This window comes from Phyllopteryx taeniolatus, chromosome 21, assembly GCF_024500385.1.
Source record: "Phyllopteryx taeniolatus isolate TA_2022b chromosome 21, UOR_Ptae_1.2, whole genome shotgun sequence".
Taxonomy (NCBI): Eukaryota; Metazoa; Chordata; class Actinopteri; order Syngnathiformes; family Syngnathidae; genus Phyllopteryx; species Phyllopteryx taeniolatus.
In genome coordinates this window covers 10,251,894-10,317,318 of record NC_084522.1, presented here as the reverse complement: position 1 = coordinate 10,317,318, position 65,425 = coordinate 10,251,894, and the positions used below count along the sequence as shown (strand labels likewise).

The following is a 65,425-nucleotide window of genomic DNA, read 5'->3' as shown; positions in this document are numbered from 1 at the left end:
TCATTTAGATGGATGATAATTTGATTACATCCATCCATCCATTTTCTGAGCCGCTTCTCCTCACTAGGGTCGCGGGCGTACTGGAGCCTATCCCAGCTATCTTGGGGCAGGAGGCGGGGTACACCCTGAAATGGTTGCCAGCGGGGATTGAACCCCGGACCTCAGAACTGTGAAGCAGACGCTCTAACCACCATCGTCCACCGTGCCGCCAATTTGATTACATATGTAGACTATATTGCCAAAAGGATTCACTCACCTGCAGTGATTTGCATATGAATTTAAGTGTCATCCCATTCTTAATCCATCGGGTTTAATATGATATCAGTCCACCCTTTGCAGCTATGTAACACTTTCAGTTTTTCTGAGCAGGCTTTCCACAAGGTTCTGCAAGTCAGGACTCTGTGCAGGCCAGTCAAGTTCACACAAAAAAAACGGTCTTATTCATGTCTTAATGGACCTTGCTTCATGTCTGAACAGGAAGTGGTGATCCCCAAACTGTTTGATCGTCCAGAATCTCTCTTTATGCTGAAGCATTCAGAGTTCCTTTTACTGGAACTAAGGATCCAACATTTTGGACAATTCCGGGTTGGCCCCTCTCCTGTTCCAAAATGACTATACAACAGTGCACAAAGCAAGCTCCATCCAAGCTCCAGTTTGGTGGAGGTGAAATTGACTGGCCCGCACAGAGTCCTGACCTCAACACGATAAAACAACTTTGGGATGAATTAGTGGCGACTGGGAGCCAGGCCTTCTCGTCCAATATTTCCAAATGTGCCTCTGGAGGATGGGTCAAAAATCCCCATAAACACATTCCTTAACCTTGTGGAAAGAGACCCTAATGAGGACAAGCGCTACAGACAATTAATGGATGGAAAGACGGGGGCATTGTTCATTTAAATGGATGGTGATAGTAATTCAATATATCGATAGATGGCGATGGATTAAGAAACTGGGTCAGATGGTCGGATAATTGGTAGATAATTTGTTGCTGGATGCTCATTTTCAAGGATGATAAACAGATGCATGGCTCAGTTGATTAAACTTGATGGACAGCTCATTGATGGATAGAGCGAGAGATAACCTTTGGGATGATGAATGGATGATACTTTGATTTATTGATGAATGGAGTGATTGGGTTTGTATAGGTAGATGGATTACAGGAATTTAGTTGCATCGATGATTCATTTGAGGGATGAACGATCCATGTTATGGATTAACACTTGTTCATTTGCTTGCTTGATTCATTGATTGATTGATAAGTCGATGGTTATTCAGAAGAATTTGGTGGGTGAACACATTCATTTTATGGATGGATGAATTCCTTTTCAAGAATGATGGCTCCACGGTTGAAAGGCTAGTTGGACGCAGTGATGGACAGATTGTATAATTGATTTGATGGACCTTCTGACAAAGTAGTGCATCTTCTAACTAATTAAACAAGACCTGGAGTATGATCGATCAGCACCAAAGCAACTTCAACTTCAATCCGTTCAATCCATTTTCTATGCCGCTTGTGAGCTAACCAAGCTGACTTTGGTCATAATGTGGACTCGACCCCGGTCGCCAATCAATCAAATTCCACACAGGCTGACAACATTTCACACTCGCATTCCCATCATCACTGAGTAGGAATTGAACCCAAGCTGCCAGCACAAGTTCCAGCTGCCAGATCCACTGACTAATGAGTGAGTCAGGTCATTATCAAATCCATTTCAATTATTTGTCAAATATCGCACAATACATTGATTGAGCATCATGCTGAATTAGTTGTGTGACATCACTCTTTCACAAATGATAGTCCCAATGTCTCAATAACAGTATTTTTAGTTCAGGTTTTGGCCAATGGCAGCGAGCGCTTGGCTTTGCAGAACATTCAACACTTTGAAGGTCAAACATTTGACTGAAGCACTCTTTTGTGTGGGTGAGGGCTTAAAAGCAACAGAGGAAAGACAAGAAACACATGGAATCTGATTTTCTCATGAATTTGGAAGGACTTGGGTGGCATTGGAGTTGATGTTTATCAGCGATACTAAATCGTGTCTTGAAAAATATTTTTCACCATTGTGACAAGTAAAAGCTGAGATGGGACTAAAATGAGAAGGAAATGAAGCAACTCTGTCATTCTGGTTGGCTTCAACCCATTTCTTTCCAGATTATTCATCTTTGTTGCATTTTGCTAAAGCACAAAATTGATTAATAGTGTAAACAAAGTAATACATTTAATTCCTGTGGGTCTTATGACAAGTTGGCTGCCATCCAATCATCTTCCTCACAAGTGTGAATTCATCAGTCAAGACAAGAGTCTAGTTAGTCCCCCAAATAGATTGTGTGTAATAACAGGCTATTTTTTGTTGTCTGCTATTCCATAGTGGAAATGAAATTGCTGGAGAAGAGACAAAAGCAGAACATCTGTTAAACCAACATTTAAAATCTCATCTTACTGCTGTCTTTTTGTTTCCCAACTTTACACTTAATGACTTCACAACCAGGTGTTTGTCCGTCATCACAAATGTAACATTAATCCATTTTACTCGCATGCACACGCATACACAAAGGCTCTCTCGCAGACGCACACCGGCACACACACACACGCTAGTGGACATATGGCTGCATATTTATAAAGTATTATTACTGCGCCGGCTCTTTAGCCAGGATGATGAGCCGTGATGATGAGATAAGGGAATGTTTGTCATCTTTCACCATTCATATTGTATACATAGAGAGCAACTCTGAATGCTAAACCATGAATAGTACATTCATAAAAATGGAAAACAGCTTTGGTTCTTAACTCCTAACTTCCTTACATTTTGCTATTTTTTGATGAAGCAAAGTCCAAAGATTAGTAATATTGTTTTGATAGATAAAAATGCAACCAAATAGTAGAATTAATTTTTCTCTTTTCTTTTCCCCCCTTCGACAATGAAACACTTCCCTCCTGACAGCTTGCAAATGGTAGTCCCTTCCATTTACATACATAAACCAGAAAGAAGCCTGCCACATACAGGATAACAAACAAAAATGTAGCCTAATTACCCTTTTCACTTTTGTTAGAGGAATTTATTTTCTGTTTTTGCCTTTACAGTTACTATGGAAACATTCATTTCCACCCAAGAATAAAGAAAGGTATGATCCTGTTGTCTTATCTACTAACCAGGAATTAGACTAGTAATTAAAAACCAGATGGACACACACACAGAAAAATGACAGTTTTTGTTGTTGTTGTATTTTATTTTCTCTTTTTGCCGTTTGAGGCAAATAATAGAACCATTTTCGCACCCCCAAACTCAAAAATGTAATGTTCTTGTTACCTTCAATGTCCTCCACGAGCCATTAAGTAAGCTGGTAATGCACAGTCAAACAGAAATCTGGCAATACAAAAATTTATCAATAATTTCCCCTTGTATCACAATAGAACAGTTTCGCCTTCCCTCGAAAAAAAAACAAAACAAAAGGTACTGTCCTGTTGCCTTACATCCTCCATGAATCAGGAAGTAGAATGGCAACCAACAGATTTTCTTGTCACTTTTGTTAACCGTTCAACCTTGGAGGAGGTCTGCACTCTACTGAGTGCTACTCCTGCTTCTCAAACAAAACCTGCAATAAAGTCATTCTGATCACACAGGACCATATCTCATTAGCTATGCCTGCTGGCATAGCCGCACTTAGATTAGTCACATTTGCTGCCAAGAGTAGTCCAAAACCCCTCATTATGCCTCGTTGTTGAGTTGATGGCGGGTGAATCAATGAGGAGAACTGCGCTGTTTCGTCTTTGATTCTGGGGAATAATGATGCACACGAAAAGGCTGAGGGAGCATGGCGGCAGCTTTGTCAGTGTCACTTTCTGGCACGAAGAAACACCTTTTAATTTTTGTCTCGGAGACGCTGCAAACCGACAAGCCGGCAGATGAGGTGTGACTGATCATGCACATCGGTGATGAAAAGATGCGGTGCAAGCGAAATGCATTCATAAAGCACCTTTCACAGACAAAGGCCACAAAATACATGTCAAACACACATGATATGAAAGTAAAAAGTAAGAAAAAACCATGGTTAAAGAGCCAAGTCTTTAAATCCTATTAACGTCTTTCCACCGACTCTGCAAACTTTGGTGGAAAAATGTTCCACAGTTTGAGAGCGGCTGTTGGGGAAGCGTGGTCACCACATGTTTTTAGGTGGGTGCGTGGAACACTTAATAGATTGAGATTGTTGACCTTAAGCAAGAAGAATAGGTGTAGGGACATAGTATGTTGTTTTTTTAATTTCTGTGTGGATTAGGTAGAGAATGAATTTGAGAACAGGGGTAACATGAGATTATTTTGAGACTGTGTGTGTACCCGAGTGGCTGCATTCTAGATGTCTTGCAGGCAATCCCGGACAGTTTTGCTGAGAAGGAAGAAAAAATATTGCCATAGTCAAAGCGGTAGGAGACAAAGGCATGACTGAGCATCTCTCTTTCCTGAGTGGAGACTACTTATTGGATTTTATTGAGGTTGCACAGGTGGAAGAAATGTTATGTGGACAGGGCTGAATATAAGATGAGACGTAGATGAGAACGTAATCTGTTTTTAATTAAGGGTTGTAAATGATCACGGGCAATAATAAGTGTTTCAGTCTTGTCAGAGTTCAGTTGTAGGAAGTTGCTAATAGCAATGGTACAGCCAAGGAGCTTGGGCAGCTAAAGGATACCACAAGGACTGAATGGGTATATAGTTGCTGTAGTTGTCTGCGGATGGACTATTGATACCACTGATGGTCAGACCCAAAGGCAGCAGATAAATAGACAAAAGGTGGGGGGGACCCAAAACTGAACCTTGTGGGACACCACACAGAGGTGGCTAAAGTACTCACTGTGTACTTAAGTACAAGTATGCATACTTACATTAAAAAGACTGGTAAAAGTAGAACTACTGAAAAAAAAAAGTGTAGACAGAAATCTACTCCAAAAGTAAAATGTAAAACATGTTTTATTGTCACTAGTACCCAGTTTTTGATAAACACAATAGTTTCAAAGAAGGAAAAAAAATCAAGTTCAGACAAGAGCTAACTAAAACCTGAAACCTGAAAAATCTACTTAAGTACAGTAACTATGTATTTGTACTTAGTTACTTTCCACCATTGCCATACAGCAGAAGAGAGAAACTGGAACCACCAGTGAGACAGCAAACACTGAAAACAGGTGCCATCGTGCTGCTGTCATTTGCTCTAACTGTGTGGATGCACGTGCACAAAAATAGAGTTGTAGAGCAGCCGTATTTTCTCAGGTTTGAGATTCAATCAGAAACAATGACTAATGTGTTTGTCAACAGATGCATTATAATGAGTACCAAGAAAGGTTTTGTCAACTCCTGTGTTGTAGACGTCTGCCACCGTGTGTTGTTTCATTTGTTCACTGGATCTAAAAGCGATATCAGGGATGACATGAAACTTGAGATGCACATTGAAACTGACATCTGGTGTAATGTAGTCTCTTTTCCCATCCTGATGTCTCATTAAACAACATCCTGTTGCTGAGTGCTTGCCTTTGAAATATACAGTAAGTCTGATTTGAATGCGTGTTTTTGGTAAATAGGGGAATATGTCCGTGTCCCAGTTTAACCACGCCGTTGCTGTCTTCGCCACTTTGTTTGAGAATTTGTCACAGTAACAATCACATTATGTTTGTTTCTCAGGCTTTTGTGGACTTTCTCTAAGCTGTTTACCAAAAGGAAATCCTGGCTAGGCTTTTAGACACCAGCTAGGAGATCCATGTAGAAAATGTACTCATTTGGTCAGTCATGCTGGTGGGTTGTGTTATAGCATACATTTACTCTTCTGTTATGTTTTTGTTGTTTAGCAGATTGTTGCTGTTGTTGTTTTTGCTCCAGGACTATACAGTGGAGTGTGGTTGACGTCAAAGCTACATTTGTAACTGCAAATGAACAGTAGTAATCATTCATCCCTATGTCCATCCATTAGCTCCTTGTTTGAGAACAGCAAGTTCTTTTTTTATACATAAATATAAATAAATAAAACTACTGAGACATTAAATAGCTGGACATTCAGTGGAGAAGGTCAAATTAAGTTTACCTTTAAAGGTTATATGTAGTGCATTTTACGTTTATCCTTAAATTTCACGCAAAAGCCAAATTCTTTTTGTGAGAAGCGTATCATGGCGCATTAGGTGATTCCACTGAAGAAGGAGTGCAATATACTGTAGATATCTGCTGGTGGTGAGTTGCGTCTCTGCTGGTTCTCACCAGGCAAAGTAGATAAGAGCTTAAACATTTTGCTGCCCCTCTGTTGTTCAATGCAGTTGCTGCAGGCACGACAAAAGAGCGTTTCCTCACCTGTTCACCCCTTTTCCTATCTGCTTGTTCAGGGAGTCCTATTCTGCCATCTTGTAGTGTCCGCCTGTTTAGAACAATAGAACATGTCAACATGTGCTAAAAATGATCTCATTTTTTACTTTTTGACAAATGGATGAACTTTTGACCGTAATCTTTTTATATCGATCCCTGAATAACAATTCATGAGAAAATCCAGGATATGTTGTGGTCATATGCATTTTTATTGTTATTATTATTATTTTTAACTGAACAGTTGTCCTTTGCGCCAGTGAGTCTAACTGATCTGATTAGAGAAGTTGTAGGCCTCTGTAACTTTTCATTTTCATACCAGTCGTGAATAACAAATGATTCTGACACCGGAGTGAAAGCAGTGGATGTGTTTACAGCCTTGGGTTGTCTGCTATATTGTCACAAACAAACAACAGACTGAGCGTTGCAGTCAAGTCCACAGAATGCAGAGAAGCAGATAGAATGCAGGAACTTAGCTTCAAAAAATCAATTGCTGCGCCAATACTGAAGGCAAAGTACGGTGTAATCACTTTAGGATTTAAGGTGGATGTTGTGCCTAATGAGAAGTTCAATAACTACTGCATAAAGGTGCTCATGCATTAAAAATTAAACTGGAACCACAAACAATTCTATCTTTTAATCATTTAAAAATGTGCCTGTAAATTGGTGCGGTATGGGCTGGCCTTTTTCCATGTAGACAACATGATTATGGCAGCAGGTGACAAGTGAAGAGCAGTGCATAGTTTGATTACCAAATATATCAATCATTAGTCTTTGATATGATCTTATTTATACTAGGAAAACTTTGATGCTAAATTTGGGATCATATCTCTGCTTGAGGGCAAACTGATGTTTAAAATCTAGTGAATGCTGTCAGCCAGAAATCTCTTTTGCACAAAATGTTCAACAAATCGCCTATGAATATTGGCTAAAAAAATACACAAATATGACTGACTTTCCATTAAAACTAGTGAACAATTTGGGGGGGGGGGGGGGGTTCATTCTTTTTTCCCTTTTTTTTCATGCCAAAGCAGGGACAACTCTGAAAAAGTGGTGCTTTAAAAAAGAAAGATGCATATAAAAGAGGAAAAAAGATCCACCTCCAAAACCCAATTGTTCAAAGTAATTGCTGCGATGAGTCAACACCTGAACAGTTTTTCATTATGTCGATGGTGGAGTACAAACTAACAAGGGGATACAAAATCTGTCAGTTCAACAAAACAAATAAATGTTTATCTACACATTTAGTTTGCGTACTGAAATCAAATACATTTAATTCAAAACAATGTAATTAATTTTAAAGAAATGTAATTATTGATGGCAATTAAATTACAGTGCCACCAGGGGGTAGCAAGGAGTCTGTCCCTTTGTAAAAGTGCTATGTACTGTACATAGTATGCTGAAGCATTTCTCAAATTTGTCATTTATCATATAATTTCATGAATTGGCAACTGCTTTATGGTTAAGTACAAAATCTCTCAATGCGTCGTCATTGCATGCTTTTTACACGAGTAACCGCATAAACCCATACAACCAGATAAAAAGTGGGAGGCAAGTTGTCATCCTGCATGGAATAATCTTGGTTTAAATAAGAAAAATGTTCCCCATTGCAAGTGTCTATTAATTATCGCTTAACGAGGGCAACAGTCTGCTGCCTAATGTACTACAGCGCCTAATGAAAGTGGTATCGAGTCATCACATTGCCTCAAATACACACCAGATCTTTTCTGATCACTACATTTAAGTTGGAAGACAGAGCTGTGCAATAATGGCACGTTTATTATTCGTCATAATTAAAATAGTAGAGTTGTTTTGGAACCTTAGAGAGAACCACGCTGGCTTATCAGATAACGTCACCACAGCGCCTGAATACACAGTTACCATTATATTTATTGTAAGGAAAATACAGGCAGGAAGGAAATGTTTGCCTCACATGGGAGGATTCTAAAACCATCATGCAACAATTTAAACACCATTCTGGTGTTGAGGAGCTCAGCAGCAGAAGGGATACTCCTTGTCTCATTATGCCCTATCTGTAAATAACTTTGCGATGTTTCTTCATTTCAAGAGAAATTTATGATCAGATATGACTATTTATACCCAGTAGAACAGGGAGAGGACCCTCCTTTCGTATCGTCTGTAAATATTTGCGGCTATGATAAAATCTCACAGTCCTTCAGATATTATGAGGAATGAATCGGAGCTCTGAGGTAATATCCCCCTTCCATTAATATGAGATTTCTCATGCGTCACAGTTGAGAAAGAGAAACTGTCAAATACACTAGACTTGTAAAAATCTAATAAATTTGCTATGTATTACACACACTAACCCACATTCCTTCCATCTGTACAGGAATGCTTTGTTTGGTGTTGTGTTGAGATTTTTCTAGTGTAAATTGTGTGCCATGGCTCAAGAAAAGTTGGAAAACACTGGTGCAGCATGTAATAAATGCATTCACATTAGCATCTAGACCAGGGAATGTCATTGATTTTTATGAACTGTGAGCGAGTGAAGCCCTTTGAGAGTGTTTAGTGATGAAAGGCTTTATAAGTAAACATGATGTGATCTATGTGCCCTGCGATTGGCTGGCGACCGGTTCAGGTTGTACCCCACCTCCCGCCCGAAGATATCTGGGATAGGCTCCAGCAGCCCGTGACCCGAGTGAGGATAAGCGGCAAAGAAAAGAAAATGGATGGATGGATGGATGGATGATCTGAGCTGGTCTATGGTTATCAGTACATGTCATCACTTGTACTCTCTTGGTATGAAAAAAAAAACAATTGTTTGTTTGACTTTTGAGACATACAGTATTTTTCCAGATGTTTGTTGAACTCCAAATAGTACCACTTTTGCTGTGTTTGACTTGAGAGGTTCCATTGCACAAACCTTCGCAGGCCATTTCTTGCAGAAAATAACACGAGGCCAATATACAAACAAATAGAAAAAAAATACTTTATAAAATAGATAATATTTATACAAAATTGTGCTTCAGTGTTACAGTCATATAAAACATACATTAAATACAGTCTCAAAAATACAACAGAAACATGTTGCAGTCGTAATCAAAATAGAGAAATGTGTGTGTACTGTATAACATCAATCTGAGGGATATTCTCTCGTTAAGTCTATGCTTGCAAAACAGTGATGCGATTTCGTCTCAAGCGACGTATTTTGTCTCGGCCAGTTCTCTTTTTCCCTCCTGAAACAAAAAAAAACAAGTGTTTTGAAACACATTAGCATTACGCTGATAAAGTGGATTTCCTCAGTAGCAAAGTGCTTTTGAGCCCTCAATGCACAATAGTAATGCATCAGTAATAAGATTTCTGGAATTTCTACCAGTTCACACCTTTAACACACACGTCCATGCAGCTGTGCCTAGAGACGAAATTGTTGCTGCTCCCGCCGCACCCTGAGTACATGAACTCCTCACACATCTTGGTGGTCTTGTTGTAGTAGTAGCGCGGTATGGAGGCGGAACATTTGCCTTTGTCCAGAGGGTCCAGGCACAGCACAGGAACCGCTGCAAAATGAGAGACAAAATAGAAATATTCTGTGTTATGAATCAACTCACTCATCATTGTATTCAACACAACGTGCGTAATCAAGACCTCTTAAATCACTCACTTTTTCGTGGGCTGCAGTACTCTTTGCAGGAAGCCAAATCTGGGAAGCGGTTATCATTGCCCTGGCAGCCGCCGTAGTAAAAAAGCTCGCACCGCATGGTGGTCATGTTGAAGAAATAGCGGCTGAAGAGGGCTCGGCAGGGCCCCTCCTCCATGGGAAACCTACACTTCTGAGGGATCTCTGGTTGGAGGAGAAAAAACAAGAGGTTGGCGCAATCGAAACTGGTCTCCACTCGTTGCCCACAATATTTGGAACGCTATGCCTTCATAAAGACAAGAATGCTTATTTGGGTGACATTTTCAGAGGTATTAATTTAAACATTTCAACTCTGGGCTTAGGAATCAGAGGGTCTCAGTTTGAGTCCTGCTGCTGACAATAAATTAAATGGCAACTATAGTCAGAGGAGAGATGCCAGTCTGCTTCCCGACTGCTTTCAAGATCCTCTTGAGCAAAATACGGCCAGCTCGGCTGCAGCCGGGCGTGACCCTTGACTCTGACACTTCTTGCATGCCTGCGTGTGTGTGTGTGTGTGTGTGTGTGTAACACAAAATATAGAGCAGTGTTTTTTTTATTTCCCCTTGATGTTATCCTATCATGAAAAAAAGTCATAACCATAACCGCAAAATAATTAGAGCAGTGCAGTTACGAACAACAAACTACAAGCCCTTTGTTAAAGATGATAAAGATTGGATTTAACTCAATGTATTTGTTCTACCATTATAATCCCTCTGCTGTATATCGTGCATCAAATTGTGCTAGGGTACCCAATAAAGTGAATTTGCAGATGCGCCAAATTTACAAAACTTTAGACAACGTATACCAACTTACTTGGTATTCTAAAGCAGGTTTTGTGGCACTCGTGATAAGTCCTGAAGTTGTTGGCGTTGCCTTGGCACCCTCCGTAGTAGAAAAGCTCGCACTTTTGACTGATGGTGTTGTAGTAATAACGTCCCATTTCGGCTCTGCAGGGACCCTCGTCTACTTGGAGGAGGCACACACCTGAAACAAGCACAACCAGACACACACACACACACACACGCTCTAGTCCAAATATTGACAACTGCATGTGAAGTGCACACAGTTGCGTGTTCGCCCGAGTGCATGATCGCTGCGTATTACCTTGGGGGCCCAGCGCCAACACCTTGTAAAAAGAGGACAAAAAAGCAAGTAAGGCCACTAAGCAAAACTCCATCGTGCTCCCGTGTGTGCGTCCCTGCTGCTGTGACTCTCCAAGCGCCAACGCCTGTTTTATAGCTTTTTGTTTCCCCACAAGGGTGGGAAGCTCAGGGGCGGAGATGCGGTGATTCAGTGTGATCTTCGCACTCGGGGCTGGTCTAGTGCCAAGAGGAATTCATAGATGACACCACGTGGCTGTTGCAATCATTGTGAAAAAGCACCGACCAATTGCATATTTAAGCCATGTGAAAGTAAACGGGAGAAAGTAAAGTTCTCCTCCATGCAGGGGGGTTTCTAAACCCCATGGTGCCCCAAGGAAAGAAGGACCATGGAGACACACCCACCACAGCCACTACGCAAAATAAAATAAAAAATAATAATACAGGATTATGGATAAGCACATGTATTTTATAAAAAGCTTGACATATCTAATGAATGAAGAACTATAGACACTGATAGCAAACTTCACATATACATTGTATATATATATATATATATACAGTCAATTCCCCCCCAAAAATAAATGTGCTCAATTTTGAGAATGATAAAAACACAAATTTTAAAAAATGGAATGGAAAGCATCTATATTATGTTTCAACTAGTTTAATAGCTGGTCTGTGCTGTAACCTATTTGGATGCTTGGTGCTGGAATGCAGGGACAAACTGGCATCACTATTTTTTGTAATAGACATAAAAAAAACTTTTTTTTTTATCATCCTCTTGCTTGTTTTTTCCTTACATACATTGAGTGATAGGTTTGCTTCATTTTGTTTGTTTTGTTTGTCCTAAGTGAGGTGTACATGTTGAATTTTGAATGGTTTGAATCAGTGAAGGAATGTCATGGGAAAAAAAATAATAAAATTGAATTAAACAATAGAAAAAAAATGTCTCTTGTGCAAATTTAAAACAAAATGCAACTTCAGAGACTGCTAAATACAAACCCCCCAATACTATCCAGTAATTTTAAATCCATCCGGACATATCATCCTCTATTTTCGATACTGCTTTTTCTGTTTAGGGTTGCCTGGAGCTGGAGCCAGTCCCAGCTGATTAAGGAGATAAGCGCACTGCACTCCGGGCTGCTTGCCACTTCATCGCATATACTGTCGACGTCGACGACCATTTCCATTCACAACATCTGAGTGGAAACTGAAGTCAAACCTAGAGTCAGGCGGCCAGGGGTCACCAACAGTTTTGAAACTGACAGCTGCTTCTTGGGTACTGATTCATGTGAAGGGCTACCAGTTTGACACATACCTCTGGGTTAACAAATTTGCTCAGATTACCTTTTAATTACATGTAATTATTAAAAAATTAGTGATATTCCTCGATGTCACAACATTGATGCACATGCATGCAGCCATTCGGGAGACAAGAATACATGTCTACCTTGACAGGAGAAGGTTAACTACTTATTAGCCCTCTTATCAAAATGATAAAATGGCATACCACATGTGACTCATATCTAGATAGTCCAAAAATAAAATTACTGTTCTCAAGAACGTAAAAATATTTCCCAGCCTTAAAACATCATACAACGAAGAGTCCCAAAATAAACCCAAATGATGACGATTCATCCTCCTGTCAAAAACATCCTTAAGAGCCAAGCATGTTCTCACAGGGGTCTTGTTTCAATCAGATTAGGAGATTAGGATCATTTATGCAGATTACTTTATAAACCAGATTTAGCAGAGGAGAGGGATTCTTCAGCAGGACATCGAAAGACTGCTGCCTGCAAGCAATCGTGAGTAGTATTTTAGAGATTATTTCTGGATGCTTTTCAATGATTTATAGAAACTTTTGCATCCTGAGTTCACTGATGGTCACGCGTTTCCCCCCTTCTAGACAATGCCGGTCATAAATGTGGAGGACCTGACAGACAAGGACAAGGCTCTGATGGCAGTTAACCAACTTAAAATTGAGGTGAAGCTTGAGAGGTGGATGGTATGTTTTTCTTTTTTTAACAGACTCAATGAATAATTCTGTGCTTGCTCGGTGTGACGTGGCCAGGCTTTTTATCCTTTATGACCATGACCTCTATTGAGAGGGACAGGCAGGAGGAATATTTAAAGTAGAATAAATTGGTGGATCGTGTGAAATTATATGTGTTCCCTTTAGACATCTAAATGCTGCGAGGAGATCAAGGACTACATTCAGGCCGGAGTGGATGAGGACACTCTTGTCAAAGGCATTTCAGAGGAGAAGAACCCCTTTAAGGAGAAAGGTGGCTGTGTCCTTTGTTAGACTGAACATGAAGTGTTCTTCATACCTCCGATTAGCAGCCAAGGACATTTTTCCTGCCCTCCCACAATGGATTTGCAGACTGAGAACCCTAGAAGGGCATAATGAACAGAAGAATTGATACAACTTCCTTGTAAATTATATTCCTCGGCTTCTAGCCAGACTTACAGGGTATCTTTTTAAGTTTACTGGAATTATGTTTTTTGCAAGTGGTATGCTTAATGCTTCCCTTTCATGTGTAAACAGAATAAAACTATCCCACGCAATGTTCACACATGGTCCCCTCTCATTAAATATGCTTGTTTATAACTCAGCCTGACTCCATAAATCATTTCTGAATGAATGTTACAGCTTAGCAGTACTCGTCATAGTGACTAATTTTGCAGAACTTTACACTAATTATGATGACAAAAATGTAAAAGGTGTGACTTGATCTACAAAATTCTATTTTAAGAATACTTTTCCCATGATCTTCCTTCATTTAAATGTTAAACAATTGTATTAAAACTCTATTATTATTGTCAAATAATAATAATAAAATTAAAATTCTTATTATTCGTAAGCAGTATATCCATGTGATTCCAAGCAAATATTTCTAAAATTTATTTTTTAAATTGTATTTTACATATATTTCCGAAATTCATAACTATTCGCTTTAGCGCCATGAAGTGATTCTGCGCATGCGCGTCATAACCCAAACAACAATGGCGCTTCGCTGTGGGTCTGTGCGTCTAAACCCGCTTCGTTTAGCTAAATGTGCTTCGTTTAGCGTCCGTTCGTTTGCTGACCACGCGTCGTCCAAAAGAGTAGCAAGCAGCGCCCCAGAGACTTCGGTCGACCATTTACTCTACACACCAGATCACTTTGCCCTAAAGGAATCTCTCAAAAAGGTATGACTGGCTGCTAACGACAATTACCACGCTCTAAGTGTCATGAAAACAAACGTTAGTGTTGTATTAGTGACTCTTTATGCCCGTGTGTGTCCAACGTTGCTGCAAACCAGCTGTACAGCATTAAAAGTGGGTGAGAGGTCACTGTGGCCAGTCACTTTGTAAAGACACACTCACAGGTTACAACATTAGGTACACTTGCACAAATCTAATAAGATCATATACAGCGTATATTTGCAGTGTCGAAAAGCCATTGTTTTGTCACTGATTTGGTCCCATGTCAGCTATCTCTCTGGGCCCCTTCAGCTTGGGGCCCTGTTGCAGTGTCTCTGCAATCACAGCAATGAGATATTTCTTGTAGTTGGTCACCGGGCTTGCATACAGCTCAAACACACAGTTGTGGCCCATCCATCCATCCATCCATCCATCCATTTTCTACCGGGTCGGGTCGCGGGGGCAGTAGCTTCATCAGGGACGCCCAGACTTCCCTCTCCCCAGCCACTTCATCGAGCTCTTCCGGGGGGATCCCGAGGCGTTCCCAGGCCAGCCGAAGGATGTAGTCTCTCCAGCGTGTCTTGGGTCGTCCCCGGGGTCTCCTCCCGGTGGGACGTGCCCGGAACACCTCACCAGGGAGGCGTCCGGGAGGCATCCGAATCAGATGCCCAGCCACCTCATCTGGCCCCTCTCAATGCGGAGGAGCAGCGGCTCTACTCTGAGATCCTCCCGGATGACCGAGCTTCTCACCCTATCTCTAAGGGAGAGCCCGGACACCCTGCGGAGGAAACTCATTTCGGCCGCTTGTATCCGGGATCTTGTTCTTTCGGTCACGACCCACAGCTCATGACCATAGGTGAAGGTAGGAGCGAAGATCGACCGGTAAATTGAGAGCTTCGCCTTTCGGCTTAGCTCCTTCTTTACCACAACGGAGCGATACAAAGTCCGCATCACTGCAGACGCTGCACCGATCCGCCTGTCGATCTCCCGTTCCATTCTTCCCTCACTCGTGAACAAGACCCCAAGATACTTGAACTCCTCCACTTGGGGCAGGATCTCATCCCCGACCTGGAGAGGGCATGCCACCCTTTTCCGACTGAGGACCATGGTCTCAGACTTGGAGGTGCTGATTCTCATCCCAGCCGCTTCACACTCGGCTGCGAACTGCTCCAGTGAGAGTTGGAGCTCACGGCTTGATGAAGCCAACAGAACCACATCATCAGCAAAAAGCAGAGATGTAATACTGAGGCCACCAAACCGGACCCCCTCTACGCCTCGGCTGCGCCTAGAAATTCTGTCCATAAAAGTTATGAACAGAATCGGCGACAAAGGGCATCATTGGCGGACTCCAACCCTCACCGGGAACGAGTCCGACTTACTGCCGGATATGCGGACCAAACTCTGACTCCGGTCGTACAGGGACCGAACAGCCCGTATCAGGGGGTTTGGTACCCCATACTCCCGAAGCACTCTCCACAGGACTCCCCGAGGGACATGGTCGAACGCCTTCTCTAAGTCCACAAAACACATGTAGACTGGTTGGGCGAACTCCCATGCACCCTCGAGGACGCTGCCGAGGGTGTAGAGCTGGTCCACTGTTCCACGGCCAGGACGAAAACCACACTGCTCCTCCTGAATCTGAGATTCGACTTCCCGACGGACCCTCCTCTCCAGCACCCCTGAATAGACCTTATCAGGGAGGCTGAGCAGTGTGATCCCCCAGTAGTTGGAACACACCCTCCGGTCCCCCTTCTTAAAAAGGGGGACCACCACCCCAGTCTGCCAATCCAGAGGCACTGTCCCCGATGTCCACGCGATGTTGCAGAGGCGTGTCAACCAGGACAGCCCCACAAGATCCAGAGCCTTTAGGAACTCCGGGCGAATCTCATCCACCCCCGGGGCCCTGCCACCGAGGAGCTTTTTAACTACCTCGGTGACCTCAAACCCAGAGATAGGAGATCCCACCTCAGAGAACCCACACTTTGCTTCCTCATGGGAAGGCGTGTCGGTGGAATTGAGGAGGTCTTCGATGTATTCTCCCCACCGACTCACAACGTCCCGAGTCGAGGTCAGCAGCGCCCCATCCCCACTATACACAGTGTTGGTGGTGCACTGCTTTCCTCTCCTGAGACGTAGGATGGTGGACCCGAATTTCCTCGAAGCCGTCCGGAAGTCTTTCTCCATGGCCTCACCGAACTCCTCCCATGCCCGGGTTTTTGCTTCAGCGACCACCAGAGCTGCATTCCGCTTGGCCAGCCGGTACCCATCAGCTGCCTCAGGAGTCCCACAGGCCAAAAAGGCCCGATAGGACTCCTTCTTCAGCTTGACGGCATCCACCAACGGGTTCGTGGATTCCCGCCACGACAGGCACCGACCACCTTACGGCCACAGCTCCGGTCGGCCGCCTCAGCAATGGAGGCGCGGAACATGGTCCACTCGGACTCGATGTCCCCCGCCACCCCCGGAACATGAGCAAAGTTCTGTCGGAGGTGGGAGTTGAAACTCCTTCTGACAGGGGATTCTGCCAGACGTTCCCAGCAGACCCTCACAATACGTTTGGGCCTGCCACGTCGGACCGGCATCTTCCCCCACCATCGGAGCCAACTCACCACCAGGTGGTGATCAGTTGACAGCTCCGCGCCTCTCTTCACCCGAGTGTCCAAGACATGCGGCCGCAAGTCCGATGACACGACCACAAAGTCGATCATCGAACTGCGACCTAGGGTGTCCTGGTGCCAAGTGCACGTGTGGACACCCTTATGCTTGAACATGGTGTTCGTTATGGACAATCCGTGACGAGCACAGAAGTCCAATAACAGAAGACCGCTCGGGTTCTGATCGGGGGGGCCGTTCCTCCAAATCACGCCCTTCCAGGTCTCACTGTCATTGCCCACGTGAGCATTGAAGTCCCCCAACAGAACAATGGAGTCCCCAGCGGGAGCGCTCTCCAGCACCCCCTCCAAGGACTCCAAAAAGGGTGGGTACTCTGAACTGCTGTTTGGTGCATAGGCACAAACAACAGTCAGGACCCGTCCCCCCACCCGAAGGCGGAGGGAGGCTACCCTCTCGTCCACCGGGGTGAACCCCAACGTACACCTGCTCGGCGCCTCTCACCATGGGCAACTCCAGAGTGGAAGAGAGTCCAACCCCTCTCGAGAGGACTTCTACCAGAGCCCAAGGTGTGTGTGGAGGCGAGTCCGACTATATCGAGTCGGAACTTCTCAACCTCACACAACAGCTCGGGCTCCTTCCCTGCCAGAAAGGTGACATTCCACGTCCCTAGAGCCAGCTTCTGTAGCCGGGGATCGGATCGCCAAGGTCCCCGCCTTCGGCCACCGCCCAGCTCACACTGCACCCGACCCCTATGGCCCCTCCCACAGGTGGTGAGCCCATAGGAAGGGGGACCCACGTTACCCTTTCGGGCTGTGCCCGGCCGGGCCTCATGGGTGCAGGCCCGGCCACCAGGCGCTCGCCTTCGAGCCCCACCACCAGGCCTGGCTCCAGTGGGGGGCCCCGGTTACCCGCGTCCGGGCAAGGGAAAACGAAGTCCATTGTTTGTCGTCATCATTAGGGGTCTTTGAGCCGTGCTTTGTCTGGTCCCTCACCTAGGACCTGTTTGTCATGGGTGACCCTGCCAGGGGCATAAAGCCCCAGACAACTTAGCTCCTAGGATCACTGGGACACACAAACCCCTCCACCACGACAAGGTGACGGCTCAAGGAGGGGCAGTTGTGGCCCAGTCTTTTTTATTTTTATTTGTATTTTTTTTTACAGATAGTCTAAATCCTTCATGTTTCTCAGTTGCCGCTTGGAAATTTTGAAGTTTTAGCTGCCTCCACAGGTTTTCGATTGGGTTGAGGTCTGGAGACTAGACCACTCCATGACATGAAAAGCTTCTTCTTGTGCCACTACTTTGCTTGCTCTGTGCTTTGGGTCATTGCCATGCTGGCCAACCCAGCGTGGTTCTTGCTGAGGAAATAAGTTTCTTAATCCAATATTTTACAGGTCACACCTAGGGTTGGGCATCGCTGGAATTTGAGTGATTCTGGTCCCGATTCTGGTTCCAAACGATTCTCAATTCCGATTATTTTAGGGGGCTGAGTCAAAAAAGTTTGCATGGTTTAAATAAAGGGTGTCCAAATTATGAACATCCATTTTCTTAAAACTAAACTAAAATGAACATTTGACTCAGGGTTCCTTATAACCAGTATCAATATTAAACCTATGAAATAAAAGACAATATGTGTGGATCTAACCCAATTGACTTCATATTCATTAATTGTTTCAGCTAAAAGTTAAATATAGCATTGTTAAAATAGTTATTTGCGACAGTTTTATCACATCAGATGGTTTATACGTGCAAGTTTTAATTTGAGTTTGTGTTTTAAGCATGTAGCCCTTTATTTTGAAGGGTTCGCACCGGAACTCAGCATTTTGCCATTAGGCACAAGCACGACTTCGTGCGCGTTCTTCTTCGTTGGTTTTCACCCACTTCTTCGTTGGTTTTCGCCATTTTCTTCTTCGGGTTCAGCGGACTGTAGGCATCGAAACTGGGAACCGCCATTTTTTACATTTTAACGATTCCGGGAGAACCGGAATGTTAGTCCCGGTTCCAATCTGTTTTTGGTTCTCGATGTCCAACCCTAGTCACACCCCAGTTCATTGGCTTCTTAATGTGGTGAAGCCATCTTTGTACCCTTTGCAGAAAACAGCCCCAAAATTCACCAAAAATGTTTCCAGATGCATTTCCAGATGCATTCTTGACTGTGTGGAGGGTCTTCTTTGGGTCATACTCATACTTTTTTTCCATCTTCCATACAAGTTGATGCCAAATAGCTCAACTTTTGTCTCATCTGACCGCAGTACTTTCTCCAAAGTTTTTTTCTGAGTCATTCTTAAAGCAGGCCTGTACACGTTACTTGTCAAGCAGATGCTGACGCATGTGCAACTTTTCAGTCCGTTATTGCTGCAGTGTGTTACTGTTTTCTTGGTGACTTAGGTCGCAATTGCCAATTCTTGAGCCTGCCGCCTTACAGTACCTTTCTCACGATCATCCTCTCTCTACCAGGCGAGATCTTGCATGGAGCTCCAAACCAAGGACAGTTGATGGTCATTTTATGTTTTCCACTTTCAAATAATGACGTTAATAGTAAGCAAACTTACAATTTCAGCAGGAGATCAAATAATTATTTCCCTCACTGTATAGTTCAGTGCTGTAACCTGTGTTGAATGTTTTTGGCTTATACAGGTGCTTATATAGGTACCTATGTTTTGGCCATTGAGTGTACAGTATGTACAGTTAATTGCATCAGAAACCAACTACAGTTTCTTTTTCAGCAACAAACGATACCCATTTACAGGTTTAACATGTAATATTGCATCATTCCACCTAACAGACATCAGCTAATGTGCTTTATAGCACCTAGCGTGTGGTTTAAGAAAACTATGACTGCATCCAAATAAATATTTTTCAATGTTCTCTCATGGTTCCAGCTCCACCAGTAAACAAAATATTTTTTTATACTGGATAGCGTTTTTAAAATTAGCAGTCAGGTTGTGTGAGTGCCCTCCTCTTTCCATTGTCTATTGATGGTCTCACTCCCACAGTGCTAACTTTAATCAATGCAGTGTACATCTTCATCCTAAATGTGTAATGAGGCAACAGTATGTTGTGTTTGCTTGTGTTTTCTGTCAGAGAGACGGTTGTGTTGAGTGCGTGGGACTCTGGGTTTTGTGAAAGTGCCCATCAGATAGTTTAGGTGGCTACGCACAACATTGCACAGCTTGTTTGTTTTGTCAGACTTGGAAGGTGCAGGAATTATTAGTAGAAATCTGCTCTAAGAGATCTTGTTGCGTATATAAGGGGTCTGTTTGTTTTATTTATGGGTGATAGCATCCCCCCCACACCCCCAGTACAGACATTCATACCATTTGTTATTTGGGCCATGCAGTAAAGAGGAAAAAACGTTTAAGTATGAGAACAAGACAAAGTTACAAGAACAAAGTCATAAGGTTACCCAAAAAAAGTATTTTGTACATTCAATTTGTAACTATTTGAAATTTTTCTGCATGTCGTTGTCTTGTGTAAACAGGGACTATATACTGTATATCTCTAATAGTACATATTTAAGGAAAATTAAAATCCTTGTTTAGTGGTGTATTGGGTAGGAGTTGAACTCGTCGATAAGTCAACATCTACTCCGCATCGACGTTGAAAGCTTGAAATCAACTAATAGCTAATAACGTTTTTGGCGTCTCGTCTTCCAATCGGCCAATTCATAGAGGACTTGAAACACGCCCGCCTGCTGCCATCATCAGACTACAGCATTCTGTGGAGCATCGAAATGTCTGTCCAACAAGGCGACGCAGCCTTGCTCTATCTGCGTGGGTCAGAGAGTACGAAAGTAAGATGGCAGTGAAGGAGAAAAGCGGTTAGCCTTGTCAGCTTCAGCTCTTCCAATTGCCGCTAGTCTTAAATTATTCATACTACTAGCGGCGTCACGGGACAGGCGTTGAAGAGCGAGAGCAGTGGTGCGAAGTAAAGCTCCATCTTTGTCGCCAATATACTGTATTATGTCCAGTATAGTGTGGGTAAACCAATGCAATTATAAGAACTTTATTTCTATCACAACATTCAGCAACATCACGACATGTCACTTTACGACACTGCGTCGTAACAAGCGTGTGGTGATTTTTTTCAATGTATTTTTTTTAAATACCAAAAATAAGACTGGTTGCAAAGACCTTTGCAAGATATGTAAGTCTATCCTCAAATACACGGCAATAAAAGCACAAGTAAAATCGAAACAGCGAAACATATAAACCTAGCTACGAAGACCCTATGCTATATATAACACACGATGAGACCGGCCGGTTTGTTGACAAGAAACGTGCGCAGGACTTACACTAATTACAGTTAGCGGAATGGTAAATGGTAATTCATTGAAAACTAATGATTTTTTCTGTCATTTGTTTTTATGTTTCTAAGCCTGTCTGTTGCTGAAAGATTAACTTTCATTTAACTTTCATCAAATTGTAGTACAAAAAAACATTTAGTCTTTCATTCTCTGGTATTAGAAGGGTATACAATTTTCTTATTGTAGTTGAATATTTTGTAGAAGTTATGGAAATTTCAAAAAACAAAGCCTCAGTAATCACTCTGTCTATTTTAAAAAGCAGACAGATGTTGATAAGACGGGCAAAAATAACAACAGCAGCCTAATTTAGGGCAGACAGCAGAGATGTTGCGGTAAATGGAGGGAAGCGTACTGTGTGACTAAACCTTCAAAGGACGCCAGGAGGTTGAAAATAAACTAGCACGGGGAATATGGGAAGGATGAAAATGTGTAAGGGAAACAGAACAATATGCTGTTAGGCTGGGAAAAGGAACTTGAGGCAGCGTGGTTTATTAAAAGAATCCTCAGTCTGTAGCATCATGGGAGTTTCTAAAAGTTGTTACTGTATATAAATTGAGTCATAGGAAATCCCTCAGTGAGTATTCAAGGTCAGGCTTGCATCGTGCCAATGTTTTCACTACACGTGCTATTAGCGCTCAAGTGTTTGCAGAGTGTGCTACAAAAACAATCCATAGATGAAGTATGGGACATACTTACCTTTGAAATGACTGTTGTCTTGTCTGCTGCACCATTTCTTAGCTCTTCCCATTTTGTGGATTTTTTTGTAACAGTTATTCTGAAAGGATGATTGGTAAAAGAAGATTATCTACTGGATTTTAAATCTGGTACACACATAAAGAAGATCCCACACAAAACTCTCAATATGTTCTTACTGCTCTTGTAGTGTGTGGTGTACTCGAGCACACCACGCAAAGAATATCTCCACTGATAATCAGTCTTGTCGGCCAAACCAGATGTTTGATGGAGTACCAGGGCTGACCTGTGATAGGAAGTATGCCACAGTGCATCCAGACTGATGGAAAATACAAAGAAGAGGAAAGAATAATAGAAGAACTGTAAGAAACTCGGCTAACTTTTAGCTTATCTGGTTACTACATTGTGGTTGCAAACTTGAGGTGAATGACTTGGGAGGCGTCTTATACAAACACTCAACACGACCAGTTACTTCTCTTTGTTTATCGTTCCAGTGGACTTCACCATGACGGAGTCTGTGGCTTGACCACACACAAGCATTTGTCATCGTAGATAATGAATATTTTTCGTAAAAATCACTCTCAACACACTGAGCACTGCAGGATAATCGGTCAGCATCATCTTTAGAAACATCCAATAATCAGGCCATTGCTGACTTTGATTGGAAGAAGAATCAGATTCTTAATGTATGTCCCGGGTTTTTCCGTGAAGTAAGCCAACTCAAATTCGAAGCAGAAAAGACCAAGGTCCAGGTCCAAGTACTTGGGGCTGATGTTACAGAGCTTTTTAATATTATAATAGATGGCGGAGATGATTGCCAGAAGCCATGTGGATGACTTAACAAACTTGTTGTTTCTGTTAAGCAATGTTTAGCACCTTACTGTTTTATTTTGTTAGGTTTCTACTTCCCTTTTTTGGTTTATTGCCGTTCATTCAACAGTATCAAGCTTTTTGTGAACAAATTACTTTGATTTGATAATGAGGAGGACTAAGTGACTGTAGTAGTAGGAGAAGAATACTCTTTATTCGTTGTGAACACATGCACATAAAATTATTCCTCTGCATTTTACCCACACAGCAACCACACAGATTATTAGTGGCACTGGAGCATGGGGCACTGGGGAGCAGTCTGGGGGCATCCTTGTCTTGCTCAAGGACACCGCAGCCATGGGACTGGGGGATGTTGTGTTGCCGCATTCTCTCAAGCTGTGTCAAGATAATTTTTTTATTTTTTCCCACATTTTTCTGTCGGTCGGTGACTTGAACCGGGGTCCTCACGGTAGCAGGTGATGATCTTAACAGTTAGGCCACAGCTGTAGACTGCTATGTTAGCTTCTTACGGTAGCTGGTTATCAAATGGGAATGGGGGTACCGCTTGTTGTTTCATAATTGAATCACATTCTTAACAGTTTGTTGTGCTACTATTATCAGGTCCTATAAAGTGCTTTATTAATTTAAAGGGAAGTGCATATATATTCAGAGCCACTTTGGATTTGCCTTGTTTTTGAAGGCTGAACTGTTAAGTTGGCATAACAATTTTCAAAGGGAAAGGTCACTGTTGTGTTTTATGTCTGGCTGACACTCCGCAGAGTGATCTTTCTGCAGGACCTGATAATGCAATGTTCTTCACCCTGGCTTAGCACACGATTCTGCTGATGTGAAAGCATCCTGGTATGTAACACAAATAGTCCACAATAACCTTTGTGAAACCATACAGCACCCCCCTGCCCCCTCCACCCCAATGGGCCGTATGTTTCCCGTTCCAGCGCACGTTTGTCCCGCCCTTTCCCTCCTCAGGATCTGAACTTTGAACATGGATGACTTAACCTTAGAATAATGGCAGCCACTGCTTGTGTTTTACTGTTTGCTCTCACAAGTATAAAAGCAGGTTTGTTGGGAGCCGGGGTTTTTCAAGGTTACGCTTTCACTCGCTAGTGCAGACTTGTCTTAACGGCTTAATGAAAGAACAATAAAGAAGGTAGTCCATAATCCTTCATAATGCGGACGCCTCATTTACCTCGTATTATTGGGTGAAGCTTAATTGATGATTTCCATCGCAACTAAATGTCAGTTCTATGTACGTCATTGGTCATCATTGAGAGCAGGCTGTCTTTTTGCAAGGAACACAACAATGGAGAGCTTTGTCACAGTTTATGGCACACCTTTGAGCATTTGAAATATTTGTGCTTGGAATTTAGAAGGGAATATTACAAATAAATTGTAACCCAAACATAACTCACAATTTGTTGGTGAGCCAAAGAAGATTTTTTTTAATCAATTTTTAATCAATTTTAAACATAGATAAACAAGGAAACTTAGGTCAATTATCTAATACCTTGAGACATTTTAAAAAACTACATTCATTTAGTTGTTCCTCTTGTATACATTTCAAAGGGAAACCAGTATCGTGGCATATGAAGAGGAAGGTATGACATGACTTTAAATATGTACAGGTTTTCGAAACATCCTGTTTTTGGCACCTGAAAAGTGTATATAACCAGTTTGAGATCTCAAGAATCAAAAAATAGAGACACTGCACAGTAATATTTCATACTGACCTACAGTAGTATGCTCAACATGACTTCCTAGTCATGTTGAGCAAAAGTGGTTTATGAGTGGCCACAGAAATAGTGCTGTCGGAACGTCAAAATAGGTTGCTCATTTCTAAGCACTTCTCCAGCTGTGGACCACTTCCCGATTCCTAAGATGAGTCATGTTGCCAAAGTTTACCTGCTCCAGAGATAATTTTAAATAGAAATTGTCCACCTGCTCTTCGCTGTTGTCGGACTTTGGTTCCTGACTCACTGCACTATAAAGACAAGATGAATCATGATGGCACTTTACTACTGAAGAGTGATTGCTTCCCAGGTTGAAGAATATTATGCAAAATTCAATGGACCGAGGACTACAATCCATTGTTTGTGAGTCAGCTTTTGACATAATTGTTATACAAGCGAACATGATGCTGTTAGAAAATGTATGTCAAGATGACTGAAAAAACATAAGTCTTGTAGATTGTTTTCCTGTGTCTTGTTTACCATACGTGTATCTGTTTGAATGGTTTACCCACATCTCTCTTTTTGAGCATGTATTTAACACTTCAATGTTCTGGGTTGGGATTTGGGCCAAATCACACATCTGCTTCTGCCGTATTGCATGTCACCAGCCAAGCCATTTCAAATGTATACACACAGGAGAATACCCATGTATGCTGTCACTGTATCCATCACCACCAGCTTTATAGATTCACCGTGTAATGGATTTTCCCTAGCTGCTCTGTATTCATTGATATGTAATGCATTTTGTGGCTGGCTGCTAAAGATAGATTACATAGACTTTAAGGGGTTGTGTGCACCACACAGTAGGAAATGTATGTATGTGATTTCCTCTTGTAATGGAGATTCTTTTGGGTTAGGAGAAGAGATAGGATGGCAATGTGGTCATTTGTTGCTAAAATGAAAGCTTATGCACACACGTGTACGATTAAGATATCACATACACTGAATGTTCACACAAATCCATCTGTTTCCCATAGATCATCGACCAGGAGATCAACCCATACGTGGATCAGTGGGAAGCGGAGGGAAATTTTCCAGCCCATAAAATTTTCAAGGTCCTAGGAAATGCTGGTTTTCTTGGGGTCAACAAGCCAGTTGGTGAGATGCGCAACTTTGTCTGTCTCTAATATGATCAGTTCTTAATTCCCAGCAATCTGTGATTCCTGATATACAGTACATGTAGTCGTGCTGTAACACTGATTAGAGTAGATGCACTTGACTATGTTGTTAGGAATAGTAACAACAATTATCGATCAATTAATCTATTAATTGATATCTTTTTATAATATCAGCATGGGAGACTCTCTAAATATTCTGAACACTTTTTTCATGCCAATGTTGAGAATAATACTGTGGCGAGTTGCCATTGTGGAAGTCCCCTTCTTTAGACCGCAAACGAAGTAAGACTGAATCAAAAGTGCCTCTGCTGATTGCAGTCAAGTATTACTCTCCATTTTGGATACCCTGCATGAGATGGATTGTGGGGGGAACAAAAAAAACAAAACGATGAGGTTTCAGTGTCTCCGGGATGTTTTGAGGTTTACCTTTCGATAAAGCAGATTTTTCAAACAAGATTTTCATTTTAGGAGACTTTTTTATTTCATTTTTTTTGGGCTGTATTAGCAGTCCACGCTTGTCAGGTTGGTGAGACTTAATGATTATAACCTTGTTAAAACATGTTTGTTGGCAAACTGCAAAATATATTTGAACAAGTCAAACTGCTTTTCAAATGTAAACTGGAGCCGTGTTTGTTTGTTGGCGCGGTATGTGCCCGTCACAAGTGTATGGCTCTGCAATAGTGCTGAGACATTTTCTGACACATTTAATTCAGGGGGAATGATTCAAAAAGTAGTAATTAATGAGAGTGATTACTCATTGGTGCCTCAATCCCAGTGACGTATGTTGTCTGGATCACTTGTCATTTCCATGATTAATGTGCAACAGCATATCTAGGAATTGAAAAGGAGCCAATATAAATAACACATACAAACATTTAATCTGAAAAAGACTTTAAAAATGATGATTACTCAGTAATTTATGAAGATTGGACCATACAAGCAGCTCGCTGCAGTGCAGCCTTTCACTGGTCCTTGCATTTTATTTTTTAATTTCTTTATGACTGTCAAGCATTCTAATGACGATCGCTTTGACGCATCGCACGAACCTCCTTCAACAGCTGTTGTCTAACAGTGGAACCAGATGTGAATGTGCATGCAGATGTGTTACTGATGGATTCGGGGATTGTGAAGGATTTCTTTCCAAATTTTTTCAAATGCTGAAAGTCAAGCGTTCACGCAACTGTGATTCTGCAACAAAAAAGCTTCATGCTTTCACGACGTGAGATCTGCACAATTCAGGCAAAGTTCAAAATGTTAATTTTTTGTGTCAATACTGACGTGAAAAATGTAATAAAGTCAATGGGAAAAAATAATTAAAATGGGAATTATTCTATGTCTATATAAATAAATAAATTCAATTAAGATTAGATTTGACATTTAAACTAATTAAAGGACATTTCAATGCATTCGTTCACATTTGAATTCAATTTTTATTCATTCTAAGTACAATATACCATTTTATTACGATTTTGTATGCATATTTTTTATTATTGTAATTGTTTAATTTCGCGCACAAAACATTTTATGTATTTGGGGTTGGTGAGGGTTTATGCGCCCAAACACAAATCAGTTAACTCATTAGCCAGTCTGCATGTCAGCCATCACCACAATCATACAATTAGATGGCATCACTACATTGCTCATAGGTGTATATTTGCATGGTATTGCGGATTTGCTATGATATTAATAACCAGCAGTATGGTATAGGTATAGTAAGGCCAGCTCAGCAATAGCTTTTTTGCAGCATTTCTATGGGGAATCGCTTGTTTTGTTTCACTGTAATCACATGAATGTGTTGCTTTACTTCACAACATAAACAGTAAACAGTTCAAACACTTTAAGTCTGCGGAAGAAGATTTCACCAGGAGTGTGCAGGTCAGTGGAGAGGGCGGGCGAGGGAATTAAAATGTGCTGAGTACACACACCCTGAGCATTAGTTGACAGGATTAGAGCGCGACGACCTGGGGGGCGACTGCGCAAAGACTCAATTCAATTATCAGCAAAGAGCCTTTGAAGTGATGCACCTCAAAACAAACACATCAAGATATTTTAGATATTTGCAATCTGCACAAATACAGGCTACTGCAGGTAGAAAGGACTCAGATGACGCTACAGTACCTCTAAGGGTGTAAACAAGGTGACAAGCCAAGCGAAAGCAACTGTAACAATGATGTTGTAAATTGGTTGAATTCATATTTATACAATGACACTCAGTATCATATCAGGCTGTCATTTGTTTTTTTTTCTCTGTGACATCTAATTGCAAAGTGTTCATTTGTAATTTAATCCAGCAAAAAATATGGATGCAGATAAAATGTTTTGAAGCCTTCGAGCGCTCTCCTCTCTTACTGTGACTTTGTGAAACAACCGGCGTGTTGACATGACCTACATTTCACATAATCTAATTGAAACTAGATGGAAAGTCTTGAGCAGACATGTCCTGTTGCTTCCCCCCAAAAATCTCGTCTGGGTGCATTGATGTCTCAGTTTGGGATTGATGAATCTGAGTTTGCCCTGTTTGGAATAATTTTTGCACAGGTTTCTGTGTTAAGGCCTTGAGCATTCATTCATTCATTTCCCCTACCGCTTATGAATTATAAATGATGTTGAAATAAGTCTCTAAAATATACTTGTGACAATATAGTTAGATGAAACCGTTCAAAAAGGGCCCGTTTATGACTTTTCCAGCTATGATTTACGTGTGCATGGAAAGTCCACATTACCTTTCAAAACACGGGAACAGGAAGTTTTCCTAAGCCAGCCGTGTCGGGGGAGACAGTGATGACCCTTGGCGTCCTGCCTGGCTTCCTCTGCCCTGACAGGGAAGAACCCGTCTTTCACACCATGGCAACGCCAACCCGGTTGACAGATAGGAACTGGCAGCCAAAATTGTTTCCCATCCGTCTCGATAAATAAGCTTGTATGATTGCTCCTTTAGTAATACTCTGACGAATGCATTTCATTGTTTGGTTCCCCCCACTGACACATGACTAACACTGTGACGTTTCATATTTGATACGATTGTGATAGTGAGGCATGCAAATGATCCGTGTTATTGGTTCGCACATTGTGTTGTGCAATATATACGTATGCTTTATGGACAAAGGTTATTGAGACACCTTACAATTACACTTGGGGGGGGATAAACTGTATAGGAGAGCTGCATCTATGAAAGTCTTCCGATTATCTCACCAATTAATCAAGTAATCAGATAAAAAAAATGACGGCATTATTAAGTACAATAACATGGATGTGAGGTGCAGTTATTATTTTTGTCCACTTGGTCACCATCCTCACTTTCTACTGTAGTATTTGTGACTTTGACTGCGTATGGTTTTATTATTTACCTTTTCCAAATCAAATACATTTATTAATTACTTAATTGACCAGTTTTGATGACTTAGGTCAGCCCAGTCAGTTTTGAATGTTTATTTTTTGCTCTTCATTTTGCTCAAACTTATGCCCCTCCCCTGAATTCCTGTCGACTGCCACTTTTAGGTCACAACCTCTGTTCTAGTTCAACCTAAAGTTGTTCGATGGGGTTGAGTCAAGTCCGGTTCTTCAAACACCAAACCCATCCATTATTTCTTTATTGACCACTAGGGTCACACTGGAACAGAAACTGTTCCTGCTGAGTTGGAAGCATACAATTGTCTGCAATGTCTTGGTAAGAGGACGTAAAATAACAAACTAAAATAAAAGTCCAGTCCCTGACTGATTAATTGATGAAATACAATGCAGATATTGTATGCGTGAGCTTCACCATGAAATTCCCTCACTTCACATCAGAGAATATTTGTTTGATGGTGGGACAACAGCAGATGAGAGCCGACGCTGAGGAACATCTGCTGCCCAGGAGAAGCATGAGGGTTTAGGATTGAAATTTGACATTTGAAGCATACTTGTTTGTTTTTCTTTTGCTTGTTTCTTCAACTAGACAGCCCGCTGTTCAGTTTTAAGCGGGATAAACCTCAACGCTTCCTTCTGTCCACATGATCCACCGCAGGGCTTCCAGCATGCACCATCGTGCTACAGCTGCACCTGTTTCCTCTTAGTTTTGGCTATCCCTCTTCCTACCCCCACACTTGAATTCGCTTGGCCTACTATCGCTCACTCTTATGCCTGTCCCCAATTTTCCCTATTGTCCCATTATGCTTCTATCCCTGACAGTGTTCATTATTAAATAACTAGTCAGGCGGGTGGTACTTATGCGAGGGTTGCAGAACTGCGTGGTAAATTTGCCCCGAATTGTTCATTGTCAGTCAGTGCTAATGTCCATCATGCATGGGATGGCTTCAGTAACTTTATTTTAGTGCCAGGTTATATTTGCCAGGCCAGCATTAGATTATGATGTCAATTTTTGTGCTTGGTTGCATTGTTTTTATCCGGGGTGTGGAAGTGTGCATGGTAGCTTGAGAGAAATGCACTCACCAGCCATAACAGTAGATAGACAAACTGCACAATAACCTTCAATACACAAAACAGCATTTTTTATTTTTTTTTATTATATTGCGCTGGTGTATCTAAGGGAGAGTATATTCTGAAAGTTAAATCCAGCTAATGCCGTGAGATGCAGGCACAAAACTATCCCTTAGAAGTAATACAGCATGTTTGTGTAAATGCAGGTTGTTTGTTTAGTAAGAAAACGGGCTGTTTAGTGTACGCGAGGTGCTTTAATGATGATGGTGAAAGAACAGGATGTTGATAACTGCCTGAAGGTGATTTTTTATTTCACACTATTTAAGTCCATAAGGACCTGAGCGCTTTGTAAGAAATACACATTTCGATTTGTCTTCTTTTAAACTACTACAAATTGCAGATAACCATGAGTCTCACATATGTGCATAATCCCAATGATGCTTTGACTTGTCGTAACAACTCTAAATTACTGCTAAAAGTCTATGTTTAACACTATTGTGTGTGGGAAGTGGTTTCCTGGATAACTATATCTTCTTTTCTTGATGGTGAATTATGATGGGTGCATACATAAATTGCTTTGGTGAATGGTCCAATATGTCTACTAAAAGATTATATGTCTATGACAATTTTCAACTGTGTGTATTTCGTTTTTGGTAGAGTATGGCGGCTTAGGGCTCGACTACAGCTACAGCGTGGCCGTGTCCGAGCAGCTCGGTCACATCCGCTGTGGAGGCATCCCCATGGCCATCGGCGTTCAGACCGACATGACCACGCCTGCACTGGCCAAGTAACAATTTCATAAACCTCCTGCATTGCACGTCTTAAATCCTTTGTTCTCATCATCCACCTACAGTTTACTTTGGCATTGTCTGTGTGGTGATGCATATTTCGCCGTGGAGCTAATCTGCCTCTAACTCTGGCTTCTTTTACTGCAAGGATCACAACACTCTATGTCAGCTTTGTCTTTTTCTTTTCTTTCACAACACTGATAGAGCAGGAGCCAGGCTATGTTTCCATACATAGACATAAGGATGTATTCCAAGCAACAATTACAACACCTGTATCACTGCAACTGGACCAAATTTGATGGAGATTAAAACCATATTCGTAACCATCCCTAAAACGTAGCTGTGAAAGAGTTGTGATTGCCACAAGTATGATTGCATTGTGTGTAAATTAGCAACTGTGCAGATTAATGGGTCGCATGTTTTGCTGGTGCACTTGAAAATACAGCCTGTTGTTTGAACCTTAATTAACCTCCCCTCACCCCAGAGGAGTGATGTACTATATATGTGAAAATGTTCCCTTATGTTGCCTTTTGTTATTTATTCTCTTGCAATAAAGGGACTTCTAGTGACATGAGATGGAGCTCATAGAAATAGACAAGTACCGTCTCATGAGTATAATTAGAGGAACACTTTTTACCCGAAACGATGTTAAAATAAGAAGAGAACATTGAAAAAATGGATTCAGCTATAATTGCCTTAAGCAGGGCAGAGTTGTCTTAATATTCAGTGTTGTTGTTTTTTTTTGCCTGAATGTCAGTCTTGTTGACTTCAGAAACCAAAAGAGTAACTTTTCAACTGTTTGTGCAGGTTTGGTTCAGCTGAGCTCAAGCAAGAGTTTCTGCTTCCGAGCATCCTGGGGGACAAAGTTGCCTGCCTTGGAGTTAGCGAAGTCGGGGCAGGTTCTGATGTGTCGAGTAGGTTCCTGTTTCATCGTCTTCAAACCGTAAAGAAAAGCAGAGATACACCCTTCATTGCGCCTTCTAACATCAAGTCTTTTCATGCTCCACCTCACGTTGATCCAGACATTAAGACCAAGGCGGTGAGAAAGGGGGATGAATACGTGATCAATGGCGGCAAGATGTGGACCACCAACGGCACCCAGGCGGACTGGATGTGTCTCCTCGCCAACACTAGTTGCGACCCTCCACACAGGAACAAATCCCTCATTTGTTTGCCCATGAACCTGCCAGGTAGGATCAGCGTATAACAAAGGCACTAACAAAACAAGTTGTCATCGGCGTGGGGCTGGTTATTGTCTTTTCTCGCCTCCCCATTTTAGGAGTGCACATTGCCCGCAAGATCGACAAATTGGGCATGTGGTCATCAGACACGGCTGAAGTGTTTTTCGAGGACGTCAGAGTTCCTTGCAAGAACGTCATTGGGCAGGAAGGCATGGGCTTTACTTATCAGATGCTGCAGTTCCAAGAAGAGAGGCTCTGGGCTGTGGCCAATAGTGAGATAACTTTACTCCTCATCTTTCATCACTTTCTTCCTATTTGTCCTTTAGTCTTACGTCATCCGTTTCCCACGTATGTTACTGTCAGTGGTACATTTTATGATGGTTTCCTTTGCGCTGTAAACCAAATCAACAAGGAGGTTCAGTTCACTTAGGTCAACCCATTAATCTTGTGTAAGGAGGTTTGTTTGCGTTTAATTTTGACAAGCGTCAGATAATATTTTCTGAAGAAGTTGGCAAAAGTGAAATGATTCAGGATGGAATTTGAGTTGAGCGGTGTGTTTATGAAAGAAAAATTCTGCAGTAATACTAAGATGTGTTTCTTGAACTACAACTGAGCATAATGTTCTCAAAGGCAGACTTTTGGGGCATTGCTGGGAACGTCTAAGCAGAATGTTCTTGCGAAAAATAACTGCATATCTCTCCCCTAATGTCTGTGAAAACCTCTAGTCCTGACCACAATGGACATCATCATTCAGGAGACCATCGACTACACTCGGCAGAGGCAGATCTTCAATCAGCCGGTCCTCTACCACCAGGCGGTCCATTTCAGGCTGGCCGAGCTGCAGACGGAGGTAGAGCTGCTGCGTGCTCTCCTCTACCAGGCCACAGGTAAGGTGGAATTACCTTCCAATCCATATCTCAAATAATGAAGAAAAGACCTGAATATCTACGTTTTGTGTTGGTTTCAGCATTGTATATCAAAGGAAATGATGTCACCAAGATGGCTTCCATGGCCAAATTGAAGGGGGGCCGTTTGGCCAGAGAAGTGAGTGACAGCTGTCTCCAGTACTGGGGAGGCATGGGCTTCACCAGTGACGTGCTGGTCAGCAGATTCTACAGGTATGTATTTTTAGGAAATTTGAAGCTGTGCCCTTAATATTATGTAAATACAAATGTGTATTTATGTACGGTAGCTTAAGGCAATAGGTGACAAAGTGTGGTAAATGGGGCTCCCTCTCATGGTATGTAATAGAATCACTGAATTAAATACAAAATAAAAGAAAATACAAATTGAATTTAAAACTGCACACATTAGTGTAGCTTGTAGCTATGCACACATCCTATTTAAACTTTTTTTTAAAATATAAATAAATTAACTTTAACAGTTCAGTTGTATTTAAATATACAGGTAATACATTTGAATTTAATCTTTAAGAACCTTTTTAAATATACATTTATTTAGGCGCAGTACATTTTAATTGAGAAGATTTTTTTTTTATTATTCTATGTTGAAGCACAGTGTTAATGTTCAAACTGCATGATGGTTTACAATATTAAATAAACTTTTTAGGAATAAAACCTGCCTCATTTTTGATTAACACTGTTAAAGTGGCTTACAAGAATGAATGTACTTTTTAGGAATAAAATCTCTGCCTTGGTTTTTGATGAACACTTAGACCAACTATGTTACTGTAATGTTGGTCATTATCGTGGTACTAGGAGAGAGAAGTTTGTTTTTAGGTGGTACTTGGTGTAAAACGTTTGAGAGCCACTGGTTTATGACATTGATTCCCACAGCATATTCTGTAGCAACCTTGTTTACGCTTCTTATCTCACTCATACCCCAAAAAAAACAGCCACTAACTCATGTTGCTAGGTAACTGTTATTATAAGTGGTTGCTAACTACCACATATGCCTTTTTGTGGGGCCCGCCCTTAAAGTTGAGCTTTATACAGTTTGTGATAAGCTCTTTATAGAGAAAAGTAAATGTGGGCCTGATTTGTACTGACATCTAGTGATGGGGCACGAATGTAGTTAGAAGGGTGCGTGGCAGCGTACATGATAACACAAAACTTCCTTTTTACTAACGTTGCCTTTTCCACAGGGACTCCAGGTTAATGTCCATTGGCGCAGGAGCTGATGAGGTCATGCTCGGAATCATCTGCAAATTCATGGACACGCTACCCAAGAAATGATGTCAGCAATGACTTTCTCATCAATTAGCTTGATAACATGATCTACTGAACTCCTTTTGATGAGCAACAGAGCTAATCACCTAAGTGCTATTATGTAGAGATCACAAGAAGTCGGGTCGTTTTGACTTTATGGTCATAAGAAAACCTTATATTTAACGTGATGTTTGAATACTTCAGTGAACTTTGTTAAGGCTTGCAATTTGCATCGATTTTGTGCAAATATTTTCATCCCTGGAAAATGTTTTTCATGGCGACATTTTTTTCTTTCTGTGTTTTAAGAAAAAAAAAAAGCGTCAGTGTTAACTGAAGGAAACGCCTGTTTATTGGGTAAAAAGATCATAAACAGTTTATTTACACTGAAAACATTTCACATTTACACTGCTTTTCTCCATATGTGGCGTAGTCTGTAATATACGCATTAATTCCTGTAAGCAATTGAACTAAATGTCTCTGAGAATTGTAGAACTTCTTTGCATTCAATGTTATGCAGGTCGCATAATAAACCGATTAGAATACATACAGAGCACTCATTATTCGATTTGTCAACTACGGCATTTCTCATCTCGTAATCAACTTATCTTCTATGGTACGATGCTGAATCTCGTCACATCAGTCCCTGTACATGCATCTAATTTTTCAACATCAGCAGTGTTTATTTGGGGATGTAAATCATTCATTTTCATGAATCATATCACACAGTTTTTCAGCTAACTTAAGTTATTCTGAGGTGTGTGATGGGCCATTCAAAGTCCGACAAGATCCAGCTGTCACCTCAACTTGATGAACCAGTAGAGTACAAAGAAGACAAAAAGGCAGAAGAGCAGCATGTAGCACAGCAGTTTAGTCTGACTGCCTCTGGACAGCTGTTTGACTCGGCCGATGGTGGCGCCGAGCAGGCCGCCTGTTGAGTCGAAGTCCGTGTCCTAGTGTGGAAATTGGGGACAAAAGAAATCCTCAAGCCAAACAATTCAACTCACACAGCAAGACACTGGTCAAGAGTAACAATCTACTAGCACAACCTACTGCTTGCTTGAACTGTGTTATGTCTGATTAGAAAACACAACTTCAACAGCTTCACTTACAAAATATGCTTGCTTGCTTCAAGATGTTCATTAATCACTCCTGTAAAATATGTACAGCATTTGTATGTGGAAAGAACAAAAGCCGGACGAGCGCGCTGCCGATTTGAGCTTCGCCAACGTTGAAAAGGTTGATAAGTTCATAGGACGCTTTATCAACTCCCAATAGTTTTAATAGTTAATATTTTTTTTTTCCATTTATTTCACTGACACTTCAATAATTTACTCTATAAAAAAACAAACAAAGACTCAATAAATAGTCCTAATATATCATTGGTGTCTCCGAGCTTCTCGTCTTTAGTTCTAACAATTTTCGTAGTCCTCTGACTTCGAAGATAACGCTGATAACTGTGAATCCAACAGTGGAGTTCTGTTTAGCTTTTTGTGTTAATACAATAGTGTTTCCATGTAGTCCCGCTGTCGCTTGAAAATGCCACCAAGGCACGTGTGAAGAAATTCCATGTGGAGGCAATATTACATAAATTTGTTAAATTATGACATCACAATGGAGCAAAATTCATCATGGCTCCCTCACAGACATTTTCGAAAATGGGCAGCTAGCGAAAGATTTACTTGGTTGTTTAATTTTACAATTGATGGATGAACAGACTCTCTGGAAACATAATATTTTCCATTATGTCTCCTTTAAGTTACAAATGAGTAAACTATTACTTCACTATTACTTTCTTAAATAACTCATGTAGAGTTATGAGTTTCATGTGGACCAATCAGTCGTGCTTTTATTTTGGTTACGAAGCTGAAAACTCACCATCTCATCCAGCATTTTATTCTGGTACTTCACTTCCGTTCCTATATCGATGGACAACTGCAAACAAAAGTGAAAGTTGCAGTACGAAATTGGCACAAAAAGTAAGCATTTAAGAGACGCATAGCACGGAACTCTTGAAAACTGTGAGTTTTGACTTTCTTACACTTTTCAAAGCGCTGACTTTGGCTCTCAGTCCCTCCTGTAAATGTTCATTTTCCTCTTCGTACACACTGTAGCCACTTGCTACATAGTTCCCAGATGCTCCGTCACCTTGATGAAATTAAACAATGAGTAGGGCTGTTGTTTAATTTGCTCGATACACATTCACAAACACATGTGGAATCGTGGGCCCCCAGTAAGCACTTTCCACATTAGCAAGGCACTTGCGAGGTAGCCTACGCAGAAATCATGTATATCCTTAAAAGGTCAACATAAGTACGGGCTTGACTTACCCAAGCCGGCGCGCCTCATTGTGTTACACTGACGTTGACGCTGTCTCGCAGTCTTTGTGTGAGTAACTTATATGAAGAGTCATGAAAAATACTGTGAAGCGTTATCAGCCCACTGTGTGTGTGTGTGTTGCTTCCTGTACACGTCAGCCGACCCTACGTCATCGGACGGAAGCTGACGAGGGCCGAAAAGATGGAGAACGCGAGTTGGCGAACAAGACGAAGGAGAGGAAACTTCACTCATTAGGTACACTAACGCAGGGGCACTATGAGAGTTATTTAAATGAGTACATTAAGGGTGTGGCTATGTTCAGAAATAACCAATCACATTAAAACTCATGTTAAATGAAATTCAACACACTCCCCTTATTTCGATGAACCCAAAATAAAGTTAAGCTGTTGTAGTAATGTAGTAAGTTAAAATTGTGGGTTGTGGGTGCACAATATGTTTCCAATGTGCCCCAGGCTATGCATTATTATAATAATAATATAACTACAACAGCTAGCTGTATCAAAAATGGAGCCTTAGCAGACAATAGCAGTCATCATTTTGGTGAGTTAATTTAACAATATTTGTATGTTTCTTACAACGTGGTTCCTCTGCATCACTCTGAAATACAGTATGTTTCCATAGTTAGAGCCTTTCGTGTAGCTAAGAAATAGAATACCTGAAACAGGTCGCAGAACAGGAGAACTAAAACACTACTAATGAGTTGGAATTTCTGAAACAGCTCTTGGGTTGCGTCTGAGGTAGCAAAAGTACTTGGGGCAATGAAGAAAAATCCCCTCCACACAAAACAGTTTCCCTCTTTATAAGAAGGTGTGCACTTTTTTCCCCCCAATTGAGTTATACAGGTTATAACTCACAATGGTGAAAAAAGTTTTGAAATTATTTATCTTGGGCTAATTTTTCTATATCACAAAAATATGGCATTTGAACAGGGATGTGTAAACTTTGTATATCCACTAAATGTCATTATTGAGCTGAAATTGCCGTGTTGCTGCTTTTAGGCACCATTAACACTGTTTACTTGGAACATTTTGAAACGTGACCACCATAACTTGAGCACAAACATGAAATATCATTTGTGGGTTTAAGTGCACATCCCTCTGTGCAGTTTGGAATGAAAAAGTGCTCCTTCATATTTACAGAATCCGAGAGATGCCATTTAGAACAGTTTTTATTTTCCAAGCCATCATCCCTCAACTCACTTTGCACCAATGTTTCAGGAGACAGTTTTTATGATATTGGAGATTAAAATGACAATCATGACGTAGCTATATTGAAAGCCACGATTTCATAACTAACCATCTCTAAGCCCCTACCTACCATAACCGGCCACCGTCCCTTTGGATGCCGGCAAGCGCTATTGCAGTATGCATGACCTTGACACAGGGGTCAAAGAAAGAGAAGTATTGATTGAACTGTGAACGTGAGTCTGACTTGCCTTTGTGGATCTGTGAGGGTTTAAATCATCAGTTGGCTCTTTAGGGTGGGAAAAGACATTTGGACCGAATCTTTGCAGAAACTCGCTGGGTGCATAGCGACTCCTGAACCAGTTAGCAACAGTGTGGTGTGAAAGTATTTGCATCTCTAACTCTTGGACATGTAGATCACTACATTGCTGCAAATAGAAACCCTACCCTGTCAGCAAAATAATTGTCACGAAAAGAAACTAACCTGTCAACACGTTATTCACTATCCGTCTGTTTACCATCACATTGTCGACACAAATTCATTCGTGCGTAGGAAATCTTAACAAGTTCCAGTCAGCAGGTTACATTTCAGACTACAGCTGAATAGCCCTTTGAGACTCTTTTGTGATTAAGGGCTATACAAATGCAGGAGTCATGTTCACATTGATACAGATACAGGAATCATTTTGATACTGTACAGGTTTTGTACAACTCCAGTGCCTTTGCATATTTTCCCACTCTACGATGTTCTATAGACAGTTGTGTACCATATCCAATGAATAGAATTCACTGCAGATGTGGAAACTGCTCAAGAAGGATCCACGGAAACATACTGTGCATGAGCAGAGGAGATGAACACTTATGCACATGTGATGTTGATTTATTTGTAAAATGGCAATAATTAACAAAATGTAGAAAAAGTGACAGAGTGCGGGTGAATACTCATGTTTCTTTGTCATCATGCAACTGTTTGTTTATTCACATACACTGGTGAGCAATACACACATATAGTTTTAAACACATAGTTTACTATGTACCGTGTAATACAGTATCTAGATAGATTCCAGAATAATGTATCAGGTTGCAATATATTACTATTCCAATAATATTATAATATTCATTCGTATGAATAAATACATAAATAAATAAATAAATACAACCTTTTGTAGCCTTGTCCTCTGTGGTGCTTTGCAGAGTACAGTAGTGGTGCAAAGCTTATAAAAGTTATTGAACGAAAAGATTTTGTTGTATCACAAGATGTAACAATTTCGACATGTAGGGTGCAACCAGACCATGCAATGGAATTTTAAATGGAATTCTAGTGGGGCTACTATTGTTGAAGCAGAACAGGGCTGGAGAAGTTGACCAGTCCTAACCTGGGTAGGGTTTTCCATTAGTGATTGTTTTTGTCCATACATTTTCTATAGCGTTTATCCTCCCAAGGGTCATGGGTGAGCTGGAGCATATCCAAGCTGACTTTGGGTTAGAGGCGGGGTACACCCACGACTGGTTTCAATGCTCATTTTATCTTCATCTAATTGCAGGTTAAGTGCATTAATTATTTTGTTGCTGATGCAACACACTGAAATGCATTTAGTAGATGCCATTCCACCGCATTGGTGACATTTGCGTCCCAATGTATGAATGCATGATTCAATTGATCTGATTGCATGCTTAATAAATAAATCTAAAAGATTTATTTTACCTACCTTGAACACTGGAAAAATAATTTGTTGCCAATGTCACTCCCTGAAATTAGACTTGACAATGAAATATAATAATTTAAATCCTGTAGAAATGTTACATAATCTCAACTATACTTACAAGTATATTTTCTTAAAAAACAAAAACAAATAACAGATGTCATGTGACGCTATTTCATTTAATTGCTCGTTTTTTTGATTCAAAACTCCTATTACGTTCAGTCCTGTTACTCAAATGAGAAGTTTCATAACATAAAACAATGATAAGATGCCTGAGATGGGCCAATACACATCTTGTGTAGATGGAAATTTAAGTTTATTTTTAGAGAGTTACAACAAGCGAATGGCACCAATATATCATTACCGAACATAATCCACCATAGTCGTTCAGTATAAGACACTCGATTAGCGGGCCCTTGCTGACTTTGATCGGAATGAAGGTAAAATTCTCCAACTCGGCCTGATTATTTGGACGTGAGAGAGAGAAAAAATACATGTATTGCTTCAATTGACTTTGGCACATTTATGCCTTAAACACTTGGACGGAAAGGATGAAGAACAAGGTGTACTAATACTCCAGTTCGGGAAAAAGATGGGGTTCAGAAATGGCCATGATCGAGGTCGTGTCATCGCTAATAACAATCTTAAGCTCATCCGTTATGCATGAGGATCTCCCCAGCCTGTAAGGTATGGCTGCCATCTGGCAAGACAGGACCGCAATTAGCTGAAAATGAGAAGTGTTCACCTCTCACTGCATACTTCTGCAGATTTAGCAGCCTAATTTCTCCAGAGGATGGAGCGATGAATGAGTCAGGAGAAGAGGTGTAAGGAAAACTTGCCGCGAGGAAAGATCAAAAGGATGTTATTGCGCTTCCTACTATCCGTCTCGGGAGAGAGGATTTTATTTAATTTTTTTTCATTCACACTCTTAAGTGTAAGCACTGTTAAAAGAACTCCACCGACACTTAAGTCAAGCGGAAAAATTCTCTGACTTGTAAATTGTCATGATACGAAGGTTTGGATATTGAATGGAGTATCATGTGCTTCCGTGCAGCCTGGGATCCTTTCATTCCTCCATAAATGGGTTTTATGAGCTGCAGAGGAGAATGAAATTGTGTTAGTTAGGTGAGTCAGAGGGAGCCCTATGGGGAGCACAAGTCAGTGCAAACTGTAGGCCGGTCCCAAGCCCGGATAAATGCAGAGGGTTGCGTCAGGAAGGGCATCCGGCTTAAAACCTTGCCAAACAAATATGAGCGTTCATCCAAAGAATTCCATACCGGATCGGTCGTGGCCCGGGTTAACAACGTCCGCCACCGGCGCCGTCAACCTGCAGGGCGCTGTTGGAAATTCAGCTACTGTGGGTCGAAGTCGAAGTCAAAGAAGAAGAAGAAGAGGTGGAAAGCGGGTTCTTCGGCAGAAAGAGAAGAGGAAAACACAATGCCTAGAACTGAATGTGGGGACTTTGAATGTTGGGACTATGACAGGAAAATCTCGGGAGTTGGTTGACATGATGATTAGGAGAAAGGTTGATATATTGTGTGTCCAGGAGACCAGGTGGAAAGGCAGTAAGGCTAGAAGTTTAGGGGCAGGGTTTAAATTATTTTACCATGGTGTAGATGGGAAGAGAAATGGAGTCGGGGTTATTTTAAAAGAAGAGTTGGCTAAGAATGTCTTGGAGGTGAAAAGAGTATCAGATCGAGTGATGAGGCTGAAATTTGAAATTGAGGGTGTTATGTGTAATGTGATTAGTGGCTATGCCCCACAGGTAGGATGTGACCTAGAGGTGAAAGAGAAATTCTGGAAGGAGCTAGATGATGTAGTTCTGAGCATCCCAGACAGAGAGAGAGTCGTAATTGGTGCAGATTGTAATGGACATGTTGGTGAAGGTAATAGGGGTGATGGATAAGTACGGTATCCAGGAAAGGAACTTGGAGGGACAGATGGTGGTAGACTTTGCAACAAGGATGCAAATGGCTGTAGTGAACACTTTTTTCCAGAAGAGGCACGAACATAGGGTGACCTACAAGAGCGGAGGTAGAAGCACACAGGTGGATTACATCTTGTGCAGACGATGTAATCTGAAGGAGGTTACCAACTCTAAGGTAGTGGTAGGGGAGAGTGTGGCTAGACAGCATAGGATGGTGGTGTGTAAGATGACTCTGGTGGTGGGGAGGAAAATTAGGAAGACAAAGGCAGAGAAGAGAACCATGTGGTGGAAGCTGAGACAGGACGAGTGTTGTGCAGCTTTTCGGGAAGAGGTGATACAGGCTCTCGGTGGACGGGAAGAGCTTCCAGAAGACTGGACCACTGCAGCCAAGGTGATCAGAGAAGCAGGCAGGAGAGTACTTCGTGTATCTTCTGGCTGGAAAGGAGAGAAGGAGACTTGGTGGTGGAACCTCACAGTACAGGAAATCATACAAGGAAAACGGTTAGCTAAGAAGAAGTGGGACACTGAGAGGACCGAGGAGAGGCGAAAGGAATACATTGAGATGCGACACAGGGCAAAGGTAGAGGTGGCAAAGGCAAAACAAGAGGCATATGATGACATGTATGGCAGGTTGGACACTAAAGAAGGAGAAAAGGATCTATACAGGCTGGCCAGACAGAGGGATAGAGATGGGAAGGATGTGCAGCAGGTTAGGGGGATTAAGGATAGAGATGGAAATATGTTGACTGGTGCCAGCAGTGTGCTAGGTAGATGGAAAGAATACTTCGAGGAGTTGATGAATGAGGAAAATGATAGAGAAGGGAGAGTAGAAGAGGCAAGTGTGGTGGACCAGGAAGTGGCAATGATTAGTAAGGGGGAAGTTAGAAAGGCATTAAAGAGAATGAAAAATGGAAAGGCAGTTGGTCCTGATGACATTCCTGTGGAGGTATGGAAGCATCTAGGAGAGGTGGCTGTGGAGTTTTTGACCAGCTTGTTCAATAGAATTCTAGTGCGTGAGAAGATGCCTGAGGAATGGAGGAAAAGTGTACTGGTGATGTGCAGAGCTGTGGCAACTATAGAGGAATAAAGTTGATGAGCCACACAATGAAGTTATGGGAAAGAGTAGTGGAGGCTAGACTCAGGACAGAAGTGAGTATTTGCGAGCAACAGTATGGTTTCATGCCTAGAAAGAGTACCACAGATGCATTATTTGCCTTGAGGATGTTGATGGAAAAGTACAGAAAAGTTCAGAAGGAGCTACATTGTGTCTTTGTAGATCTAGAGAAAGCCTATGACAGAGTGCCCAGAGAGGAACTGTGGCACTGCATGCGGAAGTCTGGAGTGGCAGAGAAGTATGTTAGAATAATACAGGACATGTACGAGGGCAGCAGAACAGCGGTGAGGTGTGCTGTCGGTGTGACAGAAGAATTTAAGGTGGACGTGGGACTGCATCAGGGATCAGGCCTGAGCCCCTTCCTTTTTGCAGTGGTGATGGATAGGCTGACAGCTGAGGTTAGACTGGAATCCCCGTGGACCATGATGTTTGCAGATGACATTGTGATCTGCAGTGAAAGCAGGGAGCAGCTGGAGGAACAGTTAGAAAGATGGAGGCATGCACTGGAAAGAAGAGGAATGAAGATTAGCCGAAGTAAAACAGAATATATGTGCATGAATGAGAGGGGTGGTGGGGGAAGAATGAGGCTACAGGGAGAAGAGATGGCAAGGGTAGAGGACTTTAAATACTTGGGGTCAACCGTCCAGAGCAATGGTGAGTGTGGTCAGGAAGTGAAGAAACGGGTCCAAGCAGGTTGGAACGGGTGGAGGAAGGTGTCAGGTGTGTTATGTGACAGAAGAGTCTCTGCTAGGATGAAGGGCAAAGTTTATAAAACAGTGGTGAGGCCAGCCATGATGTATGGATTAGAGACAGTGGCACTGAAGAGAAAACAGGAAGCAGAGCTGGAGGTGGCGGAAATGAAGATGTTGAGGTTCGCTCTCGGAGTGACCAGGTTGGATAAAATTAGAAATGAGCTCATCAGAGGGACAGCCAAGGTTCGATGTTTTGGAGACAAAGTTAGAGAGAGCAGACTTCAATGGTTTGGACACGTCCAGAGGAAAGAGAGTGAGTATATTGGTAGAAGGATGATGAGGATGGAGCTGCCAGGCAAGAGAGCTAGAGGAAGACCAAAGAGAAGGTTGATGGATGTCGTGAGGGAAGACATGATGGCAGTTGGTGTTCGAGAGGAGGATGCAGGAGATAGGCTCTCATGGAAAAGGATGACGCCCTGTGGCGACCCCTAACGGGACAAGCCGAAAGGAAAAGAAGAAGAAGGTGAGTCAGAGGGAGCATAATCTTGACCGCGAAGTATTTTTTCCAGCCATATCCTAGATGTGATAAGAATATGTGACTAACAAACACATTAGGACATTTATTTTGCATCAGGCAAAATGTCTGTTCTTCCAGAGAAAAAAATGAATGCAATGCATTTTCCCAGTCTGCATGTATCAGCTGCAGGGACATTTAATCGTTCGTATAAAGCATTGAAAATTGGCTTAAATGAGAGAGAAATGCAGCTATTTAAAAGATGACATTTTTAGCGTGGTGGCTCTTCTGTGTTGCTGAATCCCCCTCAGAGCATCCCCGTCACTCCTCATAAGCAAGACTATAACTCAAAGTAAAATAAGATGTCACCCCACTGGCACCGTGTTATTATTCACTCCTATCGTCCACATGCGAGCGTGTTCCCCACATTCCAATGCTCAAATTGAACTTTGATTCACGGTTTGACACGTAACATGGAGTCCCTAGACAAAGGTTTAAAACATCATTGACTATTGAAATAAAATATTGACTGACAGCATCATTGTTAACATGAGTGAGTGTTTTTTTTTAATTGAATTTGTTGGTCCAGATGTCAAAACAAAAGTTTTCCCAAAAGAAGTTAATGAGCACAAAAACACAGGATAGTTTGTTTTTCGGCGACTAATATATTATAGGTTCCCAAAATGTCGGTAATAGCTGAATCCACAATTTGTGAATATGTTTCCTTTTGAATACATTTTGGAAAAAGCCACCAATAAATTAAAATACACAAATGAGAAATTAATCAAATGAGCTCACCCAAAAAGGTTTTTGCACATTTTTTCCTGAAAAATTTACACGGTTTTTGAATTGTGAATTTGAAAAATGTAGCTATTAAAAATTCCAGTAGTCCACTGAAACACAGGCTAAAACAGTAAGGCATGAGCTGTGTCTGTACTATTAACGTGTGAAAGGTCTTGTTTTGCTTGAGGTTTAGTTGTTTGTAAACTAGTAGGATTACACTCCACAACTCCACAACCAATTACCAACGGAACTTTGTGGAGGGGTGGCACTTGAGCGTAGCAAGGACCCATTACAGACACAGGGTCTGAATAACAGTGTGAATTTGTTTCAGTCCACTTGCACTGGGGCCTAATGTTGTGGTAATTGTATTGTGATATGTCTCATGTCTACAAAGTGCTATTCTAGTTTGTCTTTGTCTACTTAATGCGAGTCTAGTTTGCATTCAGACTGGGACTGAGAGACAGAGAAATCATTAAAACAGTTGGTTATGTTTCTATTATAAATGCCATACACGGACTCTCAAATGAAATAATTTGTGGCTTAGTCAGTATCAGGGGGTTGAGGCAATCCTATAATTGTGACTAATTGAATAGCTATGGGAATATCAGCACAATCATCCCATTTACTACAAAGGAAAAAAATATTGCTGCAAACCTAATACAATTAATCAGAACCCTTAACGACATCACAAGTTAATGCCATACTGTTTATCAATTCATTTTTTTTTTGGGGGGTGGGGGGGGGGATCATCAATGTCAAGGTCAGGCACTACACACCACAAACATGTCCATTATACTACTTTCGCCCCCTACTTTTGTTTATTCGTGCTAAAAAAAAATAATAATAATTTAATTTAAAAAAAAAAAACAATACAAAGACGGCTTTTCTGCTTTTTTCTCCCACAACGATTCTATCTCTTAGTTGTTCTGTTAACAGTGCTGTAGGCAGCAGGTCCACCTTGTCTCAGGAGACATTTTACGCAGCACTCTTCACTACATATGTGCACTCGCATAACAAAAGTTCTGAGCAGGAAAAAAAGAGCAACTTCGCAAGAATGAGTCATAAAGCATCCAAGAGCACAAAGATGAAAATAACTTTTTTTTTCCTGGGGGGGGGTATTTACTAGATACATCATCTGTTGTCCTCATCTTGACAATTTGAATGACTTTGAAAATTGAGGACGCCACATCACGGACGTGCCGACGCACCACTGAGACTTTTAAAACAGCTCTGTGAGCGAGCAGAATTGTCATGGGCTCCAGTTCTTCCAGCAAACGAGCCAAAAAGAATAATCCGACCCTGCTGTGAACTCAATTAAGAAGCCTTATGTGAACATAAAAACAGTCTATATCATACGTGTCCACCAAAGTTGTGGTCTAGTGCACTTTGGCCGCCTTACAATAGGTCACCTTCCCGCTTGCTTTGTCCCGCCATAATTGACTAACTGGGCCCACATTCCGGCACCACCTCGGTGCTCTGCATGACAGCCTTTGACAAATAATTCATTGTTTGCTGAGAAGTGCAATGAATGTCTTTATGGTAATATGCCTCTGGGGATTTGTGGCGCTTATGGAATACTTATTGCGACTTTAGTGGTAACAAGCTGTAAACATAGACAAATAGCTTGATCTACTGTATCAATCCTGCAGGAGAGACATTGATAACACTGGCCAGATGTCACCTACTGCTGCTTCGTAATGGCCAGAGAAATTGTTTTCGCTGCTAACGGCTACTTACTGTATGATGGGAACAATAGTAATAGGAGCAATGAGATGGAAAGTTATGGAAAACCAAAATAATGGACTAAAAGATCGCAGGGTTTAAAGTTTTCAGAACTAAGGCTGTTGTTAAAGCTTTGTACTACTCTGTGCAGCATAGAGAGGCGGAGTAGGACTCCTCGTTTGGTGAAAAGTGTCTCTGTGATACCTGCGCCTTGTCAGAGAGTATGTAGAGCTTTACACTTTGCATGCTTGTCTAGCGATGTGCAAATATGGAGCCAGGATGGAAAATTTACACCTCTCTCCGCGCGACTCTGAGTTCACCCTCAAAAGGCAGCTGCTATCTTCAGACAGAGAAAAAGAAGCGAGAGACCAGTCGAGCAGCCAAATATGAATGCTGTTTTTATCACGCCACATAACACAGTGACCCATTTTTCAACCCACAAAGTATAATTTGACTGTATGAAAATGTAATCTGATTCAAAAAGACGACACAGGTATTATCTGTTCCATTTTCTTTAAAAAAAGAAAAAAGAAAAAAAAGAATAGAGTGGTTCTGTAATTTGTCACGATGCCGAAATGTGGAAGCCCTGTAGCAGAAAGGGATTTATCTTTTTCAGGCAGCAAGTGTGCCGTAAATGTGTCATGGAACGATGCTCATTCAGAACACACTGGAAGCATAAAAATGTATACATACAGGGACAATAATCCCTATTATTATTCTTATATGATGGCCATGCTTGTTAACATAATTTTTAAGGCCTTTTGAAATCATACTCTGAAATATAACTGTAATTGCTCCCTGCAATAGTAGGCTACCCAGTAATATAAGTACGGACACAGTAGAAGTAAGACAGATGTTCTACTGGTGCGCCCACAATGTCTTCATTCTTCCAAGCATTTTCGATAGCGCTTGTCCTCATTAGGGTCGCAGGTGTGCCGTCTTCGAGCGACAGGCGGGGTCCCCAGCTAATCGCAGTGTCTTTATTCTTTAAAAATGTATATTAATAAACACCTCTATCTACCAGATATGGATTTCCACCAAACACACATGCCCTTATAATATACTACTAACTTTTCCATCAAGACCTTGCCGTTATGGCCTGTGGAAGAGCTACAAAGATTTCATTTTAAAAAATTGCTTGCAGGTTTAGTTTATTGTAAGTTTGGGTAACTTTGGCTTATTTCAGCACAACAAGCTCGCCAATGTTTTCCAGGGATGTTTGTGCATTGTTGAAAATGACAAAAATGTGTTCTTTAAGCACATCGGTTATTGATTATGTTTGTTCCTTTTTTTAAAAAAACAGTGACAGTGTTTGTGTTTTGAAGCCTTGTAACATCTGCACACACAGGGAAATACTCTATTCCCGCAAAAGCATCCTAATTAGTTGTCGACCGACACTCGAACGAGTTGTTGGGACCTAAGCTGACAGCGTGCAAATGAAGTCCCGTTCCCTCTCGCAAGTCGGGAACAATGCGTCATCGCTTGATGTGGTGAAAACAAAGTTTTTTTCTTCTTCTTTTTTCTGATGTTTAATGAAGTGGAACTGAATGAGTTATTTAGGAACTAATGTGCTAAATTGCGCTGAACTAATTGGGCTTATGAATGACAATAAAGCCCGAAATCTATTATATATGTATATCAGTAGGCCACTCACTGTTTTGCAATGCAGCCTACTGTATTGTCCCAATGCACTTAATGTTGCAGCCTTTTCTTTCTTTTGTACATCATGGCCTGAGGAAGTTGAAAAAGTTGATGATAACGTTAGAAAACAAGGCGCTGGCTGATGCTGCTGATGGCTTCGAGTGAGACAGAGCGGAACGGTTCAATCTGAGGCCTCCTCCGCATATCTTTCGCAGGAGCCGGCGTGTCCTATCTTTGCTGTTGGTTACCTGATTATTCATCATCCAAAGCCTTACTTTGAACTCCAAGATAAATAGAAAGATATAGATGCTTAAATGTGCGCAGTGGTGTTTTGAATATTTTTTATTCTAATATTTCATGGAAAGAATTTTTGTGAAGAAGAAACGCTACTTTTACTGTTACATTGAGCTACATTCCATTTGCTACTTTTTACTTTTGCATTTTAATCAAAAACCTTCTCGAGGTTTCTTATTTCTCCCCCAATGGAGTTTTTAGTTTTTCCTCGCCCAATTAGGAGGTTTAGATCACGGAATGTCGTCAATCTTTGTCAACTGTGGGCCTGCGAAGCCCTTTGGGACTCTTTTTGTGATAAAGGGCTATACTAATTAGCTTGACCTGACTTGACTGTGTCTGCCTAAAAATCTTGCCCTCGGACACCACATGGAACTTGAGAAATTGACAAAAGGTTGCCTGGGTCGGCGTCCACAAAAAAAGTAATGCTCTGCGGCATTTGAGCTTTCTGTTCCTCGCTGTAAAAAGGGACGTGCGCATTCAGAAGGAGAAGGGAGGAAAAAGTTATTCGCATTGGATGCACAGCACCGAAGAGGAAGTTGTAATAAACTTGACTAATCGTCAGAATTGCTGGTAAATGCCCCCCAATGTCATGACCGAATCCCCCGAAGTTCAATACAATATAATCAAATTATAGTATGTACTGTATACTTTTATAGTAATCTCTGCCCCTGTTGTGCTGCTTCATGTGTATAAACAAAGACAGTTAATTCAAGTGGCTGAATTTTCCTCAGTTTGTTGTTTTATAAACAAAGATTTTTAGTTAGTCAGTTATACACAATACCTGTTTTGATAACTTGGCATAAAGAAAACCATTTGTTTTTGTTTTATTTTGAAACCAAGAGCTATGTAGCTGGCATTGGCCCAGGCTTTTATGCAATCAAAACATTGCTCACATAGCTTTACTAACATTGTGAACTGAGTTTAAAAAAAAAAAAATGCAACATTTGCTAATGATGACAATTGAATAGAAAAAATGCAAGTTTAACCGTATTTATATTTTTCAGATTTGACATTTGCCATATATCATCACCCTTGTAGCCAACAGCGTTGTTTGAAATAAAGCCATGGATGGGGAATATCTTGCTTCTCTGAACCAAGATTTTAATATCTCAAACGTCGCATGCAATCTTTCCTTTTTTTTACGTCGCGTCGTCTTCTAATGAAGTTGAAAAACGTAATGAGCCTATTTTGACTAAGTAAAGAGTAAAAAGTTCAGATATCATTTTTCAAATGTAGGCAGTAGAAGTTGTCACAGAAATAAATACTCAAATAAAGTCCAGCTACCTGAAAAATCTACTTAAGGGCTGTAATAAAGTATTTGTGCTTTGTTACTACCCACCACTGCAAATAAGTTTATGTAAAAGAAAAGTGTTTGTGATCTTTGCCTTCAAATGAACACAGTAACATTTGTGTTTTCTCACCCTATACTGTGAAGAGAATGCGACCGGCACACCAAATGGACACTAATGACTTTGGGGTCTGCTTGTGTCATGCTCTCACAATTACCCCCACAAATAGTGTTTGCAAACAGTGTTCACACTTTGCTGTGTGTCTAACTCAGCAATAGAATGTGTGTGTTTTTTTTTTTTACAGAGAAATTGCAGCATAAAACATACGATTTTAAAGTCAGGATATTTTCTCCTCATGGTGTTGCTTGTCCCTGAACCAGACCTATTTTGACCTACTACACAACACCTGGTATAAGTGACTTGTCTTTCAAACTATCAACCTACAACAGAAAACATTTCATTCTCCTGGTTGCCAGTCAGGGCACCCTGCATCCATCCAGTCACATTGAGTTTGCTCAACTTTAAGTGAAATATACAGATGTCATAATAACCTAAAAGAATTGACTGTGCACTGTCACGATGAGGGTGACGATGATGGCACCAAAATATGAAACAAACCTCTGATGGAGAAATGTGTCATAATTGGGCTTGATTGGACTGACCAAGCCCAATGAGTCATTTGCTTACAAAATAACAGTTTGTATTTTTACATTTTGAAGCGTGTCAATTGTTGATAACCGAAAGTGCAATACCGCACTCTAGTGGCGTCGAATTACATTACAGGAGGTCCTCAGTTTACGACGGCAGATCCCAAATTTGCCCTTAAATCGATCAGACCGTGCCGCAGTAGTACATTCATAAAAACAGTGATATAGAATAAATGGAGTATAATACGTACATATTGAGTAAGCAATAAATGAATAATATGTATCCAGGATGAGAACAGTCTTGTTTGTTCAACATTTCAACCAGAAGAGGATGCTACTCTCTCACTCATGAAGCATAATCAGGGAGAAAGTCCAAACGATCCAATCCTTTGCCTGAAAACAAAAAACAAGAGGAGGAAAATCAAGTGTGTTAGTGAAGATGTATAGAAAAGAAAGCCTTAAGGCGGGTCCTACAAACTGTTTCTTTGGCAAAGCACCAACAGAAAAAGGCTGACTGAAGCTTTGCTACTCCGTAATGTTGCATCTTATGTTCATATTCACAGTTTAACAACAGTTTTAACAGTTTATTTAAAGAGAAGGAGTTTTTTTTTTTTTTTTTTTTTTCTTCTGCAGATGTCCAAAGGATTGTGGGAGGCGTTTTGGACTCTGCGTAGTTCTCAACTGGCTACCAAAGGCATTTGAGTTGAAATGGTAAAAGGATAACTTTCTATTCAATTGTTGCGATGGGCAGGTCGACCGATAAACAACAGAAATGTTCGCTAGAGTACAGTCTCAACACTGTTACCAGCACTTCATGAATACTCTACTACATACTACTACTTTATAAATACAATACTATAATCTCAATTTAAAAAAAGAAATTTGTCTTTGTCATGGCAGCACAGTGTGGTAGTGGTCGGAAAGTCGGCCTGACAGTTCTAAGGTTAGGGGTTCGAATCTCGGCTCTGGATTCGAAATTGTCCATAGGTGTGCACGTAAGCGTGCCGTGCAAATGACCGGCGAGCTGTTCAAAGTAGGCTCCAGCCCACCCGTGACCCTATTGAGGACAAGTGCTAAAGAAAATGGATGGATGTCTTCTTCATCTCTCAGCTGCCGATAGTTTTTACGCGAAAATACCAGTATTGTACACCAAACTTGCAAATGGGATTCATATTTATCTATCTTATTTTTGGTGTACAGTATTTGCATATAAATTGCATTCTGACATGTTTTAGATTAGAATGCGTCTCTACTAGCTACTCTAAAGACTATTAAGTTTTGGTACCACCAAAACTCTTCTTCCAGGCTACAATCATTTGTAATTGTGTTGCATATTTATAAAACATTGGTTTGTATTTCCAAAACGCAAATGATTTATTGAGATAGTCTCCATACAGCCATTGTAGTCTTACTGTCCTTTTTTTTTTTTTGGCAGAAAACAAACAAGCTGAGGTTGTTTGGCGTGTAAAACAATTTTTGATTGATACTCAAATATTAAACCACATGTTGATTATGGAAGTTGTGTTATGAGAGTGTTAAATTGGAGTGCATTATCTTGAGAGGTGTTGTACATGCATACAGGTTAGAAAAATTGGTCAATAATGTTATTATTTGACCTTATTGGTCTTCTCTCTTTATGAAGACCACACACTGTCAAAGGACTTGACCTGAGATAACCTGTGACTTGACTTGACTTGACTTGCCCAAAACAAAATGACTTGGGACTTGCTTGACACCTGAAGGTGAAGACTTGACATGTACTCAAATGGACTTTTTGGGGTACAGTGTGCTTGTTTTAAACAAAATGAGTCCTATTGTTAGTATACGCACAAGAGTTTGGGCAAGAGGTCCTCTTTTAATCTAAGCGTTTGTGTCCAAAAGATATGTATAAATATAGTGGTTTAATAAGCCAGGGGTGATACAGAGACTGCTGCTGCTGCTGCTGCTGCTGAAAAAAAAAAGAAAAAAAAAAAAGAAAGTACAGCAGCATAATCAGAGGGCCAAAGAAGTGGTAGTGAGAAAAGTAGAGTGAGGGAATAAGGACGAGTCAGAGAGAAGAGAGAGACAACGTGGCAGCAGCTTGTGTCCCATACAGGAGGTTCACATGAACAAGAGTGCCCTACGTCTAAATTATTATTATGAAACGATCTTAAATACTGTTTACACTCGAGTTGATTTCTATCATCTGATGTAATTATCACCATCAGGACTACATTAATAGATGTCTAATATTGGGCTTACGTCCGTGTAAAGATCTGTTCCACAATGTCCTCCTCACTGTTATAGTAGAAAGATGAATTAGTCTGGTGAGACCAAGCTAAATGCAATAGAAATGCACAACCCTCAAACGGACTTTATCAGAATCATCAGGCTGTCCCACTTTCATGGAACTTCCTGTTTAGGACAGGAAACTCCAATTTGGCCTTTTCAAGAGTCTAGTCCCTTGAAAACATGAAACTTAGCAACTAACACGGCCAATCATAGAATTTGCGCGTCACTTGTTTTGAAATTAGACTAAAATCACTGTATTATACCAAGCCAACTACCTCTCACTAGTGATTCTCAGCCTCCTACCCAAGAGTCTAAAACTCATTTGAACTTACTTCCCAATGCCAATGGCCATATAGGACTTTTTACATGTGATTCAACATGCACAGAATTTAATCCACTAGCTCAGTGTTTCCAACCTTTATTGAACCAAGCACATATTTTACATTAGCAAATTGTTACAGCGCGCCATCAAACAAAAATGTCACAAAAAGTATGAATACTGTACACTGAAATAATGGTGATCTCATCTCAATGTATTTAGTGTGAAATCTGGGCCAGTTTAGTTGAACACAAAGCTATTATTCTGCTGCAGAAATGGCAACAGGTCGATACACAAGTTAATTTTACCTTCTGTCATTTAATGGAGAAGCAATTCGGCATAGATACATAAACAAAAGACACATTATTTGTATTAATTAATTATGATTTCTGGACCAATTAAGAGAAATGTTATAATTTCCCGTGGCACACATGATGATCGCTAACGGCACACTGATGTGGTTGCACTGGCACATGCAAATTTTGATATTGTATTACTTAATGAGGCAATGACAAAATTATAACCTAAGCCATGCATGTCATGACGATGGCTATAATGCAATCTGCGATTGGCTGGCAACCAGTCCAGGATGTACCCCGCCTCTTGCCCAGAGTCAACTGGGATAGTGTCCAACTCACCTGTCATAGAAAAAGGATGCTGGATGCACTGCTGAGTTCCACTTTAGCCTAGGAAGAACCTATTAAATTTAGGTGTAAATCCTAATCAAATGTGAAGAAAGGAAATGATTTGTAATTATCATATGAGTCACTACTGAACTGTTGTTGTCCCAAAGGCATATTCTTATTGTTTTACATCATTTTCCATGAACAGCTGCTGACTAGCATACACAAATGAGTTTGTTCTCTACTTGCGTGTCTTCCAGTTATTATTAGTGTGGACTGCATAACAACAAATTATGCCTTTTAAGTCATATAATGACACAAATGTGTGATGATGGGATGTTGCCAAGTGCTAGTCTCCTTCATGCTGTGGACTTCCAGCAGGACCCACTGAGGAAATATAAACTCGCTGCAGAGCAGACGGCAGGTAATTGGGGGCTTCACCTCTCTTTGGCAATTTCACACTTTATTGCAGCCGAAATGGGGGGATTCTCTCAACAGGCAATCGCAGAACACGTGCCTGTAAAGACAATCTAAAGCCGGAGAGCTACTGGTGGGATTTACAGGTGTCTTTATGACTGCTTTCACTCCTGTTCAGGGACTCTTATCTGTGTCCGTCCGTGTACACTGTGCACCTGCGTGATTTTGTTTGTGTTTGTGATTTCAAAATGGTGTTGGGCCTTAAGTTAGGGCATATAGGTCATCCATTTTCTATATCGCTTGTTCTCATTGGGCTCATGAGCTGGAGCCTATCCTAGCTGACCCTGGACTGGTTGCCAGTCAACCGCAGGGCACATATAGACAAACGAGTATTCACACACACACACACACACACACGCACACACGTGTTCTCACCTACGGGAAACAGCCACTGATTTCGCGGTTTAAAAATGTGAATCACCGTTGTACGATGTAGTAAAGTTGCTGATTACAGCCAATGAAAATGCACGAGAGCTTTCACACGCGCCAAAAATACATTTCCAGGTTTTAAGCACGCGAGCCCCAGCCGGCCGCCGCTCCACCGCCGAGCTGTACAAATATAGTATATAAACTTTATACATATTGTTTTACAACAATAGTTCACAATATTTATAATTTCATTTGTACCTGTTGCTTTCATTGTCGCCAAAAGTGATTAAGTCGCATGCCGAGTATATTCAAATGGATGGTGGGGAGTTTAGCCACTCTTGCTTTTATTTTCACCCACTGAGGCAACCCTCTTATCTTTTATGCTTTAATAAATCTGATACAGTAAAATGTACTATATGTGGAGCCTCCAAAGCCTATACAGGCTGGGAGTTTAAATCGCTCCATGTGTGGGCGCGAGTCGCCAGGTGTCATTTTTTTGCGGCACTCCAGTCCAAGTCGAGTTCGGCCGCATCGTCCGGTGTGCGGTGGGCCTAGCGTGCGTGTTGTTGGAACGTGGGACAAAGATAAACACAAAGGAAGGCCATTGTCAAGGTTGCGAACCTCGAACCTGAATACTGCGAGGCAGACATGCCGGCCACTACTCTACCATGCTTACATGTGACTTCTTATAGTGAATTACTGTTCACTCCTATTTCTGTACCCAGTCACCCAATTATGCTTATCATCTCTAAGCATCAAAGTCAGGAGTAATTCTGTGTGTATATTTTGCTTTTCTTTGGATTGTTTTTGTTTTATACAACACCTATTCCAAAGAGAAGAATACTGTTTACACTGCAAGCTGACTCACATGTAAAACAGTAAGACTCATTTTTTTTTACATTTTGCTTAATGTTTTCATATGGATGACAAGTAACAATGTCAATTTTTTTTTAATGCAACTCAAATTATCTTCGCATTACACTTGTTAATAAAATTGAGACTGTGTATTTTATTGTTTTTATGAGCTAATATCTAATATGTCTATGTGTACCAGTTCTTTTACTGAACTTTTCCCAAAATATCGTCATGTGTCTAGTCTTCAAAAGTGAATTATCATGGCTATTGGAGGCAGCCAATCACAAGGTCTGGAGGAAAAGTAGGCATCAGGGGGGATTTGAGGAAAGTAAGGGAAGGGTGGGAACACACTGATGTAGAAAAAAAGAGGAGGAGGAGTTTAAAAGTGCAGTTTTTCCTTGCTCCTCTTCTCTCAGCAGTGAAAGTTAGGAAAAAATGTGTCTCGCCGCCTCCTTTACTGTCAATCCACAAGTTGGGAAGTGTGTTTCCTCCCTCAGGGTGTCACATTGTGCATCCGCCCACCTATAGAACACACCCACGATGGCACCTGGCTCATCCCTCTCTCCCTCCTTCTCTCCCCCTTCCGACCACCAGGGGTGTAGGACGTATACTAAAAACCAGCCGTTGGCTATGGAGATTCCACATGAGCTTCAAGATTCCTTCCCTCAGCTGAGTCTTGCCTCTGTTGGTGACAAGCTCTGCAAGCTGAGGCAAACCAGCAGCTCGTGGAAGAAGGAAAGCGGTCTGTGGGGGGATGGGGGGCTGGGAGGTGGGTTAAGACCTTTTCAGATGTCTTTGGAGAATGAATCATGGGGGCCTGCACAGGGGGAGATCCACAAGAGAACCACATCTGGCAAAAGGGAGGAAAAGATCGGGGAGGTTGCAGCAAAGCACAGAAATGCTCAACTTTGAATCAAAAGCCAATGTCCCAAAATGCAGATTGAATAAATGTCAAGTGGAGAAGATGTCAGAGCTTTGCAGTTGCAAATGGAGGAGGCTGTAAATTAAGCAGGAGATGTCCCTCCCTAAACAATGTTGGAACGCCGTATAGTAGGCGGGCAGAAAGGAAGAAATGCCTGCGCTCCAGTCGCTTTGGCTGCACTTGGCCTTGTGATGAATTTTTTCTCTTTGCTTTTAGAAAACGGTTAGAGCCACGAGAAAAGTGCGCGTAAGAGAGCTCGACCCAGCCACGTCATCTGCAAGTTTTTGTGGCGCAAGATGGTCCATTTCCTAGCATAGTTTTAGCAAACTAAACCTTCCATCTAATTGAGAGAGGCCCCTGAAGACAGGACCATTTAACTGTTCAATTGATAACACACACACTGACTGGTAGTGTTGCAAATTATGAATTTTATTTTATTTTTGTATTTATTTTTTTACAACTCTAGTGTAAACCTTTCTCGTAACACTGAAAATTATCGTAAAGGTTTCCAATGTCCAACCTGAGAAAAACAATGTTGATAATTGTTAGAGTATCATCATCAGGTCATAACTGTGTATACAAAGAGAGGGAGTGGTCAAAGGGAAAAAAGAAGGAAAAGAGAAAAAGGGAAGTGTGGATCTTGGAATAAGAACAGATTCATGTGGTTGCACATTCAGACTCTAGTATATTTGTCTTTTGCATATCAGTATTCCTAAAGCACTGATACAAATTATGATTCTTCCAATCATATTTGGCATTAAGCATCAAACTAAAAACTGTAAAAAATATGTTGTAGCATTGTCGTGCGGAATCCCCAAAGTCAATCACAATCCTTTCCATGACATTGTTTGACACCGTGTGTTAGCATCTGCTGGCTAAAATCAAATTGTGTAAGTAATATTGTAATATTGTCCCGAGCAGCCATTTGTGGCAATATGGATTGATAGTTAGCATCCAGTTTTTCCTCTTTGCCTCCAGTGGTAACTTTCTGTGGTGGCAACATACCAAGGAACTATGTGGAAGTAAATTGAGGAGATTCATTTAGACCAAAGTAGTGCTTTGGAATTATTTTGTGGCATCTTGGTGCCAATGAGCTATGTTGAAGTGAGTTGAGGAGTTGTCAGTAGCATCTATAGGCAGTTAATAACCTTTTGGGAGAGGCATCAATCACTCAGATTTTTGCAACACGCGGCACGGCTCTGCCCCAATCTGGAACACTGAACAGTGTGTGAAATATTGAAATGTTGGTCCCCTAGTTTGCCTGATGAGATGGAAAAATGTTCCAGAAAGAATTATTGATACAACTCCAGTGTTTGAACGCATATTAAGCAGGTATACCGAATAAATATCCTGGTCGTCACCCTTTCATTTCATCTTTTGTCACATAAATATACACACAAAACACAGATTGTGTGAGTGTGTGTGTATGTGTTAAAAGAATTTGCATCTGTGTGTGTGTGTTGACACTTGGGAGTGGACGGAGCATTCAGAGGAAACAACCCCAATTCTTCCACTTCTCGTGTCTGACACAGGCTAAAAAAATATAGCAACATGGCGTCGTTACACACACACACGCTCACCTGAGGGTGTGAGTGTGCATACACTAGGGTGTGAATCATCTTCACTTCTGTGTCAAGACGAGGACGATTACCATGTTAGAAGCTGAGTGTGAAGAGTTACTTTTAAAAGGGACACAGTATGCATTTAAGTAAGACGGTTCCCAGGGGTCTTAATGAAAGGTCTCTGACCCCTAACCTCCAAACTCAAATGTCACAAAAAGTACTTACTGTATATATACACGTGTATATATATTGAAACAATGATGTCGTCATGAATTATTTTTAGTACGTAAATAATAATTGTCTGAGGAGTGTCTGAAATTGAATAAGTTTCCATGGCGTACGAATGTGCCACAACACAGTCGTTAGGAATCACTGGTGTCGCGGATCAGTGCATGTGGCGCATGCAACGGATGCATTGGCAAACAGAAATACCCCACCGGACTCATTTTGACAACTTAGCCGAACAACTTAACTGAACATACAGTAGGGGTATCTGCCGGTTATCAGAAGCTAACGCTGGTAACACTGTTACCTAACACTGCAGCTCTGCTTACCTTATGGCTTTGACAAAATAGTGATTCTGTGTAGTCTAGCGGCAGGAGAGCAGGCAAACTCCACACAGATTGTTCAACTGAGATTTGAATGCCAGACATGCTAACCACTGCTCTATCATTCTGCTGGCAAGGCACTGCTGCCCTCCTCGTAGAATTTAGGCCACTCAGGTCACAAGTCCCAAAGTTTTACGCTGCTTGCATGTTGATGGCAATTTGTAAACCGTAATTTCTTACACTTGCCTCGGACCTTATATTCATTCATGTGCTCAAGGGTCACATTTTTTTTTTTAAATGAACAGATGGGCCAGTTCATTCGTCATTGAGGTTATGTTAAAATGTGTATGTAAATATAATACACAAATAATGCACTCATTTTAAGTGTTATTATTTATAGTTAATTTGATCATAATTCATTAACTAATTATTTTCTTAAAATAAATGAAAAATGTTAAACGTTAAACTGTTATGTTTTTCTTTTTTTTTTTTACAATAAATCAATTGACAATTATTCACTGAGATAACTGGAAAAAAAACATAACATCAAAATAAATAATGTTCGTCATTTAAGGTAAAAAAAAAAAAAAAAGGTACATTAATGCAACAAATATTACAGGACTTTTGATAATGTAAATGCTCGGTGGGCCAGGTTAAATATTGGTGCGTATGTGGCCCTTTCTTTGCTCACCCCTGATTTTGAGAGATGAAGCTTTTTAAACAGCCTATATTCTGTCTTCTAATGTTTTCCCTTTTAAAATCTATCGTACGCCATAGTCGGAATTTGTAATATACTGGAGTTGTGCACAAATTTGGTGTATAGCGATGCTTGTGATTAATACGAGTTAATACTTCTCGCTTGACCAAATGTGTTTAGTCAGTCATGCTTCTCAGCATGTTTGAATACAAAGTTTTGCAGAATGATAAAAAGAGCAGAAAGTTCGGGGAAGCCAGACATGTTCTCTTCCTCCCCTCCTCCACATCCAAACCTCACAGTGGACACGTGGAAGAATTTTCTGGTCATCATGAAATTCAGCTTGGAAAAAAGAAAGAGAGAGAAAGAAACAGAAGAGGTGGGAAAAGAAAAGAAAATGTTGTTTTTTTCTTGCTCAGACTCCTCCTCTGCTTTATGAGTGGCTGCTAGAGATCATCTGGTCAACGAAGCCAAGTAGGAGGGAAAGGAAGGAGAAAAAAGGAGCATGTAAAAAAAAAATGGAGATGTGGCAGGATATAATAATAGCATATAGAACATAAAATGAAATGAAGGGAAGTATTGAAGTGAGTCTAAAATGGGAGGATTCTAAATGATGCCTGCTTTGACAATTTACATCTAGGCAGAGTTCATTTCTTCATGAGCAAGGAGGCTCCTGTTCTTCTAAAAGAGACTGTGACATGTCCATACCTGCTTCACTGCCCTGTTTCAAACAAGGAATGACTGAGAGCCAATGCGCAAGACCCCCAATGTGTTTAACACAACTCCATCCATCCGCCTTCTGTGACATTACTATCAAACCGGAACTTCTTCATACTTCACTTTGTGCAAAAAGAAGACATAACTACATTACAAGTATTAGTAAGCTGTCCACCGAAAAGCACATTTACAAAATGCATTGAGGTTCTTCTTTGTATTTGAAATTTTGATGACTTTTTAGATGCTTCTTATTGGACGGCGACACCATCATTATATTTCTCTATGGGAGATTGTAAGAAAACAAATTTTGTAATTATTATTACATAACTAAAAACTATATTAACTTGTATTGTTTGTATTACAACAACCATACATTACCAACAAACTAAACAATGGCTCTAAAAACATTTCATTCATTAGGTACACCTACACAATGTGAACCATTAAAAAAAAAAAAAACATTTTATTGTTGTATTTGGTGTACGACTGCACTGTGCCATGCTGAGAGGTGTTTCTAATATTTTGATCATGTCGCTAAATGAAATAACCAAATTAATAGACACACCTCTCAGTATGACATATATCATTAAATATGTCACTGATACGTCACAGTTTTATTGTCTTTGTAAAAGCCGAGCTTTCGTTATTAATCTGATGTGTGACGTGTCCTTAATGTGTCTCAATTGGAATTTGTATTTAGTTTTTAACGGGTTGTATTTATACAGCCATATATTGTTATAGTGATGATGCATGTCTATCCATGAGGGGAAAAAATGCTCTAATATAAAAAATGTCTTCTCACATATAGGGAACACACTTGATCGGATGGATTCTTGGAGAATACAAAATGGGAGCCTCTCTCCTGCAAGCAATAGTGGCCTCCTCCACATTTTTTTTTTAAAATTCCATCCATAAGTTCTACAGGGAGAAAGAAATGGAAGGAAATTCAGAGCAATCTAGCGACGGGGAGATAAAAAGTGCAAATCAGGAAAAAAAAGGCTGTTTTCAAGATAGACATGAATGCAAGGAGAAGAAGAAGATGATGAAGAAGATCAGCAGAGTGCAGATTCTAACCAGATGCAAAACGTTCACAGTGGATGTCAGCCAGCAGGCATGTGCTCATGCTTTAACTATGTAATGGGCCGCCTGCCCTACCCTTAAAGCGCCCTCCTCCATTAACTCCCCCTCCCCTCTATTTACTTAAACCACCCTCCCTGTCTTTCTTTTCTACGTTTTTTTGTTGTTTTTTTTACACTTACTCAAATCATGCTAATCCGTTCTTCATATTTCGTCGTCTATTTCCACTTTGGTCACTCACAAGAACCGCCTGCAGTTGTTCATCAATAGAAATGGATTAGAAAAATAGCATGTTATGAAGATAAAGCCATGAGTCTATTAGGCTGTTCTTGTTTATACATCTTAATAACCCAGTCAGCAGTCCACAGGCTGCGTTTGAGCAGACTACTCACAGTGATGGTGATTTTCCATTGAGCAGTCGTCAAACGCAAGTGAGACAGAGAGAAAACCCAAAAAGAAGGAGGAGCCATGCTGAAAAGAAAGAAGGGGGGGAAAAAAAACCATCTGTAATTCTCAAATGGAATTTCTTCCATCATTGTCCAACTCTCTGAAACCACTCCCCCGACGTCTGTTAGGGGCTTCAACGACGCACATCGACAGAAAAACCCTTTCGGGTTGCCTTTGAGAACATTTGACCCAACATTGAAATCCAATTACTTGGCGTGAGCTTTGGGTCTTGTCACTGTTCGAAATCGGGGTACAGTTAAGTGGGGTTTTCTGTTTTAGCGTTGGTGCTTTGGTAGGGGAGTTTGTTTGGTTCATTGTGAAGGCTGTCCAAATGGGTTCTCTCTTTATCCACGCGCTATTTAAAGATTGACGGCGAAGTGAACATGGATCAAATCTGGCCTCATGCACCATTTATCATTTTCTGTCCTTCAAGTTACAATTTACACTGATATCTCCCATGCAGCTTATTATTGGATGGCAAAATAACTGTTAGTCATTGTGTGATGTCCCTTACAAAATGACAAAAAGAAGTTCTAAAACTGGTGGGCTCTGTAAGCCCATGATTTGGGGTTCAGCAAAATAACTAGTAAGGAATTATTAGGTTGCCATAAACCATCTACTCTTCCATACCGTAGCTTTAGGCCAATTAAAAGCTCTGATGATATTGTGACATAAATTATAATTCTGGCATTCCTCCTTCTGCACATTTCTGGCTTTCACGCGGTCTTTTGTCTTATTGAGTTCTAAATAATTCCCATGATTATTAGAGATTCACGTGTGAGTTGTTTTTAATCGGTGTTAGGATTATAAGGGTGTCCTTGGAAACAATTCTCCCTCTTTTGACTTATTGTATACCAGGGTGTTCTTAAGAAAACATGGTTCATCCACATTTTTTTTTATAACAAACTCTGATAATTAGGTTTATTATAGCAACCGTCTTAACTGTCATAAAAGTGTAATAATAAGGTAACCATGTTTTAATAGTAAGAAAGAACAATAAAACATGAAGTCGCATATGCTGATGCTCGACGTGTCAAAAACGCCACAAAAAGCCAAAGGAAATAGTGACTTAGTGCTTTAATGATTTTCAAACTGAGGTCTAATAGGCAGCTGTGTATAAAATCCACAGTGACAAAATCATGGAGCATGTAAACATTCACGTACACACAGCAGTATAGCCACTGAACACCAAACGCGGAAGGGCTGCGTGTAGAACCCATTTAGCGGCGCCCAAACATTCTCCCATTTCTTGAATTGAAAGGAGCTACTGCGCATGTACAACGAGATTCTGCGGGGAAAGATTTTTGCTTCCCAGGGTGAAAACACGTCACCAAGTCAGACAACACAGATGAACGAAACAGCTTTACTCATCATTAACTACTGTATATAATATTTATCCTGCTCATCTAAATATAGCTATACCAGTACATATATTCAGAAATATTTGTATTTTATTATTTCTTTTTTTTCGTGTCTTCTTATTCAATGTAATGTGGTGAGTGGACAGTTGCCAACTATTGGACAGTTGCCACTGTGATATAGGCTGATGCCTCGCGTGGCATTCTCCATGTCTGTACAACTTTAGTGGTGTATTTTTCCTGAAAATGTTGATTTACATTTTAGCTTGTTAAAATACCACCATACAGTATGTTCAGTATGTCGTAACTCTGAAGGCAACATTATTGTTCTGAAAGTCAAACAATTGATGTTGTATGTATGTCTGTTTACTGATAACGTGTATGTCCAGATAACATGTGAACATAGTCTCAAGAAAAAAAATCTCGAATCCTGTCTCTGCCAACTATCAATGTAGATAGTTGGCATGTCGTAAAAAGATATCAAGGGTTCCGCTCTACCCAGCCTGCAGTGATGTCATCAGGCTAGTCCAAACGGTCACACAGATTGGGGGGGGGGGTGACTTTATTGTGTAGAAGACAGCCCCTGCAACTTTAGCACTAACGTACCCACCACATGGCTCCGTAAGGACCTAATGTCTTCCAGGTGTTGACGCACAAACACATTATCACTCGCATAATGAGTATGAAAATAATGACAATGTACACACCTAGATTAGTTTGGTTGAATACGTTTGACCCTTAGACGATTGTAGGTATCCGATTTCATGATGTGCGTCTTTTTTGTTTTTCACAGTACGAAGAAAAGAATGTACATATCAGACAAACATATTTAGTGGCCAATGCAGGAAGTATAAAGCATTTCCAGTTGAGCAGCAAGGTCCCATGGAGAAGTGAGTTAATTATTTAATTGCGCGCATGCACACTCATTTACTCGAGATCCCTTTTTATGGCATCCCTGCAGTCCTCATGAATGAATTGACAAATAGAGCTTGAAGGACTGTATTGTTACCATAGTAGGGCATTGTTAATCTCCTCCATTTGTTTTTATTCATAGCACAAAAACAAACTTGATATTTGCTAATCTCTGTGATTCTTGTTCTCAGTCTTGTAAGGAGGAGCAATGAAGTAGCAATTTGCCTAACAACTGTTTATCGCTGGACCTGAAACACTTCCTCTTTCCTTTCCTTTTTCCTTGGAGTGTTTTCTCTGGATAGCGATTGTACTGAATTCTAAAAGCAAGGATTCAGACAGGCTGAGAAGAAAAGAATAGATATAAAGACTGAGCTTATGGGTATGGAGAAAAATGATGATGTGGAGCTTGTGAACGCTGTTACCGAGACCTCAGCAAATAAAGTCGCTATTGGCCTAAAAGTATCTAAATGTGTTTGGCAACTTATTTTACATTTTTTTAAATTAATTGTACTTTGTCAACAGGGTGGGGGAGGTCAGTGGTTGATCTATAAGGCAAATATGACAGCATTTTAAGTTGTTGACAGCGGTGTGTGCGGAGTCAAAATTTGCTCGATTTGCGATATTAGTCCTTTTTTTTTGTTTTTTTTAATTATTTAAACTTTCACTAAGGGAACACTTGGAAAAGTGGCTAAATTGAGCAAAAACGTTGTGAAGTTGGCAACACTGCTTAGAAACCAGTTTGAGTCAAGTTGAATTAGCGTTTATTGTTCATGTAGGTCTGCGATTGGCTGGCGACCAGTTCAGGGTGTACCCCGCCTCCCGCCCGAAGATAGCTGGGATAGGCTCCATCAGCCCGCAACCCTAGTGAGGAGAAGCGGCTCAGAAAATGGAGGTTGTTAAATTGATCTCACTCCATAAAAACCATCCAATTGGGAGAGAAACCCCTTCTTTGTCAGCCGTTTACTTACCCTTATATCCAACATACAGTAGGACTTAAGACTTTATCATCCATCGATGTTCTCTACCACTTGTCCTCATAAGGGTCGAGGCTGAGCTGGACCCTATCCCAGCTGACTATGAATTGGTTGGCATCCAATCGCAGGAATTTATCATCATAATCATAAAAACATTCGTATTGATATTATTAGTTTGCACATTTTTGACACAAGTATGAAGACAACTGGTCACTGGACTAACAGCAAGTAAAAATAGAAGAAAATGGCCTATAAATCAAACATCCCCACAAAAACAGTCTTTCCTAAACTGGTTCCTAAAAGTACGATGCTTAATAATTGTCTTTTTCAGATAAACACTAATGAAATGACCGAAAGTGTTCTCATTAACCTGCTTTTCACCCCATGTAGTGTTTGATAGGATCAGCACTATTGTTATACTTTACTTTTTCCTCACTTTTGTGTGAATGTAGTTTATCATTAGGGTTCTCATCTTTTGAGATGTAACATCTTACATTTCTGTGCACTGACTGACAGGTCCAGCGTTCATTCTGCCACTTACCCGAATTCAACAATATTTAGACTTAAGCGGAGTACACACATACCAAGTTGTAACTTTTTAACTGATTTTCATAACGTGAGAGACCCCACACTTGAGCGACACGTTATAGTACGTACGGTACACTCAACACAACCAGTTGCTCTGCTATTCTTCAGGTTGCTTTCTGATTTCACTTCACAATCTTGGAGTCAGACTCGGCCAAATTTAGTCCGGACCGTGCAAATAGGAATTTGTGATCATAAACATTGACCAGGTATAACATTTACATTCGGCAGCACGAGATTTTTCTAATCAAGGAGGAAATAAATCACTCTTAACCCAAACATTACCACAGGATAATCAGTCAGGATAATCTTTCGGAAACATTCTATGACCATTCCTTTACTAACTTTGATCAGAAGTGGTGAATCGGGCTCAAATTAAGACCGATTATCAAATGTGTGTACCCCACATCACAGTGAGCAAAAACAAAATGTTTACATTTAGTAAATATACATTAAACTTTGCTCATGAAGGGATAGCCTGGGAGCAAAAAAAATAAATCAAATAAATAGTGGCTACTTTACACAACCGCAAGTGTGAGACTTTTCTTTGGATTTCAAATTGATTATAAGTAGTTCTAGTTTAGTATTGAACTGTCACTGGTTGCTTTTTCCACCTCCAACAGGAGACGTCTTCCTCCCATTGCTCTTGTTTCCACTGTAAAAAGAAAGTCTCCTCCCACGGGCTTAGCGGGTGGAAAAAATGACACAGCAGCAGACTCAAATAGTTGTGTAAAAGTGCTCACAGACACCGTGATCAAATGGAGA

At 40.9% G+C, this 65,425-nt stretch overlaps 4 protein-coding genes across 4 annotated transcripts; 2 read left to right on the top strand and 2 right to left on the bottom strand.

Annotated features, from left to right (window-relative positions):
• Positions 1 to 9,274: 9,274 nt before the first annotated feature.
• tfpi2 (tissue factor pathway inhibitor 2) lies at positions 9,275 to 11,236 on the bottom strand. The gene is made up of 5 exons (XM_061760881.1): positions 11,080 to 11,236; positions 10,789 to 10,959; positions 9,961 to 10,140; positions 9,683 to 9,856; positions 9,275 to 9,535 (listed from the first exon to the last, which is right to left on the bottom strand). The coding sequence occupies exons 1-5, from the start codon at positions 11,150 to 11,152 to the stop codon at positions 9,462 to 9,464; spliced, it is 672 nt and encodes a 223-aa protein (XP_061616865.1). The 5' UTR covers positions 11,153 to 11,236; the 3' UTR covers positions 9,275 to 9,461.
• A 1,487-nt stretch (positions 11,237 to 12,723) lies between these two features.
• gngt1 (guanine nucleotide binding protein (G protein), gamma transducing activity polypeptide 1) lies at positions 12,724 to 13,690 on the top strand. Its single transcript, XM_061760882.1, has 3 exons — positions 12,724 to 12,880; positions 12,982 to 13,080; positions 13,255 to 13,690. Exons 2-3 carry the CDS (start codon positions 12,985 to 12,987, stop codon positions 13,378 to 13,380), a joined length of 222 nt encoding a protein of 73 aa, XP_061616866.1. The 5' UTR covers positions 12,724 to 12,880; positions 12,982 to 12,984; the 3' UTR covers positions 13,381 to 13,690.
• Positions 13,691 to 14,057: 367 nt separating this feature from the next.
• Positions 14,058 to 34,647, top strand: zgc:85777 (uncharacterized protein LOC405871 homolog). Its single transcript, XM_061759195.1, has 9 exons — positions 14,058 to 14,267; positions 25,407 to 25,527; positions 30,624 to 30,753; positions 31,562 to 31,668; positions 31,777 to 31,944; positions 32,034 to 32,207; positions 32,661 to 32,822; positions 32,903 to 33,053; positions 34,040 to 34,647. The coding sequence occupies exons 1-9, from the start codon at positions 14,058 to 14,060 to the stop codon at positions 34,128 to 34,130; spliced, it is 1,314 nt and encodes a 437-aa protein (XP_061615179.1). The 3' UTR covers positions 34,131 to 34,647.
• On the bottom strand, positions 34,435 to 36,591 carry bet1 (Bet1 golgi vesicular membrane trafficking protein). The gene is made up of 4 exons (XM_061759196.1): positions 36,431 to 36,591; positions 36,142 to 36,248; positions 35,979 to 36,035; positions 34,435 to 35,053 (listed from the first exon to the last, which is right to left on the bottom strand). Exons 1-4 carry the CDS (start codon positions 36,447 to 36,449, stop codon positions 34,898 to 34,900), a joined length of 339 nt encoding a protein of 112 aa, XP_061615180.1. The 5' UTR covers positions 36,450 to 36,591; the 3' UTR covers positions 34,435 to 34,897.
• Between the last annotated feature and the right edge of the window lie 28,834 nt (positions 36,592 to 65,425).

Bases quoted from the DNA above. Each gene is read 5' to 3' on its own strand.
- gngt1 (XM_061760882.1), top strand. From the start codon at position 12,985: ATGCCGGTCATAAATGTGGAGGACCTGACAGACAAGGACAAGGCTCTG. The intron at 13,081-13,254 runs GTATGTTTTTCT...TGTTCCCTTTAG, and splicing joins TGAAGCTTGAGAGGTGGATG to ACATCTAAATGCTGCGAGGA.
- tfpi2 (XM_061760881.1), bottom strand. From the start codon at position 11,152: ATGGAGTTTTGCTTAGTGGCCTTACTTGCTTTTTTGTCCTCTTTTTAC. The intron at 10,141-10,788 runs GTAAGTTGGTAT...TCCTCCAACCAG, and splicing joins AACCTGCTTTAGAATACCAA to AGATCCCTCAGAAGTGTAGG. The intron at 9,536-9,682 runs GTGTGAACTGGT...TTTTTGTTTCAG, and splicing joins CATGGACGTGTGTGTTAAAG to GAGGGAAAAAGAGAACTGGC.
- bet1 (XM_061759196.1), bottom strand. The intron at 36,036-36,141 runs GTAAGAAAGTCA...TTTTGTTTGCAG, and splicing joins AAGTCAGCGCTTTGAAAAGT to TTGTCCATCGATATAGGAAC. The intron at 35,054-35,978 runs GTGAGTTTTCAG...TTTCCACACTAG, and splicing joins ATAAAATGCTGGATGAGATG to GACACGGACTTCGACTCAAC.
- zgc:85777 (XM_061759195.1), top strand. From the start codon at position 14,058: ATGCGCGTCATAACCCAAACAACAATGGCGCTTCGCTGTGGGTCTGTG. The intron at 31,945-32,033 runs GTAGGATCAGCG...TCCCCATTTTAG, and splicing joins TTTGCCCATGAACCTGCCAG to GAGTGCACATTGCCCGCAAG. The intron at 32,823-32,902 runs GTAAGGTGGAAT...TGTTGGTTTCAG, and splicing joins TCTCCTCTACCAGGCCACAG to CATTGTATATCAAAGGAAAT.